Source organism: Xyrauchen texanus, chromosome 21 (genome assembly GCF_025860055.1).
Source record: "Xyrauchen texanus isolate HMW12.3.18 chromosome 21, RBS_HiC_50CHRs, whole genome shotgun sequence".
NCBI classification, from domain to species: Eukaryota; Metazoa; Chordata; class Actinopteri; order Cypriniformes; family Catostomidae; genus Xyrauchen; species Xyrauchen texanus.
The window spans coordinates 9,871,431-9,943,519 of NC_068296.1; the positions used below are offsets into that span (position 1 = coordinate 9,871,431).

A 72,089-nucleotide genomic window follows, 5' to 3' on the forward strand; every position below is an offset into this window, starting at 1 on the left:
AATAATTACATGCATTCACTTACTATCCAGATGCATTCTCTACCAGTTGCATTAAACAAGATTGATCTTTGTGCCTGCCATGGCACCTTAGGGGCTTTTAAAAAGTGATCTCTCCCAAGCCGAGCGGGCAGAGAGGCAGGGGAGGTTGCTGGGCTTAAGCATGTTACCCATCTTCTATGAAGTCAAGAGCCATTACAGCTCATTCCTGGCTAACTGGACACAACCATTCATAGAGGCTGAGAGTGCCAGCGGCCAGCGTGATTAAGGTTTCATCCCACAAATATTCAAGTGCATTTAATGATCTTACATCACTTCATTCCACATGAATTATGAATGTGATGAGTTGAAAAGAAAATATTGCTGGAGAGAATGGGGGAGAGCAGAAGAGTGGGAAACTGGGACAGAGGTTGTAGCCACTGGCAAATAAACATGGCGATACTGGTGTTGTTCCCCTAGGTTAACAAAGAAAGTGAGTCCAGCAAGAAGAACAGAGGCGAGTGACATCACATTCTCGAGCCAGTGGCCTAGATTTTGGAATCTCCACCGCCTTGCTTTGGTTCTTTAAAGGTTCACCCATGCCAAGCTTGCTCAAAGCGATAAATCCCCATGTCATGTTCCTCTGTTCTGCTAAAATAGTGCTGGCCAGCTAAAAACGCTCTAATATGATAGAGACACGGATGCCGGAGTGCATGTCTTAATCATGTTAAGTGTAACAGTTGGCATTTCAGTCCGCCTAGGACTGGCTTGGAGACATTTTAATCAAAAATTCAATATGCTTAAGTGCCCCCTTAATATAAACAAACTAGAACTATTCTGTGCTCGATCGCATTCATCACTTTTAGTGAATGAAACACCTTCTAAGCTCAGTAGGAATATGTTCAACAGCTCGGATACCGATACTCTATTAACTAAAAGCCAGATTCCAACGACTCACCAAAGAGTCTATGATTATTTGATTCCTCTAAATAAAGTCACTATTTGAACTAGATCTCAAATCAACATACACTCCACTGTCATTCATCAACATGGGAATCTGGCTTTAATTTAAAAGATAATATTGTATGTTACATATTTGATTCCATTACAGTGTCAACTATCAGTTTCACATCAGGATACCTAGAATGATTTATTCTCATTACAAATAAAATAAGACTAAAACAAGGCTCATTTTTTTACTGACTAGAGAAAATGAAGGCCTTATGGTATTTTGTAGCATTTGTGACATGTCGCAACAAGACAGGTCATGACACATCAATTAAATAAAGGCCAACCGACTTTAATGAAAACACTAAACCTCATTTTGCCTCATTAAAGACTACCACAGGGCACTTGTATGAGTACAATGTCAGCACTTTTAATTTGTATTGCATAAAGGGATGTGCGAAGAGGTAATTGAGAGAATTAGCCTTAGCATTTCTCTACCGTTTCCATCCAAGTCGTGACTAAGGCAGATGAAATTTAGCACTCCTCTGCGATGTGCTGCCTCTGTAGAGCACTTTTGATCCTGTACCACTGGCCAGCCCCATACTGTGAATCTGCCTTTAATATTTCAGCACAGAGCTGCCTCAGGAATGAGGAACAAGGCAAGTCAAAGAGGAAACTAAAGAGAGCTGTCTTTTCTAGTACAATTTGTTCTCTCTCCCTCACTCTCTCTCTTTCTTTTTTGTCTAAGTTTTGTAGCATACACCTCAACAGACTTTCAACAGAAGTATATTTTTGTGTTCTCAAATTGGATGGGAGTTTGTTGAACATCAATGCAGATCTAAAGGGCAAACACTGCCATCTTCTGTTGGGTGATGGAACTTCACCCCTCTGCACCACCAGTGGCAAGTAGGTATAGGTGCAGGCCGGAGAAATCCAAATGAGGACGGAATCTCCAAAAGAGGGCGGGGTTACTCCAAAATGGACGAGCTTACTCCAAAAAGGGGTTTCACCAACTCCATCAAATAATTTATTATGTTTCCGTTTTCACTGATATCGACGCCATGGTGTTTGGTCACCTGACTTAATGCGTCAGAAGTTTAACACTTAAATGACTCCTTAGAGTTTCATGAACAGTGCGCAATAGTTTTAAATGGATTTAAATTATGCATTTCGTATATCAAATCTAAAATAGCAAGTCTGACTGAGGCCACGGGGGTCAAATGAGGTCAACCACTGGAGTCTTATGGATTATTTTATGCCGCTTTTATCTGCTTTTTGGACCTTCAGATTTCTGGCCACTATTCACTTGCATTGTATGGACCTACAGATCTAAGGTATTCTTCTAAAAATCACAGTTTGTGTTTTTGACAAAAAGTCATACACATCTGGGATGGCATGAGGGTAAGTAAATGATGAGAGAAGTTTCATTTTTGGGTGAACTATCATTTTAAAACTATTTTGATTAAAATATAGTTTATGGATTAATGGTATAAATTATTTTTAATTAATACAAATAACCTTTAGTTAAAGAAACTATTTTTATTTTACTAGAAACATGTATAAACTTTCTAAGCATAAATTATTTTTAATCACAACTGATAGGAGCTACTTGTATATTGGCTTGGCTTTGTTTGTGTAATAATAATAATAATAATTATTATTATCCATAATTTTATGTTATATGTGAATGAATGAACATTACATTTTATACAGTGCTTTTCTGACACTAATCTCAAAGCACTTTACATTTTGAAAAGGGGAATCTCCTCAACCCCCACCAGTGTGCAGCATCCACATGGATGATGCGACGGCAGCCATAGTGCACCAGTACAGAGTAGAGAGATAGAGGAGGCCAACTGATAAGGGCCAGTGGGGGGGGGGGGGAATTTGGCCAGTGCACTTCTCGTAAAGAGGAGGGGTGTAACCCTGGTGCCCTGGCCAAATCCTCCCCCACTGGCTCTTATCAGTCATGGCCTCCTAATAATGAATATGTACATGAAAGGAGGTATTACATTTGTGAATGGTGTGCATGAAGGTTATGTTTGTACACAAAACAAGACAATTCATGGTTTTTGAAAAACATGAAATGTGCCAACCAACCCCAGTCACACAAATCTAATTTCAAATACAACTGATACTAAAATTAATCTATTTAAAAATATTTATGTGTATTATTTCTATAACATAGCAGAATGGTTTAATTGTTTTGATATAGATACAATAAAAAGTTATTTTTACTTTAACCAGTTTTAAGCTTTAAATCCCCTGAAAGAATCAAAAATTGAAGGTCAAAATGGTGAGTATTTACATACAACACTTTTGTGAAATTACTTACAAAATTACCAGAAATTAAATTTGTACCAAGTTGCCATCCAACCAGGTCTCACCAAACCTAATTTCTTTTTGATTCCAGAGAGATACAAAACAGTATTGCACATAAGTCTGGCTCTACTGTACTATTCTGAATGCATATTTTTCTTTTACTGTATTTGGTCATCTTTTTTGTTTGTGTGTTTCCAAACAAATGAAGCTGTGCATCTCTGGTTGAAGTTTGGACCTTCAATGCGAGATGCAGCTGACAAAAGTTAACTGGGAGAAAAATGCCATGTAAAAAATATAATGGAGCATAATGCACTTTTCCACTGCACGTTATGGTTCTACTCAGCTCAACTCTACTTGCTTTACTTTTCTGAGATTGCATTTCCATTGCAGTTTAGTGCCATCTCAACATGGGTGGGATTATAGGCTGATCGTCATAGTTGCACCGCCTCTACTGCCGTGACATCATCTTAAATATGACACAAACTGACCAAAACAATAACACGACCGCTAGCTGTTAGCTACTAGCTCATTGTGCTGCATAAAGCAGTCGTTGCATGGTGATTTTATACAAATGTAACATTTAAATTGGCCTGGTTGTTTTAGAAGCAAGCTTCCAGTAGCTGGTCAACCAAATAAAGTGAAGCTTTCAAGCAGAGTATAGAGTTAACGTAACAAAATATACCATCCTCCAGTCCAGGGCACTCTCCCTCCAATTGCTCGCCGGTTTAGATAACATCCATTTGGTTGAACCACTTCCACTTTTCCTTGATGGTTCTGTAGTTTTTTTTTTCTTTTCCCTACACTGTTGGTAGCAATGTGCGGCCAACAGCTGATACACTTCATGAGAGATTTTTCATTTTGCTCATCGTTAATGAGTGGACCATCTGCACCTCATTTATTGACCACGGTGTGGTTTTGCGCACAGCCATTTATTTTTTCACAATTTGAAAGTCGCTTGAACAAATTATACTGTTATCGCTGTTGCTAAATTTAAAACTTGTGGGTTGATGTCGCGTGTCAGAAATCCTGTGACGCTGGTAGTGACGATTCTCCCTGACCAATCAGTGATCTGCAGGATTTTGATGTCACATTTAGTTTCGGCTCGGCTCGCTTGGAACCTCGACCGAGGTGGTACTAAAAAACTGATCAGGTACCAGGTACTACCCACAGTGGAAAACCCAATAAAAGCAAGCAGAGTCATGTTGAGTCGAGTTGTACCGTGCAGTGGAAAAGCCCCATAATTATTATTGGTTTTTTATTTTTATTTATATATTTATTTACTTTGTGGACGTCTTATTAGTCTTTGGGATTGAACCACTCCCTCAAAACAGATTTGTTTTAAACATGTAGTATGAATTCAGATTGCCAAAAACAGATGAAGAAAGATCATATGAATTTAGATATTAGACCAATCGACACTTTGTACTAAAACTACTCTCTTTTATCTTTAACTTCCCTTTTAGTATGTTTTACACTATCAACTAACGGTCCCCATTGTCCTTCTGGGGACCGTTAGTTGATCCCCACAATGATTTCAGAAGATACTGTCTCCGCTATGAGAGTATATATCTGGAATTGTGAAATAGCGCCTCCATGCGGCCATTATTGTAACTGTAAATATGTGTCGTAAAGCGACTGTTCTTCACGACAGTCATTGTCCACAAATGTCATGAGCGTGTTATAAAACGGTTGGGATGATTTTATATGCCAGCTAACAGAGTTTACACGATTAACCGTCTGGATTATCAATATTGTGCAAAATGGGGATAGCGGATGAGGCTGACCGGACTCTGTTTGTCGGAAATTTGGACCCTGAAGTAACAGAAGAGCTGATGTTCGAGCTATTTTTACAGGCAAGTGGTATTTTTATTTTTTTAAGATTAGCTTGCTATTGCTAATGATGTAACGACCACTATATATCTCAAAAAGTCTATCTATATCGATTGGCAAGTGCACACAAGCATGTCTTTTTAGCTAGTATAGGTGCATATTAATTGATAGCTACCATGATATCGAAACTGTTTGTAAACATTGCCTGTAGTGCTATAGGCCTGTCTCTCTTTGCTTATGTCAATAATTTAGCTTGGTATTAAGGTGTTTGGTGTTATGAATCCGATTGGCCTGTTGCACCGTTTTTGATGTGGTGTTCTTCATAATAATTTATCGGCAAGACTTCAAGCTTCTATGCCTAATCTGATTTACCTTAAATCATTATTGCAATAATGCACATTTATTCATCATCATTAACAGTTCGCAATCTCATCTCTATTACCCTTTCTAACAGGCTGGGCCATTGCTCAAAGTCAAAATACCTAAAGACAATGATGGAAAATCAAAACAGTTTGCTTTTGTGAATTTCAAGCATGAAGTCTCTGTGCCCTACGCTTTGAACTTGCTGAACGGAGTCCGGCTGTTTGGAAGGCAGCTCAACATAAAGTTCAGAGCTGGTAGGATTTCGTTTTCACCAGTTAGTGTTGATAAACAACTAAGCAACGCTGTTCTCTGTCACATCTTTTGTCACTGTCCATCATTTCAGCATACCACTAGTCAGAAGCAAACAACCCCATAATTTCATGAATTAGGAATATTTCAACAGTGGTCTTTAAATAATTTGTTATCAGGAAACATGCTGGAGAGGAAATTGAGTGTGGTGGCACTGTACAGAGAACCTGAAAATGTGGAGTTATGTAGAGTTTCTGGAAAACATTACATTTGGTAAAAAGTATTTAGGACAGGTGCAGAATTAATTGTTATATGAATTTTGTGTCCATAACAGGCAGCAGTCATATTAATCAAGAGGGCAAAAGTCCAGCAAACTCTCAAAATCCCTCTCCAGCAAGTACACCGGGTCACCGTGGTGGAAGGTAATCTTTCTTAAAGTCCCCATGAAGTGCCTTGACGAGCTCAGTTCGATTTGGTGTTTTGACATATTTCTTACTGAAACAGGAATTTGTGGGCGGGACATGTTGAACGACTTGTCCCATTTTTAAAATCAGCCAATAGGCTTTAGTTTACATTTAATAACATTTAATTGGACAAGGTTTCTCAACCTCTTCGATGTGTCTGAGTGTTTTTAGCCAGAGGAGAGAGACCGCAGATTTAAAATGTTTATATCTTCTGAAAACGTCAACATTAAACGTGTAGAAAGAACACTAGCATATAGATTACCTTAAAGCTGATAGATATGCTCTAAAACCCGCAAAACTTTCATTTTGTGGTTTCAATGGCACCGTTTATACCTGGTATTGATGGTGCATTCCAGAGGTGGGTAGTAACACGTTACATATATTTGAGTAACTTTTTTGGGAAAATGTACATTTAGAGTAGGTTTAAAAGTGGGTACTTTTTTTACTCTCACTCAAGTAAAGTTCTAATAATTATTTTTTTTTACTTCTTTACAATGTGTGGTGTTACTGTCATTACATTACTGGGTGTAATTTGAGAAATGTTTGAATGGGACTTTTGCGAGAGTGGAAGTTCACAGCTGTGTGCGCTAAGCCGGTATCACAGACTGTCACTCAAGTCGTCAGTGCAGCAGCTCTTCAAAGTGAAACATTTTCTTCGCTTCACACAGTGTAATAAAGAATAGCTTCGTCATGCAATGCATTCATTTAACACCAAGACAAGCTGATATTTCAAGATTAAAATCACAGCTCCAACTTCAGGCAGCACGCTGAGGTAAGATTTGGCTCTAATTCTAACGTGGGCTTTGCTGTGTAATGAGATGGTCATTTTCTGGGTGATTCTTTAACTGTGCTCTTATGACATCAGTTTTTAGTGTACATTTTTAAATCAGTGCAGCAATATAGCAGTGCGCTTTGTCCCGCATGTCATGAGCATTATTTATGCATTTACTCCATGCCCTTGCAGGGGTACTGGAATCTATCGCAGCTACTTAAGGCGGATAAACTGTATAAATCCACGTAAACATCCAAGTTAAGTGTAAATCACTGCCATTCGCATGATCTACAACTGGAGTGTGAACAGACAGCATTTCTGCACGTGCACGAGGCACACGCCTGTGAGATGTCGCCAAGATTTCATTGCGTCCGCACAAGAGTGGCTCTGTCCGCAATCGTTTACTCATTCACTATTTAATATATAGTGAATGGCAGTTAGTGCACTGTATCTCAGCAGTAAGTGAACGAAATGAGTAAATTCGGACGAGACTGTCAGAGTTCTGTGGCTGGTACAGAAACGTCACATATGATATTTTAAAATACTTGGGCCTTATTTGTTCTACTTATTAAATAATATATTAATACAATAAATCTTCATTCTGTTTGTCATTTTAATATATACTGTGTGTTAATATAAAGAGTAAACAGATTTGATCAAATAAAGAGTACATTTTAAAATGTATCTGCATGTTTTGTTTCTATATATGTAATTGTTATTTTAATCCAGTAATGATTTGTCAAAGTAATTTACTACATTCAGCATGAAATTAAAAATTGCAGAAGAGAAGGAAGCAGTAAAATCTTAGCTTGTACGTCTTCCCCATGGTGGATTGTGGGAAATTAACCGTCATCGAGTGTACTTGAAATGTAAACTTAAAATTAGAGTGCATTGTGGGTAAGAATGAGTGAACAAAAGTAGGAAACGAGTGGCTAATTCAGACACTCCTGCAAAATAGCGAAATAAGAATCCACACAGGACTTTAAAAGCTATGAAATGGCAAAAGAAGTAATTAATAAAGCATGATCTTGCTTTGGTTTATATTTCAGCGTTATATATAATGTCCTTGTGGGACATTTTCATGTTTTCACTAATAATTACTAGAAATGTTTCCAAACCTCTCTTCTTATTGATAAATTCATCCAGATCTGACAAGAGCCCTTAAAGGGATAGTTCACCCAAAAATTACAATTCTCATTATTTACTCACCATCATGCAACCTCAGATGTGTATGACTTTCTTTCTTCAGCTTAAACTTAAATGAAGATTTTTAGAAGAATTTCTCTGTTCTGTAGGTCGATACAATGCAAGTGAATGGGTGACAACAATTTAAAACTAAACAAATATAAGTCAGCATAAAAATAATCCATAAAACTCTAGTGGTTAAATCAGGATCTCCAGAAGCGATGTGATTGGTATGGATGAGAAACAGAGATTTGGATCACCTTCATATTTTTCTTGTGTTTTTGGTGATTCACATCTTTTACCGACACCTATCATATTACTTTTGAAGACATGGATTAAACCACTGGAGTTTTATGGATTACTTTTATACTGCCTTTATGTGCTTTTTGGACCATCAAAATGTTGGCCTGCAGAGCTACTATGTTCTTTTAAAAATCTGAATTTGTGTTCTGCAGAAGAAAGGAAGTCATACACATCTGGGATGGCATGAGGGTGAGTAAATGATGAGAGAATTTTCATTTTTGGGTAAACTATCTCTTTAAAGTGATAGCTCAGCCATAATTTAATATTCGGTCATCATTTCTCTACCCTCATATTGTTCCAAACCAGTGTGAGGCTTTGTACTGTGTGGAACACAAAATATGTTTGGCAGAATGTTAGGGACTGACAGTCTCTGTCACCATTCACTTCAATGTTATATATATATATATATATATGTATATATATATATATATTCACTGAAAGTAAATGGTGACTCAGGCAACCATTCTGTCTAATATCCCCCTTTTGTGTTGCATGGAAGAAAGTCATATGGGTTTGGTACAACATAATGTTGAATGATGACAGAATTTCCATTAATAATAATCATAATTAAACATGTACTACAGAATTATGATTATTATTAATGGAAATTCTGTCATCATTCACCATTATGTTGTACCAAACCCGTATGACTGACTTTCTTCCATGCAACACAATAAGGAGATATAAGACAGAATGTTTGCCTGAGTCACCATTTACTTTCAGTGAATGTTATATATATAAATGTCTATTATATCATTTGTGAAAGTAACAAGTTACTCACTACTTGAGTACACTTTTAATTGGATACTTTCTTACTCAAGTAATTATTTATGTTAGTACTTCTACTTGAGTACAGTTTTTGGCTACTCTACCCACCTCTGGTGCATTCACATCTTGTTGGAATTACCGTGATTACGAAATAAAAAAAGATAAAGGAAAGACAATAAAACTACTAGTTTGTAGCCTAGTCTTTCTCACTTTCATGACAATATAAAAATGGTCCATTCAGACTTTTACATTTTCTAAATGTTCTCTCAGGGGATACCCCTGAACCTCATACAGTATCATTCCTCTGTCACAAGGGCTTCTGTGCCCCCATACTTGCTATCTAAATTAAACAAAATATAAAAAATAATTTTAATAGAACAATTATATGCTGTCATTATGCTTCAAAACGAACTTTTAAAATTTTTATCCAACTGCACTTGATTGATAAACTCTATAAAATATTTTGGTAGAAGATCCCTCAGACACCACTATTGCACCACACTGTCTCTTGGCCCGCAGTGCAGTTTTGTATAGACTATTTTGACTGTTAAGGTTTTTTTTTTTTTTTTTCTGGCAACTTGGAGATAGATCACACAGCCCTAGGATCATGTCTTCTGAGATCTCCGAATTACATGTTGTAAACTCGGAATTCTATTAAAGTACCGACCTGACTGTCGTGACGTCATGTTAAAAGAACCATTACGGCAATGCCATCATTAGTTAAAGGTGTTAAAGGTAGGTGCACATTTCACGTTATGGCATTTTATTATGCCAGTGCTAGCTGGAGCACTTTCTTTTTTTTTTTAAACATTCTGTAAGAACACACAGAGGAGAATTATGGGAATAGTTCAACCAAACATTGCAGTCTCTAAGCATGAACATGATTTAAAGCTCGATCACACATCCAATGCATGACGCATTTGCAGAGTGCTAGATGGCATTAGGAAGTATAATCGTGCTTGAAATCATGATCTGCAAGGAGACTGATTTATTGTTACATTTTGGTTTGTTCTAACCCAAAACCAATTGGATCACTTCAGAAGACATAGATTAAACCTCTGTTATCTTGTGAATTACTTGTATGCTGCCTGAATGTGTTTTTTGGTCACCATTCACTTGTATTGTATGGTTGCACAGAGATGTTATTCTAAAAATATTTTGTCGTCTGCAGAAGAAAGTCATGCACATCTGGGATGGCATGAGGATGAGTAAATGAGAGAATTTGTATTTTTTGTGTGAACTTTACATGAAAATACAATGTAAATAGGGTAAAATTGTTTTTAAGATAATGAGAAGCATCTGTCAAGTTTATTCTTTTGATTTAATGTATGTTTGTGTTTTCCAAAAATTTAGATGGATATTTCTTTCAAGTCATACCTGATCGGTGAAGTTGAAAACCCTTGAGTAGGCAGTATCACCAAGTGTAGAGTGTTGTCTCATCACATGGTTTTAACCTAAGCTGATCCTGTCCTTTTTTGCTTTTTATTGTGACTTGCAGAACCCCAGAGCAGATGGGCTCTCCAACATTCTCCTCTCCCCAACATCTTCAAAGGTTGTTCACTTCACCTGACAGTCTGCAGAGACAGGCAATGGTGAGAACACACCTCATCACTTCCATGTTCCATGTCCTGAAATTCCTTGTTAAACCAAACTTAAAATGTACCCCTGTATGGGCGTTTAAAGATGCAATCCTAGTTTTATGTTACAGTGCCACATGATGATCTGAAAACAAACACATGGATGTTGTGTAATAAAGCTTTTGGAGTAATTATACACTTTACTTTTTGTTTTTAATAGATGAACAGTATGTTGCAGTTGCACCAGCCAAATGGAGCCTTCCAGCTTAGTATGCAACAACAACAACAGCAGCAGCAGCAGTTAAGGGGTGGTGGAGGAGTTGTAGATGGTAACCAATGGCAACAGGATTGGTCTGCCCAGCGCGGTCATCGCCACTCCCAACCGGACAATAGCAGCCATCATGGCAGAGATCAACGGCACAGCAACAGTGGGAGCAACCATGACCGCCATCGACGTGATAGCCAGCGGGATGACTTCTTTCACCATGATGACCGTAGTGGAGGACGCAACAGAAATTACACTCCCGAAAGGCGGAGAGATTCCAGAGACTCTAGAGACGGACGTTGGAAACGATTTTAAAAAGAAACATATGCATTTTTAGATCTCTTGATATTTTAATTTTATCAATAGTTTTTATCCACTTTTGTTTTTCCTCCAAGATTTTTAAAATGACATATTTTGGTTTATTATATCTTATGTAACAGACCTTTGTTTAAAAAAAATAATCTTTTGCAGTGCAAATATGGAAAGAAAACAATTTAACACATTGATGTTAAATAATTTATACCTAGAAGAGAAATACTTTGCAGAGATACAAAACAAATAAGAAATTGGCCATTTTGTGTGCTGCACTTTTAAAAAATGTATATATTGATCTCAGGGGGACACTTGATTATATATTTTATTTTTTTATTTTTTAAGACTTTTCTTATTAAGAAATATTTCTTTATAATACCAGAATGGATAAAGGAAAAAAAAGTGATATGGTAGAAACGCATCTAGTATTTTTTTTCCATTTTGTAATGTTTTAAGATTTCTCATTATAAAAAATAGAAAACACATTTTCAGGTGCGTTTTTGTTTTGAGAGATATGTATGCGTCTTGTTTTAACTTTTGCCTTTTTCTCTGATGAAGACATTTTATAAATCAAATTCCTTACAGTCTTGAAAAATCTTTGGAACAATAACTAATTTAAATACTTTTGTAAACACAGCAGCATTTTTATTGGCAAGTGAAACCAACGCCTTGTTACCTGTTAATTTTCATAAAAGTCACACTTTACTGATCTCGTGCTGTTGTCAATTAATGTGTCATTTAATTCTTTTGAAATGGTTTATACTCATATACGTGCTGTGTCGTGTGTTCTTGTTAACTCAACACTTATTTTGTCAATATTAAATACATAATTTTTGCTAAAATTCTCACACAGAGATTTCAGTATTCAGTAGGGGGCGCCATGCATCATAAATGCAAATATTATCCCTCTTTATAAACGGGTATAGTCTGCGGCTTGGTGAATTCAAATGCGCGATGTGAAGTGTTTTAAATCAGTTATCTTCAAATACTTTTGTCACAAGTGTGATCGTAGTTTCTGCTAAAATAGCGATAATAGTTATAACAAAAATATGTATTTGTTACTACGGAGTAAATATTGGTCCTACTAGATACTTTTTCAGAATCTTTCTGCTAATGTAATATTTTGGATGACAGTTGTTACTACTAAGCCACCATAGTTGTACAGTATAATTGGAGTAACTGGTGATTAGGCGGAAACGGTATCGGTATGGTCATAACTTGAATGGAGACCACAATAGCTGTGATACAATTAGCGGTCCTGCACTACTGTATCAGTTGCCTAACTTGCCTCCTGTGGTCGCGCTTACAACAACTACACGACAACCGGACTCATTTAAAGTCGCAGCTAAGGTCATAATCTATCCTTCCGAAAATGCTTTGGGCTGCTAACAGCGGCTTCCGTTATGTATGAACCCGTACATCCACCACAAAGCTTTTCGAACCAAAAGCGGAGATGCATGTTCATCCTGCGCACTGAGACGTGTGTCTCTCCATTAATCTGCGCAGGATCAGGTTCTCTAATGAAGCGGCTGTTGTACTGGGAAACGCGTTATTGAGGAGCTCAGCCTCTGGGAATCGCTGTTTAATTGATTGAGCTGCTTGGCGTCTTTCAACCAAAAGCCGGTGGCTTCATGCGCCTCTTGACCGTTTACTGACTCTGGATATATTTTAGGCGCAATGTGTGTGAGGACTTCTTTTACAGTGCTTGTATCTTTGTGTTTGTATTATATAGTATTTGTTTATATGTAGAATATATGTCTACATTGTAGCATATATAGGCTATATACTGTGTGTGTGTGTGTATTTATCACTTTGTGGGGACCAAATGTCCCCATAAGGATAGTAAAACCCGACATTTTTGTCGGTCCCCATGAGGAAAACAGCGTATAAATCATACTAAATTATGTTTTTTGAAAATGCCTATGTCTATTATGTCTATGGAAAGTCCCCATAAAACATGGAAACCCAACGTGTGTGTGTGTGTGTGTGTGTGTGTGTGTGTGAGTGTGTGAGTGTGTGAGTGAATAGATAGATAGATAGATAGATAGATAGATAGATAGATAGATAGATAGATAGATAGATAGATAGATATACAGTTGTGGCCAAAAATATTGGCACCCTTAAAAAATCACAAAAATCTAACTTTTAATTGAAATAAAACAGTTGAAAGAGGGGAAATATCTCATTGTTAAATAAATATTTTTTCTCCTAAACACATTGGCCACAATTATTGGCAACCCTAGAAAGTAAATATATCTGAAGTATATTCCCATTCATATTTATTTATTTATTGTGCATCTGGGTGACTAGGAACATGAAATTGTTCAGCTATGACTTTCTGTTTCACAGAGGGTATAAATATGAGGTATCGCACAGGTCAAATTCTCTTAATCATCAATTACAGTGGGTTAGACTAAAGAATATAGTTGTGATGTGTGGCAAAAGGTTGATGAGCTTCACAAAATGGAAAGTTGCTATAAGAAAATAGCCAAAGCATTGAAAATGCCCATTTCTACCATCAGGGAATAATTAACAAGGTCTAAAACTTGAGATCTTTAGAATCGGCAGTGTGCATATTGTCTCCATGCACAGTGAGGAGGATGGTTAAAGTGGCCAAAGAATCTCCAAGGATCACAGCTGGAGAATTGCAGAAATTAGTTGGGTCTTGAGGTAAAAATAAATAATAATAAATAAATAAATCAGACATCACCACAAATTGTTTGGGAGGGTTTCAAGAAAAAAAGCCTCTGCTCTCATCCAACAACAAACACAAGCGTATTCAGTTTGCCAGACACTAAAGGAAATTCAAATGCGACTGGGTTCTATGGTCAGGGGAAACCAAAAAAATAGCTTTTTGGCAGCAAATACCAGAGATGGGTTTGGCACACTGAGATGAAGAAGTACCCAATGCCCACTGTTAAATGTGGTGCTGGATTTGTAATGTTGTGGGGCTGTTTTTCTGCCAGAGGTCGTGGACATCTTGTTTGGATACATGGTATCATGGACTCTATCAAATACCAAAAGATACAAAATCTAAACCTGGCTGCCTCCATATACTGTATACACAGGCCTACACAGTACTGTACAAAAGTTTAACACTAAAGGTGTTTCACAAAAACATTTTTCTTAAGATGGTTATTTATATCATAAGCTTTAGTGTTTTCGAAAGAAAATATACATTTTAAGACTCCCAAATATTACTTTTGCAAAAAGAAAATATTAGAATAGAAGAATATGGAGCCCTGCAACAGATGACATGGCCCCCACAGAGTTCACCACTGAACATCGAGTCAGTCTGGGATTACATGAAGAAACGTCTCGGTTACCTACGTAACCTCGGTTCTCTCTAGATGAGGGAACGAGTATTGCGTAAGCTAGCTTACGCTACGGGAAAGATTCATCTTTTCTGAGATATTGAAGCCAAAAAATTATCCTTAATTTTGTATCATTTGTCAACGCAGTGCAGCAACTGCAGACCTTGAGCGGGCTAGCTAGCGAGCTCATTGGTTGCTCTGCGGCAACTGCTGCAGCCTATAGACGAACTTGCGTGAACTCGCGCCCAATGAGAGGCGCCCGCGCGCTCACTGTCCCAAAGCCCGCCAGAATGGGCATGGCTAGGGTGCATATAAGCGCAGTTCGTAGGCTGGAACCCTGGTTTTCATTGAATGAAGCGAAAATCGCTCGTGGCGCTAGCACGGCCAGCTACGCAATACTCGTTCCCTCATCTAGAGAGAACCGAGGTTACGTAGGTAACCGAGACGTTCTCTTACGAGATGGTTCTCTCGTATTGCGTAAGCTAGCTTACGCTACGGGAACCCATTGTCAACGCCGTGCGCGCCAAGCATCCACTGCATGAGCCCCAGGGGGGTGGGGGGACCCGGGGGAGCCCTTGTGAGTGGGGAAATAATATTTGGCCGGCAAGAGTGCGGGTCAGTGTGTGATACATAAACACATAGTGGGAAGGGAAAAACAGAGCGGCGGTGCCGGTCTGTGTGGAATGTGTCCCATTAGTGCAGCTCACCAGGGGAGCTGTAGCGTATTAAACCGCTAGTAGTTTTGCCTGCAGAGCGGGCACTTCCAGATTGTAAAATCTGACAAAGGTGGAGGCGGAAGCCCAGCCCGCTGCCACACATATGTCCTGAATGGAAATCCCGCTGGACCATGCCTACGAGGAGGCCATGCCTCTGGTGGAGTGAGCCCTAATGCCTAACGGGCATGGCAGGTCTTTCGACGCGTACACGGCAGCAATAGCGTCCACTATCCATCTAGACAGTGTCTGTTTCGAGGTGGCGAGACCCTTGGTGCGACCTCCGAACGAAACGAAAATCTGCTCAGCGCGTCTGAAAGAGGCGGAGCGCGCAGTATACAATCTCAGTGCTCTGACTGGGCAAAGGAGATTTGTGTCGCGTTCGCTATCGGATGCTGGCAGAGCCGATAGGGAAATAATCTGTGCTCTGAAAGGAGTACCGATCACCTTGGGGACATAGCCGTGTCTAGGCTTTAAAATGGCCTTGGAGTCACTTGGTCCAAACTCCATACACGCAGCGCTGACAGACAGCGCGTGAAGGTCTCCCACACGTTTAACTGATGACAGGGCAGTCAGAAAAACGGTTTTGAGTGAAAGGTATTTCAAATCCACGGATTCAAGCGGTTCGAAAGGGGGGGCTTTCATAGCTTCGAGAACTACAGAAAGTTCCCAGATAGGAACCGATGGGGGCGCGGGGGTTCATCCTTCTAGCTCCCCTGAGGAAGCGTGACTGGCCGTGCAGGGGTTCGGCGAACGCCGCGATGGCCGCCACGTACACTTTGAGCATGGATGGGGATCTGCCCTTATCCAACAGCTCTTGTAAAAACACGAGCAGTGACGACACCCCACATGTCCGTGGGTCCAGGTCTCTGTCGGTGCACCATTTTGAAAACACCGACCATTTGGACGCATAGAGTCTTCTCGTGGAAGGGGCTCTAGCGTGTATGATAGTGTTCATTACTCCTTCTGGCAAAGCGACGGGTAGTCGTTGATCACCCACGCGTGCAGCGCCCAGCGCTCTGGGTGGGGATGCCAGATCGTGCCGCTAGCTTGAGAGAGGAGATCTGCTCTCACTGGGATGGGCCACGGGGCTGTCAGTGACAGCTGCGTAAGCTCCGGGAACCATGTCTGATTCTCCCAGCGCGGGCTATGAGGAGCACCGAGTGACGCGTTTCCTGATCCTCTGCATTACCTGTGGCAATAGCGAGACGGGAGGGAAGGCGTAAAGCGGGCGGTTGGGCCAGTCCTGGGCCAGCGCGTCCTCGCTTTTCGAGAAAAATACTGGGCAGTGAGAGTTCTCTTCTGACGTGAAGAGGTCTATCTCTGCTCTGCCGAATATTTGCCATAATTTCTGGACTGTTTGAGCGTGCAGGGACCATTCCCCTGGGGGAACATTGCCTCTGGACAGTCTGTCTGGGCCGTCGTTCAGGTGGCCTGGCACGTGCGTCGCCCTCAGCGAGCGCAGGTGGCCCTGGGACCAACTTAGTATGCGTTTTGTCAGATGGAAGAGGTTCCTGGATCTGACACCGCCCTGACGGTTTAGATAGGATACCAGAGATCTGTTGTCCGAACGGACCAGGACGTGGTGACCCTGAATGACCGGGAGGAAGCGCACGAGCGCGTACTCGACCGCTATCATTTCCAGACAATTTATGTGAAGGAGCTTTTCCTGAACTGACTATAGGCCGAAAACCGGCGAGCCCTCGCGAGACCGCGCCTCAACCCGTGTTGGACGCGTCTGTCGAGATGACTTTTCGGCGAGATACAGCTCCCATCGTCACTCCCCGCTGATACCATTCGGCCACCGTCCAAGGCTGCAGAGCTGATATACAGGTCTGAGTCACTCTGATCGGCTGGCGGCCTGTGGCCCACGCCCGGCGAGACGCGCGGGTGTTTAGCCAATGCTGAAGCGGGCGCATGCACAGTAAACCCAGCTGAAGTACTGCTGCGGCTGAGGCCATGTAACCTAACACTCTCTGAAATTTTTTCAGAGGCGTGAGGCTGTTCATCTGAAAAGACGCGGCTAGTTGCTGAGATAAGCGAGCCGTCATTGCCACAGAGTCTAGTTCTATTCCAAGGAAGGAAATTGCCTGACTGGGCTGTAGTGAGCTCTTGGTCCAATTGACTGCAAGACCCAGACTGTTCAGATGACTGAGGAGAACTGTCCTGTGAGACAGAAGCTCCATATGTGACTGTGCCAAAATCAGCCAATCGTCCAAATAGTTCAGAATTCGCAAGCCCTGACTCCGCAGGGGTGCGAGCGCCGCATCCATGCACTTCGTGAAAGTACGGGGTGCTAAGGACAGGCCGAACGGAAGGACGGTGTATTGATAAACCTGACCGTCGAAGGCGAATCTCAAGAATGGCCTGTGACAGGGATTTATCTGAATCTGAAAATAGGCATCTTTCAGATCGAGAGAAATAAACCAGTCCCCCTGGCGCACATGCGCGAGGAGTTTCCTGATTGTAAGCATTTTGAATGGCCTTTTTGCAAGCACCTTTTTCAAAACCCTGAGATCTAATATTGGTCTGAGGCCGCCGTCTTTCTTGGGGACAAGAAAATAACGGCTGTAAAACCCCGACTCACTCAGTGAAGGCGGCACTCTCTCTATGGCTCTTTTGCACAGAAGGTTTGCTATTTCTGAACGAAGCATGCAGGCTGCTTCCGGGTTCACAGTAGTTTTGAGCCGCGCCCTGAAGCGGGGAGGGCGGCGATCGAACTGTAGCAAATAGCCCTGTTTTATTGTGCTTAACACCCATTTGCATATCCCTGGGATAGCTTCCCACGCTTTGAAGCGTAACGCTAGAGGGTGAATGGCCGAGTCGCCCTGATTGCCGTACACAGCGGGCTGAACAGAATGTGTGAGCGCGCTTATTGTGCTTATGCATGACTGCTCGCAGACAGCAGGGACATGCTGTTCTGTGAGTGAGTTCCCGATTGAGATGAATGGGGAAAGAGTCACATCTGTTAAGTGATGCGCGAGCGTAGTCACAGGCACGGGACTTACACATAGAGAGGTGTTTGCTGGCCGTGTGACAGAGCGGGCAGAGAGGGGACGCGCGCATGGGCTCGTGGGCGCGTTTATTGACTCTAACACTCGAGCGGGCTGTGCCCGCTTTATGTGAGTGTGCTCTGATAGGAACACGGGAAGTGTAATGCTTGTGTGTAGGGGTGAACACTGGATTGTGGGCACATTTTCTACACATAAGACATGTTTGCTCTTTACAAGATCTTTTTGTGTTGCCGTGAAAACGGCGTTTGAGTGCAGGCAAGCGGGTAGTAACACCGGCTTGTTGGCTGCTGAATTCACCACTGTAGTAGCCTGAGAGAAGGGGACTGACGGGGCGAAGCTTTGACGGTGGTCCGGCCATGGCGGGACTGAACCGTCGTTTTTTCAACAAAGCTAGGAGGACTTCGGTTGTTCAGGTTTCAGCGCAATCTTAGGCCGAGGCCCGCGGGGGGGCGGCGGTCTGCGGCGGCTGTCTGAGCGCGATCTGGGGTGGCCGCCCTGTCGACGCTGGGAAGTCTGGCTTTGTTGAGCTGGGCGCTGTGAAGATGCTCGTGCAGGAGGCTGGTTACGTGGGCGGCCTGCAGAGGAGCTAGCGCGGCGAGGCAGGAAGAGATTCATGGCTTGGGTGGCTTTCTGGACTTCCGAAAAACGGTCAACAATGCCACTTACCGCGGAACCGAAGAGACCAGACGGAGAGAGCGGCGCGTTGAGGAACGTGGAGCGCTCAGCTTCTCCCATGTCGGCTAGCGTTAGCCACAGGTGTCTCTCGGTTACAGTCAGCGAGGCCATGCACTTCCCTAGGGCTTGAGATGCAGCTTTGGTGGCGCGAAGGGCGAGGTCCGTCGCGCTCCTTAGATCTGTAACAGCCTCTGGGTGCCTGCCTTTCTCATCCCATTCCCGAAGAAGGTCCGCTTGGAGGATCTGCAAGACGGCCATGGAATGCAGAGCAGATGCGGCTTAGCCGGCGGCGGAATAGGCGCAGCCAACACAGGCGGAAGTAGTTCTGCAGGCCTTAGACGGGAGCACCGGCTTCTTTGAGCGCTGTCCAAGCTTGCTTGATGCCCCTCAAACGGCGACGCGGCTTCTTGCAGTTTCAGAGATGCGAAGAGCTTCGCTGAAGAGATGAAAATCAGGGTTCCAGCCTACGAACTGCGCTTATATGCACCCTAGCCACGCCCATTCTGGCGGGCTTTGGGACAGTGAGCGCGGGCGCCTCTCATTGGGCGCGAGTTCACACAAGTTCGTCTATAGGCTGCAGCAGTTGCCGCAGAGCAACCAATGAGCTCACTAGCTAGCCCGCTCAAGGTCTGCAGTTGCTGCACTGCGTTGACAAATGATACAAAATTAAGGATAATTTTTTTTTCTCAGAAAAGATTAATCTTTCCCGTAGCGTAAGCTAGCTTACGCAATACGAGAGAAACTCTCGTAAGAGAACAAAAGCAATTGAGACAGCCTCAATAGATAGATTTTGTGAATTCTCCAAGAAGCTTGGGCATCCTATCTGCCAATAACCAAGAAAAACTTTCAGGTGTACCTAGGAGAATAGGGGCTGTTTTGAATGCAAAGTTAGTCCCACCAAACATTGATTTAGCTTTTAATGTTTACTGAACTTTGTATGATGTTAATTGATAAATGAAAACTATTAAGAAATCCTCACTATGCAACATTTTTCAACTTGGGCTATAGCTACCTCAGTAACCACACCATCAAACATTCAGGCATCAACTAATAAAAATAGATCATAACCAGAAGGTTAAATTGTGTTCTCAGGTCTAATGTCAGGTGTTTTCAAAGTTATAGGCCTACCTTTATGTGTCAAGATTGAATATATATATATATATATATATATATATATATATATATATATATATATATATATATATATATATATATATATATATTTATTTTTTATTAAATTTTTTCAGAATAATAGTAAAGTCATCAAAACTATGGAATAACATAAATGGAACTATGGGAATTATGTTGTGACTAAACAAAATCTAAAATAAATTTAAAAAACTGTGTTATATTTTAGCATCTTAAAAGTAGTCACCCTTTGCCTAGAATTTGCAGACATGTACACTTGACATTTTCTCAACCAACTTCTTGAGGAATCACACTGGGATGCTTTTTAAACAGTATTGAAGGAGTTCCCATCTATGTTGGGCACTTATTGGCTGCTTTTCTTTATGATTTGGTCCAAATCATCAATTTCAATATCTAACTAAATTTTAGTTTTATAATGAAATAAATTGTGGTGGCACAATTATATTTTTGTCTACAAAACTAATTTCAAACATTTAAGCATACACCTTCAGATCAAAAGATTTTTATGATCATGAGAAACATTTCAGTCAAGTGTTTCAAAAGGTCTCTACATTAGTGTAAGATTTAGAGACTTTGGAAACATTGGGACTGCACAAGCGACTACATCCCTGGACTACATCACTGGTAGTGTAAATTTGTATTGAATATTGTTGGAGCAACATAATTTGTATGGGGAAAAATAATAGCAGAAGGTTGTCTTGATTAAAATAAAAAAACATCTTGCTCTCTCAAATGTACATGAATAAGTTTACAAATGTTTCTCCTATAACTATTGTCCCTATGTTTACATGATATCACAATAACCCTCCTGAAGGCTTTTTTTTATTAAGTAACAAATTAAGACCATGCTTATTCAAAATAACCACTCAAGAAAAGAGTTAACCATTTTCTCACATTTGGGATATATATCCATCCATCCATCCATCCATCCATCTCACAGATTCATACTGTCTGTTTATCTTGATATTCTGTCGTATATCCCCTTGTTGCACCAGCAGGAGCAGCTCCGCGCAGTTGTTCGCATTTCTTCCCTTTGATCAAGTTCTCAAACTGAAAAAACCTCAAAGCTTTTCCAGTGGATATCTGTATATTTCATTTTCATAATCCCTAGCGCTTTGAACACGGCGGCTGTTATCTCGAATCATCTGCGAGTTATATTTACTCTCTCATACATGGGAAAATGATAATCATTTCGACAGCGGACACACTGCTCTGAAAATCAGAAACCCGACACTGTCCTCGTACGAGGAGATCAGTGCGCCCTGAACATCAAAGCTACTGTCCATCTGTAATAAGCATCATATTGTCAAACAAAACTGTTGCTGTCTGGGACAAACTGTCTTTCTCACTTGTTCTGTAACATAACCAAAAGAAATGTCTGTCTGTCTGTTCACCTCCATCATTTCACACGGTTAATAGTGTCTGAACTTGCTGAAACTGATATGAGAAACACTTCTGAAACACCTGGCTGACTATTTTGCCTAGATTATTTATTGAAAGATTAGAGAAGAAATGCAGAGAAAGTATTACTTTATTTTACTTGTATATGCTTTTTTTTAATGCAGTGCTGTTTATTTATATAACGATTTTTTTTTTAAAGCACAATAATGTTTCAGATATGCCCCTGGATTATATTATCTAGCTGCGATCTCAACAGTGCGTTGCAGACAAACTGGATTCAGCGTTTCGAGAATTTATGACGTGAACATGAGTCATGCTGCGCACCTAAATTGTAATGATTTTAGTTTATATACATTTAGTACATTTTCATAAACTGCTCACGATACAAAAAATCAAAACATTTCATCCTTCACATTTAAATCATTTATACGATATTAACTAACCTTTAGCTATTTCTTTTAAGTGCGTCTGCATGTATCAATCAATGATTATGAAAATCAAATGTTGATTACCATTCTGTGATAAAGATTGAACTTGTTGTGTTTGCAATTTATTGTTAACCCCAAACTAAAAACAAATATCTAAAATGTGTCATTCACAGCTAAACAATTACAGAACCAGCTACATTACAAACAGGGGCAGATTATTTTATTTGTCGGAGTTATCACTAGTCATTATGTACATTTTTTTAAATAATTAAAGAACAAATATTATATATAAAATGCAGATATACCCCAATACATATGCCAATGTATGAAATGCATAGCACATTTATGAATAAAAGAATATGCTATAATCTGAATAGGCTATAAATAAATTATATGAATGCTACGTAATGACCTGTTATTTATATATATATATATATATATATATGCATATATATATATATATATATATATATATATATATATATATATATAACATATATATATTAGTGTATCTTAATAATGATTAGATTGTTGATGATGAATATGAATGAACGTTATTATAAAACATTATTATTTATTATTCATTACTGTTTTTCTATCTAGCCACACGCTTCAATATAAAGCCTGGTTTTTAGTAGGCTACGTAGCGCTTAACGTTGGGCTTCAAATATGCTATATTGCCCTGGCAAGTGCAATAGCTGCTTTACATAATTGTTGAAAGTTTTAAGATGCCGAAGTTTGCATATTAACAGGAGTTTTCCAAAAGCAGCAAAACAAGCATATTGTAGCAATAATAGCAATACATTAAATGCTTATTATAAAAATTACATTTATTAGCCCACTCACATTTTACTCAGTTTTTGAAATAAATACAGAACGTGCCTGCTCCATTTTCTCAGCCTGTGGCTACGGCTAAAACATCTATTTTATGCTATTGTTAAATTTCATAATTTTTTTCAAAATTATTTGAAATTTTTTGTGTCGGTCTTCTTGTACGTTGCATCGTTATTCTTCTTAAGCTGTTAAATGATAACAAGTCGACTTTCATTACGATTTTAGTTTCATTTTAGATTTTTTAATTTATGTGCAATGTTGTAATTGCATTTTGCAAGTCAGCATCCGTGCTTGCATTTTTTTCTGGATTGTCTAATCACCTGGAACCATTTAATTTACTTGCATATTTACTTGTACTTAATTTTATTCCTCATGCTATTTTTTACCTGATCAAGTAGTATTACAACATAATGTATTAGGCTACTTATTGCTACAGAAGTTTAATTTGTAAATACATTATTAAACAATAATGTTACATTTTAAATAAACGATACAATTTGCTAATAGCTCAGAGGGGTGGGTGGGAGTTCTGTGGTACAGCAGTGTGGGGTAGTTCAGTTGGTTTATATAGCGGAGACTCGGGGCAGAGCGCGCACTCGCTATATTAATGAACGCGCGGAAGACACAGAAGATCCATTAGCGCACGAGACACTATCAGCGCAGCACAGCTGCACGAGGACTTGTATTCAGATGTCTTTTTGAACAGTTACACATGTAGGAAGTTATACACAACTTTTAACAAGGCGAATATTAGAACTTTTCAAGAACATCACACCAAGGCTGAAGTCGCATTTTGGGACACTATGCATTGCCAAGCAGAGTTGAAACTGGCGAACACCGCGCAGCTGAAAGCAGCCCGAAGACGATATAAGACTTTCATGATCGACGAGATCCTATCCAATGAAACTTGTGATTACTTCGAGAAACTTTCTCTTTACTCGGTTTGTCCCTCTTTAATCGTCAGACCCAAACCTCTGCATTCATGCTCAGGTAAGTGATTCTCTCCATTCCCGACGTTGTTAATTTGAAATGTTGAAGTCAAATTTTGAATGGACGTTTGTTGAAAGCTTTTACTTGTATTTTTTTGCTCTCCCTCAAAATTATATAGGATATAGGGACTATATATGCTGCAGTGTCAAAAATGTATACAAGTTGGCCGTCTTCTACGCAAGTTTGGAGAATTGTGAATTCAGCCTACAAGTTTGAACTGTTTCTTATATTGCTATAAATTTTACAGGGTACCTAAATTAGATTATTTTTACACACTTACATGAAAATTTAAACAATAAGTCTGAGTATAAGCAAAATCCATAAGTGAAAATGATCCTGTTGCACCTGTTACATTGATGTACCATAGTCCAGTGTTGGGTAATGCATTACTGATTAATTAATTAATTACTGTAATTAAATTACTTTTTCATAGAAAAAAGTAAAGGATTACTCTTATTTTTTTTTTTTAAATTTAATAGTTACTTCTGATGTAATTGTGTTAGATACTGTATTGGCTATATAACAATTCTATATAAAACAAAAGTGAATTTAAAATCTAAATTTAACGTATACTGTTAAAATATAACTTCTACTTTAATGCTGCCCCCTTAAATTCTTTGGTCAGTTCATTAATAATTTATTTGATTTTATATGATTCATTTGAAATAATTAAAAGAACAGTTTCATGTCTATCTCTATATTTTTCATCTGGTCGAGGTTGATAAGGGTTTTAGAAAGTAATTAGTAATACATAATGCAATTACTTTTCAGACAGAGTAAATAGTACCATAATCTAATTGCACTGTAGAATACGTAATTAGTAGTAAGTAATTAATTACTATTTTTATAGTAATTTACCCAACACTGCTGTATGCTCACTTTGCACTCTGGTCTTGTTTAGACTGTCATAGATCAGCATGTGTCCTGGGTTAGATTTTGAGGCAGTACTTGAATTGAGGGAGGCTGAGAGGATCTGGGACCCCCCATAAGGCATAAGGGACCCCCCTTAAGAAGTAAAAATAGACATGGGGTACTTATATTTTAGTAATAATAATAGACAAATCTGATTAAATTCATGCAGTTGATACTGTAAATTTCATTGCTTCGGTGAAGCTAACTTTATCTAAAAAAATTAGAATAATAAACCTCCACTCACAGTCGGGAAGAGAAAGCTTACTGACTTTTTAGAGGGGTAATGTTCTCTCATATATCTTTCTACAGTATCAATCCACTCCATGTCAGGGCTTTTGCATTCCTTGCATAAATTGTAAACATGTAAGGCTTACAAATTTTTCACAATTAATAGGCCTGGTTTTACGGGGGTGCTAGAGATTGCGATGAAGATCTGTGACAGCGTTTTAGTGATTATAAAAGTTGTGCTTGTTGTACGCTTTCTATGCTATATATAATCCATTCAGAATATGTATAAAACTTGTTTTTCATGCTGCTAAGAGGTGGACCAACGGCCACGTACACGCTGCAAAGTTCCGGGAATTACATCCGCATATAAATGCAGGATTCACTCTTGAAATAGCAATGATTGACATATTGATAGCCATATTTTTTGTTCCTGAATAAAGCAGCATTTTTGACTGAAACGGTTGAATAGTCTTCTGACTGACTCACTCATTACAGCCCTCCTGCCGCCACCTACTGACATAACAATGCAACTGCACTGAAATTGTTGAAAAATCCCCACCAACACTATCACACTGACTGACAGCCTGTCATGTCACAATTTATATTTTTAATATGTAAAAAAATGTTTTATCCATTTAAACAAGTCTTTTTAGAACAAAAATTATTATCACAAAGTGTCATATCAATCATCCAGTTGTTCTTAGGGTAATAAATACTACATTGGTAAATAATGCAAGAATTATTCTGTTGGGTGTGCACTACTGTTCAAAAGTTCAAAAGTCTCTTCTGCTCACCAAACCTGCATTGATTTGATCCAAAATACAGTAAAAAAAAAAAAAAAAACAGTAATATTGTGAAATATTATTAAAATTTAAAATAATAATACAATAGTATAATGTAATTTATTTCTGTGATCAAAGCTGAATTTTCAGCATCATTAGTCCAGTCTTCAGTGTCACATGATCCTTCAGAAATCATTCTGATATGCTGATTTGATGCTCAAGAAACATTTCTGATTATTATCAATGGTGAAAACAGTTGTGCACAATTTAGTTTTTCAGGATTCTTTGATGAAAATAGAAAGTTCAAAACAAGAAAGTTCAAAACAACATTTATCTGAAATAGAAATCTTCTATGTAAGGCTGTTTTAATAAATAGTATATAGTTATGCATATTATGATCAAATAAATATATTGTATATTTTGTATAATAGTATATTGCACACAAACCAAAAAAAAAAGTCTTATGGTGGGGACACCCCATAAGACTTGATTCAATTCTAGCACTGTTTTGAGGTGGACATTGTGTAATGTAAGCCGGGGCAGATTATGACTAGCAAGGGCCAAATCTACTTTTAGGGCAAACATGCAGTTATAGCAATAAATAGTATAATAAACATTTTTGTTTGACTGCCCTTTCATACAAAGAACAAATGTAACCATATAAAGCCTATCATAAGAAATAATTTTACTTTTTTCTATAGAATAATGAAAAGTTTAGCACATCTTGCTTGAATTCAATAAATACTAATGAAATATCAGTAACAGTATAAACTTTATTGTTAATTTGACTTCCAAATCAGCTAAGATTTCACATAAAAAAGACGAGTGCCTCAAAACATGAAGGTAGCTATTTTGGAAATTATGTTACACGGTTTCCAACTTCCAGAAGAGCATGGAAACTTTCACCAGAAGACAGTAGACATCTCCTACACATCGTAATGATATAGAGGGTTTAGAAAGTCATGGATCAAATATGATATATGTGGCGTTATAAGGTTAAAGAGTTGCTCAAAAAATTTAATTAGTAAATATACCTTTTGATCTTCTTTTCATAATAGACATTGTGGTTATGATGACTTATTTGTTTCCTGTAGACTTGTTTAAAGAAAACTCCAGAGATGAACCACTTTGAAATATCACCACACCTCCCTGATGATTTACCATTGCACAATAAGATTACGCTCTTATCTATATAAAAAAACAAAAACCTTTTTTTCTTTGCTTAAATGACCTTGTGAATTTTCCCCGGTGATGGTGTGCGCATATTCCCCAAAATGCATTTGTTAAGTTAATTTAAACTGTTACATTTATAATAAGTTGGGTATCTGTGGTAAAAGACACTTCTCCTCTTACTTGCCCCGAGGACCGAACTCTTGGAAGCCACAGGACATTTATCTATTTACAGCTCTGCTGACACAATCTTGACTGTGCAGTCAGGTATGACATCCTGAACAAACAGGTGCAATTTCACTCCATCATAATGAGAAGCACTGTACAAATTTAACAAGTCATTGTAAATGTTTCTGGCATGTCATTAATCTGGGTAGTGAAGTGATACATCAGACAACATGGGCTGTATACTAAATGTATGACCCACAAATTGAAAGTTAATTTGTTTCAGTTGATTCTGTCATCAACTACAGATGCAACATATGACATACAATGTAGTAGATTGGTAGCAGCATTTGCTTAATTTAATTTAAGGCGAGCGCATTTGTGAATTCTTGCAGCAATTGCTACTGTACTATCAATAGGCTTTAGCGGGGACTTTCCCAAAGGGTACATCAAATCCCAAATAGGTTATTATTCCAGTTGTAATTTCAAACAACTTTCCATATTGTACACACTTCTTCTTATTATAAATACTTTGCAGAAAAGTAATGTTTGAGGGAATCCATACTGTGCCTACATACTAGTGCTGGCCAACCATGAATTGTGAGGCTGGTAAAATAGTCACTTGATGACTGATGTGAAAAAACAAAACAATACATTACTCCTGACAGTTGCTTGTAAGACAAGCAAGTTTTTCAGGCTTAGAAGGCCTGATCTCACAGCAAACCTTGTATAGTTTTTTCCTTCATATGTATTTCCTTCTCCTAACCAATTTTTAAACTCAATTATGACAGTAGATTTTCTTTATTTTATACACACACACACACACATGCACGACGCACGCACGCACGCACGCACACACACACACACACACACACACACACACACACACACTGATCAGCCACAACATTAAAACCACCTGCCTAATATTGTGTAGGTCCCCCTCGTGCCAGCAAAACAGTGCCAAACTGCATCTCAGTATAGCATTCTGAGATGATATTCTTCTCACCACAGTTGTACAGAGCGGTTATCTGAGTTACCATAGACTTTGTCAACCAGTTCGAACCAGTTCGGGCCATTCTCTGTTGACCTTATTCATCAACAAGGTGTTTCCATTCGCAAAACTGCCACTCACTGGATGTTTTTTGTTTTTGGCACCATTCTGAGTAAATTCTAGAGACTCTTGAGTGTGAAAATCCCAGGAGATCAACAGTTACAGAAATACTGAAACCAGCCCGTCTGGCACCAACAATCATGCCACGGTCCAAATCACCTAGGTGGTTTTAATGTTGTGGCTGATGTGACTTCCTAAGGTTTGGGGTGTATTCAACAGTAGTAAGTTCCAATGTTGGCTGCATTTTACTTCACTATCCTGCCCAACTTAGGTATTTAAAATAAATAAATAAATATAAGTTTGGTAAATACTCATTTACAAAAGTCTAAATAACAAATTTAGATCAAAAGATTTTTAATATCACGAGAAACATACATTCAGTCAAGTGTATGTTTATAAAACTGACCAGTAATTATGTAGATTTTTTTTTTTTATATAGCAGGCGGCTCTATCCAAAGTAGGCTGCACGGTTTACCGGTACTTACGAAGTATCGCAATACCAAAACAATTAAGATACCATCTTGTTGCTGACTTCGGAATCATATTACAGTATGCTCCCATTAGCAAAGTGATATAAGATGTGACAGATTTGCGATTAAATCAATGACAGTTTGAAAATAAAATGAAAAACCTCTGGATATGGCCAAGTTGGGCCATAGGATGTAATTTAATTAAACTGCGCTGCACGCTACAGAATGAACAAGAGGTGCTGCTCTGTTATCTGCTTCACACACACGTTGGTGCAGCTATCCTTATGAGGACTCTCCATAGACATAGTGTTTATACTGTACAAACTATATATTCAATCCCCTAACCCTACTCCTAAACCTAACCCTCACAAAAAACTTCCTTCATTTTTACATTTTCAAAATGATATATGCACACACACACACACACTGGCAGCCAAAACTTTGGAATAATGTACAGATTTTGCTGTTTTGGAAGGAAATTGGAACTTTAATTCACCAAAGCGGCATTCAACTGATCACAAAGTATAGTCAAGATATTATTTGAAAAAAGTCATTTTTGATCAAGTCTAGATAGGCCCCATCACTCCATCACCTTATCCTTGAGTAATCATGCTAAATTGCTAATTTGGTACTAGAAAATCACTTGCCATTATATCAAACACAACTGAAAGCTATTTAGTTCATTAAATTAAGCTTAACATTGTCTTTGTGTTTGTTTTTGAGTTGCCACAGTATGCAATAGACTGGCATGTCTTACGGTCAATATTAAGTCTAAAATGGCAAAATGGCAATCAATCTTTGTTTTGAGGTATGAAGGCTATACAATGCTTTATTCAGTATATAAGTTGTATACTACAGTCTTCAAAGACAAAGGACAACTGGCTCTAACAAGGACAGAAAGAGATGTGGAAGGCCAGATGTAAAACTAAACAAGAGGATAAGTACATCAGTACAGAGTCTCTAGTTTAAGAAATAGATGCCTCACATGTCCTCAGCTGACAGCTTCATTGAATTCTACCTGCTCAACATCAGTTTTATGTAAAACAGTAAAGAGAAGACTCAGGGGTGCAGGCCTTTTGGGAAGAATTGCTAATAAAAAGCCTCTTTTGAAACAGAAAATCAAAAAGAAAAGGTTAGTGTGGGCATTGGAAAAGAGTGTCATGGATCTTAACCCCATTGAGCTTTTGTGGGATCAGATAGACTCTAAGGTGCGTGAGAAGTGTCTGACAACACAGTCACATCTATGGCAAGTGCTACAGGAATTGTAGGGTGAAATGTCACCTGAGTATCTAGACAAAATGATGGCTAGAATGCCAAGGATCTGCAAATCTGTCATTACTGCACTTGGAGGATTTTTTGATGAGAACTCTTTGAAGTAGTTCTGAAAATTGTTCTTCACGTTATTAATGCCCTGACAATACATTGTGATCAGTTGAATGCCACTTTGGTGAATTCCATAAAATCTGTACATTATTCCAAACTTTTGGCCGCCAGTATATATGTGTGTGTGTGTGTGTGTGTGTGCGTATATGTATTATCCAATTTTTATTTGATTAAAGCTGTATATATCAATTTGATTAAACACCATTTGATCATAACATTTAATTAAAACATTTAACATAGAACCCAGAAACAATTTAAATGAAACTCCATAATTTGCATTGGTGAGACTTTATGCAGTTTATTTAATCAAGTAATATAATAAGAAAAAATCTGAGGCTTTTTATATGTTTATTATAGTATCGATTTAGAATCAATACTGAGGTACCAGGGCTGGTATCATACTGAAGTAAATATTTTGGTATCAGAGCAACCCTAATCCAAAGAAGTTTACATATTAGCAATATGCACACTAGGTATTCATCAAATATTTCAGTGCAAAATTACAAACTAATTTCAAATTCTCTTGTCTTGATGTCTGTTGATGGACATCATGTTCAGCCATAAGAGCATCTCTGCTCTCTCATACTGTGCAGTCTCTGAAATCAAAAGGAAGACACTTCCTTTTAATGGACAGGACCACATGATAATAAAATGGCTTAAAAACAGCTGTTCACTCACTTGCTTTGATTCTTCAGACACAAACCCTAACACACACACACACACACACACACACACACACATACACACACACGTACTAATGTATACATGCAATGATACAAACATATATATATATATATATATATATGTGCGTATGAACACAGAAACTGTATGCGTGAACATGCACACACATTCACACACACACACACACTTCCTTCTGTTCTCTATTTGTACATCCAGCTGTGAGGTAGAAGGCATGAATTTTGGCAGGCCAGAGTGAGGGGATAGAGTATCCAGCCCAAATATCAGAACCCTGTGCACACTGTGCCTATTCAAGTCAGAGGGGTGTGAGATATTCTATATGCCAGCACTTCAATGGATGGCACTGCTTAATATAGAATGTATCTGGCATTAAGGCTGGCACACACTAAAAGGCCATTGGCCTCTGGACTCTCCCACATAAGAGTGGAGTGTCTGTCTTCACATCTCTGATCGCTCATCATCACTGTCACCGCTAAGGGCCGCTGTAAGACACTTCACAATACAACACGGGAGTCTGTGCTTCATAATAGTGAACTAATGAAGTGGCTTTCAACATTAAACAATGTAACATGTTTTCGGAGGTGCATAAACACGCGTTAGTGATGGGATTTTCTCCTTTAAAATCTGCTTCCTCATTCAAACATAATTGAATTCAACCATGATTTCCAACAAAAACAAGTTTGGCTTCAATTAACAAACTCATACTATCCAGTTACAGTTATGACAGTCATAATGTACAGTTTCCATGCTCTCAGTCTGTTTTTAATATGGGACCGACATTTCAGTCAAGACCAAACATAGTATTTGAATCCTGTAATATGTGTTACTTTTGAATGCACTAAACTATTAGAATTTCTATTTTTAAATGGCTTCAACTGACTACCATTTACAGTTATGACCGTCTTCATAGGTAGTGTTCAGGGTAAATATGTTGTACGTGTGGAACCAGCATCTCTTTCAAGTTCAAATTGACTACTGCAATCCTGTAAATTGTGTTATTTTATTATTTAGACTGACTACACTGAAAGATATGGTATCACTGTAATTTCGTTGATGGAATATAGGTCATTAATGTGGTCTGCTGCTGCTCTCTGACAAAGGTGAGGTTTGCCTCTTTAAACTTTCACCTCACACAGTGTAATGGCAGGATACAGTATTTCATTTGGAGACATGTATCTCATCATAATGCGGATAAAGGCTTTTAGAAGCATTTTTTAAAGGAGGAGAGACAGATAAAAATCAGTGATAGTGTAATCTCTCATGACAACATGCTGAAAAACAGCCTAATAGTCAAAAATTGCACCATCCACACCTTGCCTTCCATTTTATACACTGCAGACACACACACACACACACACATACACACACGCACGCACACACACACATACACACACACACACACACACACACAAACAAAATGCACAATTATGGTCATTCACATAAGAGATGTTTTAATTTTTTATTTGTATACGTAAAGGGTGTGGCTATACATATTTAACAAGTTTAATATGGAAATGGATTAGGGATATCTATTGTAAGATCTTATTATTTGATCAATATGTAAGTTAAAAGATTCACAGGGTGAATCATGTCTAAAAAAGAACCGACAAAAGAACTGGCTTGCAGCAAATGCAATTTTGAAAAATAAACACTCTCCACTTGCAGAGGCTGAGCTCTATCTTGTGTGTGTTTTTTCCCCAACTTGCTGGACAGGTTTAATAGCTATTGAGAGATAAAAACTCAAACGAGTGATTAAGCACCTCTTAACCTGTCACCATTTGGCCCAACCAAAACACTGTGTACCATATTACTGAGAGTTCAAATGCTCATCAAGTGCCAAATGAAATCATCTCAATGGAATACAATCAGTCAAGGAACAACAGCAAATTAAGACAAGCCTGAAAGAGAGCAATCAAGGGCTTAAGAACATATTGCTCTTTATTTCTTCTTCTTTATGCACATTGATTGGATTACTCCTCTATTGTGACTAATGAAAACTTGACACTTCATTCACTTCGCATGAATGACAAGCCAAGGTGTTTGAACTCAAAGCAACTGTTTTCCTGACAAAGGGCATGTCAAAACAAGGAAATGCTACACCAAACTGCTTTGGATAATTTTAGGTGCAATTAAATGTATTGTTTTATTAGAACATGATTGAGAAACCCCTTTTCTCAAAGCACGAGGAAGGACTGTAATACGGAATCATAATACAGGCCTTAGAAAATTATCATTGACTCATTTAAGAAAGTTTGTTACTTGAACTAGAACATAAATTCTGGCTTTTAAAAAGATCAGCTTTTTGTTAATGACTTCTTCTACTGCAAATCTGCTGTGGGGAGAGAGTTTGAGTGTAAGAGCAGTAATTTACAGTCATGTAGATATCGACTTATAATATGATTCATTTACATGTCTTCAAAGAGAGATTAAAAGACTGATAGACAATGATGAGTCTGTTGGGGTATACACCGATCAACCACAACATTAAAACCACCTGCCTAATATTGTGTAGGTCCCCCTCGTGCCACCAAAACAGTGCCAACCTGCATCTCAGAATAGCATTCTTAAATGATATTATTCTCACCACAATTGTTCAGAGCGGTTATCTGAGTTACCGCAGATTTTGTCAGTTTGAACCAGTCAGGCCATTTTCTGTTGTCCTCTCTCATCAACAAGACATTTCTATCTGCAGGACTGACCCTAAGTGTATGTTTTTTGCTTTGGCACCATTCAGAGTAAATTCTAGAGACTGTTGAGTGTGAAAATCCCTGGACATCAGCAGTTACAAAAATACTCAAACCAACCCATCTGGCACCATCAGCTAATCAGCCAATCGTTTGGCAGCAGTGCTGTGCATAAAACCATGCAGATATTGGTCAGGAGCTTCAGTCAATGTTCAACCATCAGAATTGTGAAAAAATGTGATCTCAGTGATTTGGACCATGGCATGATTTGTGGTGCCAGACGGGCGGGTTGAGTATTTCTTTAACTGCTGATCTCCTGGGATTTTCACACTCAAGAGTCTCTAGAATTTACTCGGAATGGTGCCAAAAACAAAACCAAAAACATCCAGTAAGAGGTAGTTCTGCGGATGGAAACGCCTTGTTGTGGTCCTAGACTGGTTTCAAACTGACAAAGTCTACAGTAACTCAGATAACCACTCTGTACTATTGTGGTGAGAAAAATATAATCTCAGAATTCTATTATGAGATGCGTGAGGTGGTGTTTTGGCAGCACTAAGGGGACCTACACAATATTAGTCAGGTGGTTTTGATGTTGTGGCTGATCGGTGTATATTGAAGAAAGTTTAAAAAAAATTAGAACAAGAAGGAATGACAGTGAGTGAGAGAGATGAGCTGGAAGGGATGTTTCATGCCTGGACATGCTGCATTGATGCCAATGAGCTCATTCTGACTTGTATTCAAAAATGTGCACATGCATGTTTGTGCATATGTGTGTGTGTGTGTGTGTGTGTGTGTTTGTGAGTATTGAAGAAGCCTCAAGTTCATCTTTCGCTCCACTATCTTTCTATCTTGCGCTCCAAATTTCCATCTCATCCCCAAGTATGCAAATTATATTCTTAATGCTTATAAGATCAACCAGGATTAAATATGCTTGCATGACATAATTTATTTGTCCCTACTTTTGGCCCTTTGTGTTCAATCTTTTTCTCTCTCTCTCTCTCTCTCTCTAAATGCTCAACATCTCACATTACTCAGTAAATCACAGGATCAAAATAATTTCGCTTGACGACATACAATTTTTTCTCCTAGAGGTATTATTTCCACACTGTAGCGACCTCTCTCTCAGCTCAGACAGGACCCGTGTGGCATTTTATAGACTCTGGCGTCTCGCTGATGTCATAAAAAAAAAAAAAGGTCAGGAGACACACAGAGAGAGAAAAGGTGAGAGGCTTTAGAGAGGTAGACATATTAAAACTGTTAGGGAGGGGGTTTAGATGCTCCAGTTAAAATTACAACTCAGAGTGCATTGCGTCTTCATGTGTATCATAGGAGAGTCATTACCCGGCAGAGTTCAAAGGGGAAGTGTAAAACACCAGTTGCGTCATTACAGCAGACCTAAAGTTCAGGGACCTTACATCACAAAGGGCAAAACACCTAACACTTACTTCCACCATTAGTGAGGGCAGGGCAAGGCCATTACATGGCGTTAGTTCACTTGGACATGACAGCTTCTTGCTTAAGCTATTAAAACTAAGGGTTATTGCTGTCTTAAATTAGCAACTTGTAAAATAGATTTTACAGGGATGTATGACATTTAATAGACCTAATAAGAGTAGAGCTTATCCCAAAAATTCACAGCATCAACACTGAAGCCTCACTGAATCATAAGTGATTTCCGCCATCAAAATTAATCATATGTGTAGTTGACATGAAATAAGGTGGAAGTTTGAGTTGTCCTGCAATGTGACATGCAATACTCCATCTTAAACAGCATTTTGCTCATTATTTTAGAATAAAATACAGTTTTTATTTTTTCTGTCATTTAAAATTTTAAATGGTTTTCAATATATGTCAAAATGACCTGAAGTTCAAAAGGAGGGTGCAGCTTCTTAAGAAAATAGTAGGGTTAAGTATCAGTTGTGGAAAAAACCAACAACAACATCTAAATGTTAAGACTGGGGTTCTCGAATGTAAAAGTTTACCCCTCCCTTGTCTTAGGGTCATTTTTGACCCTGGACAGGTAAATAATATGTTATAAATATGGCATAGCTTTTGGTACCACATGTTGTGACTTTGTCAAGTCCATCAAAACAAACAAAAAATGAACATTTAGTTTTGTACATATTTGTTTAAGAGAAATAACAAATTGTTACTTCCATTGTCTAAACGGGTCAATTTTGACTTGTATAGGAAGGACCAGTTGTGACCTTTTACCTTTGAACTTTCTGTTCTGAACAGATAGATATTTAAGAATGGGTTATTGAATGTACAAGTTGAAGGATCAGTCACTGATAAACCCAATGCCCCTATTGCATTTCTATATGTTATCTTAATGTTGAAATCTTAATGTTGTTAACATGTTATGCTTCAACCAACATTTAGTATTTTATTATTATTAACAGGGCATTATATTTGGTCATTTGTGTGCTCTCCCAGGCTCTGGACCTCTGAGAACATACCCTCTCCTCTCTGTGATCACACACCAACCTCCCAGCAGCCTACCACAGCTCTCTCAGGCCTCTCCACAAGGCAGGATCCCTCACCTGCCCCTCCTCTCCCCACAGCACTCACTCAGCTCAGAGCCCACGCCCAGCAAGACGCCTGTCAGCATCAGCAGTGAATCAGAGACAGAGCACTCTGGCCCACGGCTCAAGAAGCCCCGCCGCAGTCGTACCATCTTCACAGAGCTGCAGCTGTTGGGCTTGGAGAAGAAATTCCAGAAACAGAAATATCTGTCCACTCCAGACAGGTCAGTGGTTGTTCAGAAAAGTCATGGGACATTTTCAGGGTATTCCTCCAGTATTTGTGCCTCACACATGGTTGGTCATAGTCATACTTAAAGGAAACCCAAAATTCTGTCAGAATTTACACACCATCATGCTGTTCCAAACCTGTAAGACGTTCTTATTTATGCTGAACACAAAATGTGATGTTTTGTCTTCTCAAAACAATGGCAGTGGATAGTGACTCACTTTAAAGCTTTAATGACCCAAATGCATCCTAAAAGTAATCTATGCAGCATAAAATGTCAAGTTTCTGAAGGCATTAGATTGGTGAAACACAATTTAAAATTGTGTCATCTATCAGCGCGTTCATGAGCGCTATGAGAGAAAGTCATTCACAGTGGCTTGTGTTGTCATACGAGTACTTGGATTGTTTAGCACTAATAACAATGCAAGCTTTCTTGCAAATCTGTGAGTCAATTATGACAGATTAGTTGTTGTTTTTTTGGGTGAACTATTCTTTTAACATTTAAATATTTAAGTTTGTCTATGGAAATATGCACCATGTTTTGTCAAGTCTGTTTAAGTCTAAAACCTTTTCACTTGCAAAAAATGTAGGATGGGACCTGATTTTGTGAAAGTGGGCATGAGTGGAGGGGTTGAAAAGTAAGAGGGATTTATGACGTTGACCAAAAAGGAAAGTCGTTTCAGAAGGAGAGCACATTTTTACATTTTGATGTAAAAAAGATTGCAAAGACATTTGTTTAATTTGGAATAATTAATAGACTGTGCAAAGGGATTAATGGAAAGGAGGAGGCTTGACGATATAAATAAAAGTTCAATATAAAACGGAACTAAAAAGACAAACACACACAGGTGTCGGACAGCTGCAGTAAATCTCTCTGTCGCACAGCCGTCTTCGGTTGGCCTTTATCCCTCTAGAGGGCTAATTAGCCCGATTAGGGGCCAGGTGTGCAGAATCACGACCCGGCCCCGCCCTCCACCCTGCCACAGACTGCATTTGTTATTTTACAGAAAAATAAAAAGTTAAATTATAAAAAGAGCCATTTTTCATTTCATGTTGACTTCAAGAAAGCACAGTAATTATGAAAATGTAACTTCACTTTCACTTCAGGCCACATCCTAAAAGCTCTCTTATAGCCCAAGGATTACATTGCACAATGTTTTAGTTAAGACGACAGTAACATTTTAACCATGCTTTGAATTGCAAAACGAAGCCTTTAGAAACACTACTCCATTCAAGACAACAGGGACATATGCCAAGAATAGCAAACAAAAATGTATTGCATTGATTTCATGCCAATCATTTAAAACACACACAGGTGTATTTTAAAAAACCTTGGGGCTTTGTACAATGAGATGAGGTAATCCATGTGTTGTAGGTCTTCTCTCACGGGCCATTTCTTTGCGGCCGTATTTTCGTCCATAACACATTTTCCATTTCATTTTCAGCCCCGCTTTTAGATTTGGCCAGAGTAGATATATTTCCATTGTGGCCCAAAGGGTGCATTTGGGTAGAAATCTCAGAAAATCAGTTCTATCCCACTTACAAGGATTCTGAGCGTGTCTGCCACAGAAAACAATTCTTTGAATTTTTGGTCATGCACATCCTAATTATGTATTCTGTCCTCCAAGAGCACATACATTGTTATACATAACTGTGTAAAAACTGTCAGTATCACCAGACATGCAAACTAACGACAATCACCAGGAAACTCTACCTCAAGAATTCAACTTTTATTAATTTTGATTTTACAGATAGATTTTTTCTTTTCTAGCTTCAAAAAGAAGGGAGGGTCATCAATCCAATGTCATTGGCTCACATTGGTCTTATTAAAAGCTGTAAATTAAAAAAAAAAATACTGATCATGTAGCTTCTTTCTGTGTTAAAGGTCTGTATGTGCACTAAGTGGAAGCCTGTAGCGAGCTTGTTAATGTGACCAGGAAACATGTTACTTGACTAGTACTTTAAAATTTTAAGACCAAAGTCCAGCTTTTGTGTATGTGCGCTCTTTTGTACAAAACGAGTTAAAATATAAACATAGCCTATTTTGAATTGGGCTGCACCAATATTGACATTTTGAGAGGTACTAATAATTGATTTTATTATGGCCGATAACTATTATGATGACCAATATCTAGGCTGTTAAAAAACTGTGGTCCCAATAAAATCTCCAATCTAGAATGTTCCATTCATGTAAAATTGGACATTTGAAATTCAAAATGATAATTTACAATTAAAAAAGGCTGATGATAGTTTTTTTTTAACTTAAAATTGAAAAAGAGTATATTCTTGAATTGGAAAAAATAAGCCCTCATATTATCTGCTTCAAATATTGCCAAATTAATCCACAGCAGTATATACTATAGTGGAATGATTTGGCCGATATATATATAAAAATGTGTTTGAGTGTGTTTAATTATTATAATTTATTATAATAATAAATATTTTTATTAATTTTAAACCAGTATGCAACATAAACCCAAAGTTTACATGAAAATCTGACCCAAATGCACCCAAAATCCATGGCCCATCAGGCTCGGGTCAGTTAGCAAACCTCTAGTAGTTCAGGGCCCTTCAGTTCAGATCGGAATGGCATACTACCATACTACTCTTACTAGTTCTGCCATAGACAGAAATGGTAGAAGTAGTAAGGGTAGTATGGGTAGTTTGCTATTTTAAACTCTACTCTAGATCATGATTAGCTTGCAAAAGATCTTTTATCAGTCTGTATGAACACACACATACACAAACACAAGTACACACATACATGTGCAATAAGGCCTCAGGAATTAACAAATTAATTTATGGATGAATGAAGAACAAAAGAGAGGGAAATTCTCAATCCTGTCAAGTTAGAGGAGTGGGCCTCAAACTGCCTCAGGCTTGTGTTTTATCAATCTTATAGACAACCTGAAAGTCTTGTGCTGTTTTTGGCTTGTCCGCCTAGGCCACACAATCAGAGCATAAAAGCAATGAAAAGCATGTCTCAATATAGACTATAATGATTTTTAACGTAATGTTCTAATGTTTTTTTATGAGGCAGATGATTATAATCTTCTTCATCATCATTATGAATAAATGTCACAACCAAAACTGAGTTTAGATTAGGGCTGTAGTTGTAAGGAACATGCCGACATTGGAATGCATTGTGTGCTTGGTTTCCCTCACACACACACACACAAGCAAAACACAGAGCTGCTTTTCTCACCTGCAATTACAGCATATAAAGCAGTCACAAATGATAGACAGCTAGATTTGGTAATGTTTTTGTAAAAAACTCTAATTTTCTCCACCACTTATAGTTATTTAATGCATATGTTTTGCACATAATTCAATATGATTTGACGTATATGACATTTAGTAAATAAATAAAGACAGTTCTGGTTTTATATTGTATTACCTTGTAAATAGAAACAGAGTACCATGTAAACACCAGGGACAGTATATGAATAATGACTGGCAATCATTCAGGACCATGGTACATGTAAGTGGATAATGGGCCATGGGAAATGTACAGTTAGCTGATCATTGATTCCATTTACATGCACACCAATACACTGATTACTCTCTAAAATCACTGTATTTCAGGTAAGAAATCCGCATTTACATGACATTTGAATTAATCGCGTTATTCTCTAAATTTGACATCAAACCATGAAGAGGCATGCACTCAACATTGGTTGAGCCGGTAAGAGCACCGGGTAAGGTGTTTGCTTTTTGTTTAACGTGAAATCGGCCTAATGGGTAAAAATTTGACCGTGTCGACCGGGTCATTCATAAGCTGTTTATGGCCTTTATGCCGATAAAGATATACGGTTTATTGTGTTTACATGACTGCACACATTGTCGGCTTGTTAAGCATAAGCGTTTCAGAACGTGCATGTAAACACGCTCATTATTGCAAAATAAATCCCAACAGGGTGATCAGGACGCTGTGTGAACCCTGAAGGAATTTACCGTTTGTTGTGACAACGACTGGCTGATTGTACATACCCTGTGTATTACACACAGTACAAAATGTTTATTTGACTTTAATATAATTATTATGAAATATATTATTTGTATTCTATATAAATGTATCAATTTAAAATATATTTTTATTTAATAAAAAAAAAAAACATTATTAAAAAAATATTATTTTCAGTTGAAATTACCTTATTACTCTATGCGAGAAGAAAAAAGACCACAGAGGGATACGAGAGACATAAATCTAGCTCTTTGTAGAAGATCAAATATATATTTGAGAGGTCATTATTTAGAAATATTTGACAGTAGAATTCCACAATTGACAAATCAGAATACGGTATTACGGGAGTCATAAATCAATGTATCATGGTATTACCATCTGATTCTTTGCTACAGTACTTTTTGTAATTGTATTCACCCTCATACATAGACAAAATAGAGGGTAAGGGAAAAAGTTTAAATAATAGACAGATAAATACTGTAGGAAGAGAGGGAATGAGAGAGAGGAAAAGAAGAAAGTCAAGCACTTAAGAGCGAGTTAGAGTTAATCTCACATTGCTCTCAGAGAGGCTTGACAGAGAAGATACGTCACATCAGCGTTTGGCTAGTGTGAACGACTTTCAAAGGAGATGTAGCAGAATTCTATGCGCTCGTTTGATAGATCGTTTTTCTTGTTCTCAAATCCCATCTCACATGTCCCAACCATGCCTATCACATTACAGCAGACCAATCTCTGCATTAGTCATGCGGTGCCTGCCCGAAGAGCCCCAAAAAGAACTTCTATTGACGTTGGGCAAGTCAGGAGCTCCATAACTGGATTATCTTCTCCTGTACAGATAAACTATGATGGCATTCCACAGGAGGTCTGCAATTACATTCAGCCTGGGAAGACACTTCAGTTCAGAGCTTGGCAAAACTTTCTGCTATGTCATGCCAGCTTTGGGAATTTTGCAGTGATTAGACATACATCTGTACAGTAGATGGCCACCCACTGGCTTTAATGTGTAAGACAACAGGTGACATTGGAATTTCACTCAATTACTTCCAATTCTGAAGTTTCCCGTCCTTGCAGTAATCCTTGTGACATTTTAATGGGTATTGATGTTTTATTGTGTGTGTGCAGATTGGATCTGGCTCAGTCTTTGGGACTCACACAACTCCAGGTGAAGACATGGTACCAGAACAGACGCATGAAATGGAAGAAAATGGTGAGTTAAACCAGCTTATTGAACAATAAAGCATATCTCGCTTCACATCAAAGGGGATTCAACCTTTTTTAGAGTAGAAAGTCCTCGTGCTATTGAGCCAGATAAATATTTGGAGGAAACTCACTATGAATGAATTGCGACTGCTAATAGTATTAATTTGCTTGCACTGTCTGTGTTGATTCAGCACCCGATTCACTAAAGGAATTAAGCAAATCAGGTAACGGCGCAAACGTGCCCGCAATTTGCATGGATTGTACCCTATTCACGGAAATGCACCTAGACAATGGCTGAAAGACAGCTCTTACAGAAAGTACCTCACAGTACAAAAATATTTTGGGACATATACCAATTTATTGTGATTTATGTACCCAGTTGTACCATATTTGCATATTTTTTTGCATGTTTTTTTTTTTTTTTGGACACATCATGGTAGTACCATGGTAGTCTAATTATTTTGTATTTTATTAATTTATTTGGGGTGGGGGGGTGCTGGATGTTGGGGGTTATTTACCCAATAGTATCATATTTTCTGGTCATGTGCCACGGTAGTACTTTGATTTTTTTGATCAAGTACCATTTTGTACCGTGATTTTTTTTATGGGTTGTGCACCCTGTAGTGCCATATTTTTTGGACATGTACCATGGCAGTACTATTTATTTATTTTTTGTCATGTACTATGGAGGTACCATCATTTTGTTATTTTTTTTTTTTGTAGTACCACGTTTTTTTTGGGACGTGGACCATTTATTCTTTTTTAAATAAACATTTTTTACATGTAACATGGTATTTTTACTGTGAGGGTACTTTTTTCTAAATAAATGAACAGTAAAAATTTTAAACTGAGACCCCAAGATTCTTATACATGTGGTTAAAATAAATAAATTAATAAAAAAGTATTTGATTTGGTATAGTCACTGTTCCCATGATCACTAAAAAATATTAAACTTCCTTTTAAATAATCCTCTGTTCGTTCATAAAAGTGAATCCTAAATAGTCGTTACTTTGTGAATTTGGCACATTAAATAATTTGCATACAGGAGGCATAATTGCCAAGAAAAGTCTTACAGTGACTTAGGAAAGTGCTATTCCAGCACTTATACAACCTGGATAAGTTTGACTGCAAGTCGATTGTGAATAATACGCAGGGTTTTGCACTGAAATACTGGACTAAAATGGTGAATTCACAATTTTTAAGAAAATGTTAATTCTAAAACTTAATATTCATGAGCCAAGCTAAAATGTTTATAATGTTTATAATGTATCATTCCTGTGCTTCTGAATTCACTTCTTAATGTGCATAAGAATATTGTCCATCTTTTTGTATCAATTAAACATCTGTGTTGAAAAACCACCATAGCTTTCTATGTGGAAACGGAACTCTGAGACATATCATTAAAAATCCATTAGACAGTTTTAAGCTGCCCTCCTCTGCAGTCAATGCAATCAGTGTGTATATCAAACGTAACCCTGGGGTGCTCCCTCTGTATGAGACACATGAGTGATGATTTAAAGGACAGTACAGGTCTACGTCAGTGAGGTCAACCACTTAGGTAGAAACAAAAGATCCACTGCATGTTCACCTTTAAGATAAATGAGCATGAATGAACGCCATATATCTTAACATAATCACTGTGATAACTATCTTCACCTTTGACTAGAACAACATTTATCAAAGCTTACATATGTGTGTGTCCCTTCATTACCAGCCAAAAGTTTGGACACACCTAGTCATTCATTATTATCACAATTTATCACATTATATAATAGTCAATTCATTAAACTATTAAATAGCATGAATGGAAATATTATGTAGTGAATAAAACAAACAAACACACAAACAATCAAATCAAAACCATCTTCATCCACATGAGATGTTTTTTGCACAATACTGAAGGAGTTCCCATGTACTGTATACTGAACACTTATCCAGACTGATCACGCTGTGAATTTGGCAGCAGTAGGTCAAAAGTTTTGCTGCTGAAATTGGTCTGTGCTTACCGAAATTTGTAACACTGCCCCTAGTGGTCAAAGCTGGAAGTGTTGTTTAACACATGGGCAAGTGTGAGCTCCATTTGCAGGGTGAAATGTCCATAGAGTGGCACCAATACTGAGATGTATTTTTAGTTGTAAATGATGTAATACAGTCAACAGGAATGTATATTTCATGAACCATTTGCCCTAACCCACACCCCAACCATAAACCTAACTGTCAGTGTAGTAAAATTGTAATTTAGAGTGAAATTGCAAACTCAGAATCGCCCTCACCATTGTTTACGTGAATACAATTAATTCCTGGTTACCATAGGACCAGAAAACGTGTCTCAGAGTTTGCTATTAGAACCGATAAAGGGAAATGTGTTCACACTTGAATTGATGCAAACATTTCTGATGGAAAATGGCAGAATTGACTGGTAGTATTTGTTTCTCTAGGTGTTAAAAGGAGGACATGAAGCTCCCACCAAGCCCAAAGGCAGGCCTAAGAAGAATTCCATCCCTACCACTGAGGAGATCGAGGCAGAGGAACGGCTTGCAGCGAAACTGGCAGAGGAGGAGAGGCTACAAGTAAAGGGCGAGGCTGAAGTGAAGCTCCAGGCGCATGGGGAGGTCTTTCAATCTCAACCTCAAGATCTGAGCACATCTGGTATGTCTACTGATCCCGTCTGTTCCTCTGGTCCAGAGAATTGTGCTCGAGAACAAGCCCATCCATCTCCATCAGAAGCAATGACAATCAGCTAAACACAGCCATGAAAATGCACAACCAAAGACAGCTATTGAAAGACTGTTTGAGAACTGATGCTCTGTTCAGCAGTTGCAAGGCTTCCAAAGCCTATTTTTGAGATGAATACAGTAGCCTCAAAAATTATTTGGATGTTTATGCCAGTGGTTTCCAACCTCGGGTTCACGCCCTCCTTAGGGGGGCGCCAGAGTTCACAATGGGGCGCTGAACCACATGTGCTTTGATGTCGCCAAAGATATAAAAATGCACTATACCTGGAAGGCAGCATGCCAGTCCTTGTCTAACTCAACGTGATATATGCAAAATATCAAAATAAATATAAATAAACTGTCCAAAGACCTTGACACATGGCAACTGTTGCAAAACTTAAATGTCGCTCTATCAACCAGAGAATCTTTGCACAACTGCATGAGGATGAAGCACACAAAGTGCTTGTAAGTTTCTTTTTCACTGAGCTAAAAAAATGTATGGACTTTCTGCAAATTCGTAACCACAAATTGAAAAACTGCAAAACATATTAAAACTGCATAACTTGTTGACATTTTAACACTTTATAATGAGACCATCAATCAGCTCCAGGGTTCTGCGTCGATAATCACCAAAATTATATACCAGTAGATCTGTGTCAACCGTTAGAAATGTTCAAGTATAATTTCTGTTTCTACAGTTATGCAAAATCCAGATGCAGATCTTATATGTAAGCAGCTAGGGCTTCAAGGAAAAAAGGATGGGAACCACTGATTTAAGCCACACCTAAAAATCTATGAATGCCATTGCATTAGATAACAAATGATCAAAAGCCAATCAATTTGCTTTTATACCTGTAATTAAAGCAAAACTTGTTACATAAATAAATTTTCTAGGTTTTAATTATGAAACAATAAATTGGCTATACTGTTCAAAATTAAAAAAAATATATATTTGGCACTTTAGTCAAACTTAAGGTGCAGTCACATTTGTCTCAATAAAAAGAATAAAAACTTCAAAGCTGCATTAGCAGTGTCCTAAGTAATTTTGCATGCTCACCTTTTGTGGAACGTGTCCACAGTTAATGTGATTATGCACATGTGGTTACTCTGTTAGGACACCTGTGTGAACTTGAGGGGCACCGACTTCACATATCTACTAAAAACGATTCAGTTAGTTCTGAGAAAATGCCTTGCATTATTTGTTTGGAGATACAACTTGGTCTGATATTTAGTTTTTCTAATGCAAAGACATGCATACATTTCTTAAGTGTGGCTTAGGTGTCCAAATACTTTTTACAGGCTAATATATATGGCGATGCAGTGATCAACGATGTAACATTGCTTTACCTGTTTCTGTCATACAGCTGCCTTTCTAAAATGTAGTCAATATTTTATGAACCTGTAAAGTATATTTTTTAACACTGTTAATATGTTGCCAGATACACAAACATAAAACTGAATCTCACAGACCCACTGTCTCACACTAGTATGCCATGTTCTATATTGATGAACTGTAAGTGTTTGTTTTTCTGGATAAGTTCTTCTCATTCTCTGTAAATATTACTTGTGTAATTGCCCCTGTAGTTTACGGTGCACCTGTGTACATTAGCTTGGGATTCTGTGCCAAAACACATATCTGAGAAACTAAAATGCCTTTTGAGGTAATTTTTTCTTCTACTGTTTTCTTTTTTTAAACATCTCTGAAAACGCTGCCATTAAAAGTTAATACGACGGGTTAGTATGAACACCAGTGTAAACATGTACAGAGTTCTGGATTTTAAATGGAAACATGTGGCTCTTTTTAAAGCAGGATTGTCCAGTTTGGGTAAAGATTAGCTTGCCATTTGAATGGACAAAGAATCTGTCAACAAAGTACCACTAAAATAAATACATTTTGAGAAAACATTAATGGTAATATATATTTAAGTAAAGCTTCTTAAGTGCCCTCTCTCAGCCAAACAACAATGTCTTTACTGTTTGCAGAGTGAAATAATTGCTATTGTTATTTTTTATGTGTGGCATGCTTCAAAGTCATTGTATTTGAACTGAATCCTGGCTTTAAATCATTTGTATGCATAAAATGTTGCACGGCAGCTTAGTACACTCTGTAAGGCTGAAACACATGATATATGCACTCTTAGATGTAGCATGCTAGCTATTGTATTTTTCTTCCTTTTTTATTACCTTTGGGAGAAAAACGAGAGAAAAGAAATTGTTGAACCTTTTTCCCCCTGCAGTGTGGTGCATAACACCACTAAGGGCAGGCTGGTTTTATTACTGTAAGAAAAACCACTTAATCTGTCAGAGATGCAAAGCAATTAATAAATCACACGCGCACTAGTAAAACCTAAAAAAAAAATGCCAAAAAATTTAAATCTGTGGGACATGTCGAAGCCCGCAGGGAGCTCTACACATACCTACAATCCTGATTGCCAGTCTACAAATACATCATAATCATAGACACAGACACTATTCTCATGTCATAAGATTTTATTGTTTCCAACCGATATAGCATTTTACAAATGTTTTATTTATAAAAAAAAAAAAAAAAAGATTTGTCTGTTTTGGATATAAAACAATATTTTTCTTGGTGTACATACTGAATTTTCTTGGGTGAGCGATAAAATGCAGTTATTTTGTATTAATTTGTTTCATCGGAAAAGACTATACATATTTGTTGAGAATCCCTTTTTCACCCAAAAGTTCCGACATTGTTTTGTATTTGTGTGTGTTTGCATATTTAATAACATTTAATAAAGATGACATTCATTTTGAAAGTCTGAAATAGTTTGATTTCCTTTAAGAGATTTGCTACTGAAATTTAGGAGGCATAAAGGCTCTGAAAGGGCCTTGTTTAAGACATTGTTGAGGCAATATTTGCAGTCAATGAAAACTTCACTCTTACTTTAAAGGCTAGTGTGAAATACCTTAAGAACTGAGATCTGGGAATCCTAAAATGTTGAACCATATTTTCAGAAGATCTCAACAATCCACTCTCATATAGGTCACCGAGCGTATTAACCTCCCTCACAATCCACTCTGACCAGCAGAAAGGGGACTTATTAATATATAATTTTGGGTTCAATGTTTATGCTCAAGGCAGCATTTAAATAAATGTCCGAATTAAACATTCTGGAGACTTTTGTCCATACCGTGTGCAAATGCTTGATAACGGGGTGCGACTTAAATTCTCCGGTTAGTTTAATAGAATGGCTTTGCAATGGCAATATAGGGGCAAGAACTTCCAGTTCACTACAAATAACCTCTCTTAGGTGGAAGCGACCAATGAGCCAAATCAAAATCTGAGACCGAATCTAATAATGAAATAATTTCTTGGGTAGTCCTAGCCCACCTTTGTCAAACGGCCTACATAACTTAATGAAATGTAATCTGGGATGCTTATTATTCCAAGTGAAGGACATTGCTATGCTATCAAATTGCTTGAAATAAAAGAGGGGGACTGTCAGGATACCTGTTTGATCAGCCTCGTTGTGTTTGTGTCTGTGTCGTTGTTCGTCCGTAGGGCTTGGCTGTCTTGTTTGTCCGCCCGCGCTTCGGCGTGTGGTGTTTGTGTTCGTTCACCATGTGTGTCTGCACGTGTTGTTTTCCATGCGCTCAACTGTCAGCCGTCGCCCCTCCCTCTTGTTACCTTGTTAGTTCAACATTACACTCACATGTTACTCCTCATTAGCCTCTCTTTATATTCCCCTTGTGTTTTTTGTCTCTTGCCAGATCGTGTTTTTCGTGTTGTTATTCACGTCTTGCTAATCTTGCTTTTTCTTGCTGTTTGTGGTAGTCTAGTTATCTAGTCAAGTTTTATTTTTTCTTCAATTTTGATTTGCTTTGGATTCTTAGGTTTTTCCTATTTTTACTTTTCTTTTGCTGTGTCTTGATCCCAGCTTGTTCAACCCTGATTTGATTTATTATTTTTTATCTTTATTTTTCCTATACATTAACCTGGCATAGTTTATAGGTTTTCCAGGCTGCTGGACAGAGCTAAATCCCACAAATTTGCTTGGAATAAAATGTCCAAATACTTAATTCCCTGTTTTGGCCGCTGAAAAGCCATTATTGGGCAGTACGCTGGCAGATCCAAAGCTTCGGATTTAGACCAATTATCTCTGTATCCCGAGAATTTAGAAAAGGAATTAATAATTCTGTGGAGGCAAGGCATAGATCTAGTGGGGTCGGTGAAAATAGTACAATATAATCTGAATAAATAAAAAGCTTATGCACCATACCTTCTGCCACTACCCCTGGAAAATCATCTTCTTTTCTTATCATAGCCACTAATGGTTCCAGGGCAACCCTGCCAGGTGTCACTGTCCAGATTATAATAATCTGAAATTAATCAATTCTTTTGTACCGTCAATACCGAGTGTCCCAAACCCATATATTTCCAAAATGTTTAAAAGATAATCCCTTTCTACCATAAAATTGCACCACCACCAGATTTCACTGAGAAAATAGTAGAAAAACACTGTCTCTGTTTTATTTATCTAGCCAGAAGTTTTCCTGATTTGTCCCCTGACTGTCTTGCCATGAATAAACAAAACTCCACCTTCCGCGATAAAATAGTATTATATCTGTATTTCAATTGGCTCAATTCTCTGAGGCCATCAGATGACATTAAGTGCTTCAGCTCTGCCCGGCATCTCCCCTGAATTTCCCCCCGAACAAACAAACAAACAAAACATCAATCCTGCGCACGACAGTGCAAACTGTCATCCATCATTCTGAACTCAAACAGTCCATGCACGCCTACGAGAGCTCCCGCAAAACTTTGCAATCAGATTGCTCAAATCTGGTGCTCCTATACACATTAAACTGAGACAGAATTACACAACAGAAAATAATCTATAAAACAAACTCCAGCCAATAAGCGGGATAAACATAAAGATGTGTAGATTCATCCACATAACTGTTCCGAAGTTATGTTCCTCCACAAAACAAACTCCAACCGCTAGGCGGAACCAGCACAAAAAAGAAACAAAATAGGCACCCAGTTTCCTCGTAAAGTCAAGTGAATGTTCAGTGAGTCAGGCCCACTCGGCTGCTACATGAGTGCAAAATATGTCCTAATCACCCAACCAATATGAGGCTCAAGAACAAAGAACGTGCAGATTCATCCACAAACTGTCCTGAAGAAGTGTTACTCCACAATACATCCTCCAGCCACTAGGTGGAATTAGCACAAAAAGAAACAAAGAAGGCACCCAGATTCCTTGGACAGTCAAGTGAATGTTCAGAGAGTCAGGCTCACTTGGCTGCATATAGAGCATCACACAATGACTTACTCATTCTATTGACTCTATGAAGGACATCGCTTGCTGTGGGAATGTAAATATTTTGTGGCCATCCTTAATATCTGTTTTTAACTTGGCCGCGAACATCAGTGCAAAAGCGAACTTCCGTTGATGTAAGAGTTTCTTGCATTCCTTGAATCGATCGCGTTTCCCTCTAGTCAAATTCGCAAAGTCTGGGAACAAGAAAATGTTGTGGTTCTTCCAAGAAAGCTTTCCTTTACTCCTCGTCTCACGCAACACAAGATCTTTATCGGATGATCTCAGAAATTTGGCCAGAATTGATTGGGGCCTGTCTCCCTCCACGAATTTCCGAGCCGGAACTTTGTGAGCTTGCTCGAGTTACAGTTTATGGCCTGTTGTGTCAAGCAGACTCGGGAAGAGCTCGTCTAGGAATTTCAACATATCTCGGCTTTCCTCGTCCTCAGGAATTACAACAATTCAAATGTTGTTTCACCATTTACGATTCTGAAGGTCTTTCAAATTTTCCCAAACTCGCTTCAAGTTTTGGTCGTTAGCGGATTAGCAGCTAATTTCCTCTCCGATGACTCCAGATAATCGATCAGTTTCTCAACATCCGACACTCTTGTAACCATCTTAGTAAATGTTATCTCCATGGCAGTGATCAATCAACATTTTACAGCAAGATCCTCCAAGTCAGCAATGACCTCCGCCAGCAGTGCCGACTTGTTCAACAGGTGATGCCGAATCTCTTCCATCACACCATCCAAATTGAGTCCCAGGTCTGTGGCCCTGTCAGGTGCTTCAGCTTGAGCACGTAAGTGTCTTTTAATGTCTCCAGAGCCCGAAGGATTTTGAATTATTTGACATATTATCTTCCTAGAACAGTCAAGAATCAGAGTGTATCGAAGTTTATGACATAAAAAGTATAAAAATTAATGAAGTACGCAGAGCTCACCATTCACTCGTCCGACCCTTGCATGGCACCTCGCAACTCCCCCCTGATCTCAAAATTAAACATTCAATAAAATACTATTTAGCCTGTTGCACATTCGAAAAGTAAAAATAAAATATTCTGATCTATTTCTAATTTTTCAATTGCTAGTTTTGGTCCCCTAATTTGTGTTCCAACCAAGTAAACCATTCATAAATCCATTTAGTTAGACAGTAGATTGCACTTTATAAACCCCACCCCCACACAACTCTAATGTATGGCGGAAGTGAAGTTAGGTCAGTTAAGCAGTTTAGAAAATGTATATTGAGATTTAACAGCATAATGCTTGTAGCTACATTAAACTATCTGTTTGTTTGTGTGTCACAGTTAGAGCCTGTGTTAATTTTTATGTTAACATTTTCATTTGTGTATATCGTGATTAATACTTTCTAACAATTCCTTCTATGAAATAGAATATGAATATGATAAAATTACAAAATGATATTGACTGCTAATCATGACAATGGTCTCCACTAGTTATGGTGACATACCTAGCATGGGAGCAGGCCGAGCCAGCCGCAGACTTTTCTCTCTATGTTTTCTCTCCACAGGGTATTCGATTCGACTGGGGCCATCTAACTCTATTATAAGCATCGGGGAAGGTGTTCTTTTCCTTTCCTATTCTTTCAGGGGGAAAAGACCCCACGGACACCACATCCTGTTACATCCTGTTAACATGTGGTAATACGACACGTGGGCTCACCAGCCGCACATGGAAGGTGGTGGGTCCTGCCTCAAAGGGGAGGAGCTCTACAAACATAGTGTCTGGGGCAGAGAGAGCTCTGCTCATGGGAGACGAGGGTCTGCCAACAGGGAGACCGTACCACGGAAAATACATCACAGGGGTTAGTGGAGTAACTGGGACCTGTGGAGCACCTAACCCAGTACAGGGCATATTAGTACCTGTAATGTGTCCGGCTGTGAATTCTTCCACCGAATTCGTGAGCCACAGGTCTAGGGAGGAAGGACATACTGGTTCACGGTACATGAACTCGCAAAGGAGAAGAAGCGCAAGTCTTCACCTCATGGAGGGGAAAGGCGATATATACGCAAGCGATACACCATGTCATCTATTACGTATTACCAAACTTACCTGTTCGTTCCTGACAAAACACGGGATGAAACCAGCTCAACACAGAGATTGTAAAATCTCTCAAAGGTATTGGGTGTTGCCAGTCTGCAGATGTCTGCTAGAGAGGTGCCATTTGCCAGTGCCCATGAGGATGCCACACTCCTTGTAGAGTGTGCTTATAGTAACAAAGGGGCGGGCACGGCCTGTGACTGTTATGCCAAAGAGATGGCATCCATAATCCAGTGGGCAAGCCGAAGCAGACAAAGAGCTGCTCGGAGCATCTACATCTCTGAGCAAAGCACACACTGGACACAGAAATGACAGGGCTGGGTCTGCCTCCTCCCAGGGCAGCACCTGCAGGCTAACCACCTGATCCCTGAAGGGGGTTTTGGGAACCTTGGGCACATAGCCCGGCCGGGGTCTCAGGATCACATAGATATACGACACTTGCCTGGACCGAACTCCAGGCAGGTGTCGCTGATAGAAAATGCTTGCAGGTCCCCAACCCTCCTGATGGAGGTGAGCGCATTCAGGTTGGCCGTCTTTAAGGAGTGGGCTTTCAGCTCGACTGACTCTAGTGGCTCAAACGGGGCCCTCCAAAGGCCCAGGAGGACCACAGAGAGATCCCATGAGGGGAAGAGGCTGGCCTAGGAGGATTCAGCCTCCGGGTGCCTCTGAGGAACCTTATGATCAGGTTGTGCTTGCCTAGGGACTTAATTCAATTCAATTTTATTTGTAGTGCCTTTCACAACACACATCATTTCAAAGCAGCTTTACAGAAGATCAGCATTAACAGATGATAAAACTGTAACGTCTATAAAGTCAATGAATCATCATTGTGTAATTAGATAAAATACGATTCCTAATCGTGTTTAAAAATAATTAAATAATAATTGTATTTACTGTCCACCGCGTCGTGGTGTGCCGCTATGGAGGCCACATATACCTTCCAGGTGGAGGGGGCAGCTGCCCCTCCAGCTTCTCCTGCAGGAAGGAAAGCACTGACTTGATTGCGCATCTCTGGGGGTCTTGTGAACTCGTGAACACGCGGCACTTCAGGGCATAAAGCTACTTCATTGAGGGAGCCCTGGCCTGAGTAAACCTATCTTCCACTGCCGGTGTCAGGCCACTTAGGTCTTCCACGTCCCATCCAAGGGCCAGACATGGAGGTTCCAGCCGTTGCAGGGGGACACCCTCGGTGACCAGACAGGGTATGGGATCTTGAGTCGTGCCGGGGGCAAGACGTGCTGTATTGCCTCCATCTGCTTCTTCACTGCCAAGAACTGCTGGGTAAAGTCCCCGATGGTGTAGCTGAATAGGCCGATCTGGGAGATGGGAGCATTGAGAAAAGAGAATCTTGTCGGCTTCCCTCATCTCAACCAGATTCAGCCACAGGTGGTGCTCCTGGAACACCAAGGTGGACATCACCTGCCCGAGTGCTCATGTCGTAACATGAGGTTGTGGAAAGTATAATAATAAAATATTACAGATGCATATATAGCTATACAAGATCATAAAATGTTGTTTAAAATAGTTAGATGAAGAAAGTGTCACAGAGTGGGACACTGATGAAAATGCATTTCATGTAAATTACCCACATAACTTTGTGTAAATGTTTATAAAAAAAATGAAAATCAAGTGAAATCAATGAAAATATGTGCATATATATATAACTACAGATAAATATATGTAAAAAACACCTTTTGTTCATAAAAAGATAAACACATACCTCTTAAAGTGTACAGTAGATCTTATAGATATTTATAGATATTTTGCAGATTAGTTGCTCGTATTTTCACTCGGATGTTGCATCTTTATATCTGAAGTGTTTTAATTCCTTCCTCATATTATTATTGAGAAAAAGTGAAAAGCACTATACTTTAAAAAGCGCTGTTTCTTCTATCATTTAAACAAAGTAATATTGTTCATGACTTATTCTGCATTTTTATCAGGCGTGACCATTATTCAGCAAGCTGCACTTATTATTAATAAATTATGCAAATAACTATGTACTGCTCACAGCTTCACTGTTTGCTGATTTTATTTATGCTGCTGTTATTGTATTTATTGTAACTTGCAGTTATTTGTCATTTTGTGATTATTCAGAGCTCATCTTATACTAAATATGTTGTTTTTGGTTGTCACCATTATTGTGATTTGTTATGTCAAATGATGAGGTCCACACCAGCAGGGCTGCATTAAGGCACACGGCAGTAGAGAGGGTCGGAAACACCCAAGGGGAGTCACTGAATTTACATTGTATTTTCCCATTTTTTTTCCTGTATGTAAATGTGTTCTGCAGGAAACGCTGATGTAAACACCCCCCCCTGATGTAGAGGGTGCGCAACAGCTAAACCCATCCGTGTAGCGCATGATTATCGAGTGAGAATGTTCTGCTCTAACCCCCAGCCAGCTCTGACGACTGACAGATGCTGAGCAAAACAATAACCCCCAGGGCCCAGGACCACCTTATTGTGGCCATGCATGTGAGAGTTAATGCGCTCATACGGATATGAGCTTTGATGGGTAAGAAATTTCTAAATAAAAGCTATTACATTTTTTCAAAATGAAAGCCAATGTTTTCGCTTACCTTGCAGAGTTTATTGAATTTTTGCTTTGTTAAGGGGACTGCATGGGCATGTTGGAGCCCACCAGGAAAACGCCTGGTGCTCCCGATGGTCAGTCCGCCCCTGCAAAGGGATATAAAACGTTCTGAGATTTAAATGCGAATGCATGGAGGATTCGGTTTCCATCTTCAAGCGCCCCCTGCTGGAATAAAACTTTGTGTATCAAAAGACACAGTCAGTGGGTGACAACATTTGCAATTTCAGTCTTTAGGTCTGTTAACCACAATAAACTTTTGATGTTTTAGAAAACATCACATTATATCACATTAGTACAGTATATCACATTAGTCTCGTGTGCAGTCAGTGAAGATGTTAAAGGTGTCCATATACATTTTCCGTTGAGGAAAGCATTTCAGATGACCAGGTAAGAATTGTAATTTTCTGAAATGGTTAATGTTTTTCTGAAACATCAATCATAATGCTTCATCCCAATGTTTGATATGATATGCAGTGTATACATATTTAGGAGTATGCAAATTAATATAATTTTCTATTTTTCTGTGCATTCATTTGAACTTTTAATATGCACTGTGTAATGTGTTGTACTGAAACATTACACCCCCCCACACACACACAAACAAATATATATATTTTTTTTATATTTTGTACAACAGCACCAATATGCTGCACAGTTTTAATTACTTAACTAGTCTGTGTTTGTGGCATTCCAGACAGGCTGTAATTCTATGTGTCGCTATGGTTAATCTAGCTTTGGCTTCATATGATTTTTTTTTTTAAGTGGAGAAAAAACAGACAAAATTACTAGCCATATTTTGAATCGATTTTACATTTTTGTGTTTATAAAACAGTTATATAAAATCAATCATACTCGCAATCATACCGTTGTACTGAATATCAGAATATCAGCAAATAAGCACAAATTCAAAGGGAGGTTTTGTTTTGTACTTAACGACTTCAAAAAAATGCAAAATGCATTGCAGCACAACTTCTTTACGTTACTATTTGCTCTTAAATAAACAAGTATGTCTTGTACAGACTATTCTCACACTCTGCACTTCCCTCATGTTGTCCTGTAGTGCACCTCACTCCTCAATGACCCGCTCAAACAGGTTTTTACAATAAAATGCATTTTTAGGCATTTGTACCGCACACTGATGACAGTAAAGATAATAATCTTGGGCTGTATGTGTGTTTGTGCATGCGTGAACAAATGCACATTCGTCCGTCTATGTGTGTGTATGCAGCAAAGGGTCAGGGTCAAAGGTAGCTTATAACCCGAGGCAGTAAAAGAGGATTAAGACTGAGATTTGTCAAAATGGGAGGCTGGAGAGGAAATGCCAATCTTAGAAGTGTCAATGCCTATCACTAAAGAGAATATAGTTCAGCTCTGTCAGGTCATAAAACACAGCTTGCAGTACTGTAGATGGTATGTTTGTATGGGGCTTGTTAATCAGCTATAATAACATTCTAACTTCTTTTCCTACAGTACCTACAGTAACGTGTTAATAATTTTTTTATAACAGTAAACCTTAAACTCTGCAGTACATTAATTAAATCTTAAAAACCAGATTTGTCTGAAAGTAACCCAAAACTACAGTAGGAGACAACAGCACAATGTTATAATATGCTGCAATAAAATCTATTTATGAAAAGTATAGAGCTGCTGGCAATAAATATACTGTAAGCGCTATGCTGCACCCCTATAGAATTCCTGGTATTCAGAGGGCTGGAGTGATATATTAAAGCGATATTAAAACAATTGTATACCCCAAAATGATAATTCCCTTATCATTGACTCTTGCGATGGCTCAAACTTGTCAATGAGGTCCAAAACTTTCAAGATCCAAAAGAAAATAAAGGGAGAACACAAGTAATCTATACGACTCAAGGGGGTTTTATCCATGTCTTCTGAAGTGATACAATTGATTTGGGTGAGAAACAGATCAAAATGTAAGTCCTTAAGGAATGAAGTCCTAACATAAATTAATTGATTTTGTTTGAACTATTTATTAAAAGTAATATATTTGTATATTATTGAACTACATTATAGGCTTTGACTTGATCATGGATCTAACAGCATATTTGTAAGGTACCATCATGGTTAAAATCCCATGGACTATCTGTGATGACTTTGTGTACTAAAGTCTGATACCATGGGGGAAATGCTTCTATTTTATATTTTTTTCTCATTTTTATAATTTTTTTGAATTCCAAATTATCAACATAAGTTGGTTCAAATTACATTTTACAGTGTTCATGTTGCTATAGATACTAAAGAATTTAATAATAGTAACAAGTAATATCTGCAACACAGACACTGTCAAAAAGTTAAATGAAAATTGCATGAATTCCATCATTACTATGACTCGAGCTGGCATGGACCTCAAATGTTTGTTCAACAGATGATCCATGTTATCCAACATGATATGAGAATCTTCTGTATCAGTGAAAACTTAACTATAGCTATCACACAGCTGGCGCTGTCTCATCAGACAGTTAGCTTAGCTCTACCTCCAGCGATTAGCACACTGCAATAAAAAAATAAAAGCAACTTCCGTATACTTGAGTTTATCTGTGTTTTGACAGGGGAGGCGATTTCCACATAACAAGAGTAGAAACCACAACCTGTCCAGGGGAATGGATCCACCCTTCTACAGTACGAACAATGACTCTGTTGTCTTCACCTTCTGGATGAAAACCTGTCATTATCCAGGCCAGGTACAAGAACTAACAGCAAACACACTGTGCAGTATCTATAATTCATCATAATGAGTTCACTTTGACTGACAGAGAATGTTTCATAGTGATTACATATTTTAAAAGCAATGTTGTTATCCTCCTGTGTTTATGTACATTACATACAGATGCACTACACAGATTAAGTAAAGGCGACTTATAATTCAACAGAAAATTCTCATGTATGGATATATTGAATGCAATGTTCCAAAAACATAGTGACGTAAGTTAACATATAAAAAATGTATTTGTTGTGATTTTTTGAGAATTTATGTTGAGATTGCATAATAATTTTAAGTTAAGAAAACTCATTTCTAACACGGTGAACCACTGTCCACAATTGAATCAAGTTTATTCAAACTTAAAAAAACTTTTTTTTTGAGTGGTAAGAATTTTTATAGGTTGTCGCACATTTCCCTTGGCCCATTGAGTAGGTTATAGCAAAGACAGATGTCATGTGCATCTTGTTATTGGCAAGCCTTAAAATGCAACACTCAGTTTTATTCAATTTGTTAAATGAAATTCCTGTTCTGACTCTCGATCCACCTTGGCCTAAAAAAAAAGGTTGAACTTGAAGTACTAAATTATTAAATATTTTCTCAGAGCATAAAGTAAACAGGAAACCTTGCAAGTAGGTTCCAAGAAACAGGTGACATAATAAATCATGTCTACAGGTGTCAGTGTTATTTACAGCAGGAGGAAATGTTACTTCAGCCTGTTGTCATAATACACTACCTCATAAAGATACAGATCTTAAAGTCTAAATAAATATAAGAACTCAAGTCAAATATAAAGTTAATTTCTAATTTAATGTTATTCTTTCAACCTTAATATGAAAGTTCTTTACTATGAAACAATTATCTTGATTTGTCTCTTAGAAAATGAAGATTTTTTTTCATTTTATTTTATTTATAATGCACAAATATAATAAAAAGTGGATGGTACATAGAGTTCACAAAAAAAAGTTTTTATTTGAAATAACATGCACCACACAGTTGGACAACACAGTCAATAAGACCAGGAACATGCATTAAAAAAGCATATGGGTCTATTTTGATTTAATGTTGTCTTTAAGTATTGGACATTTGTTTTTATAGACATAGTCTATGAATGACGACCAATCAACTCAACGGTCTTGACATTCTCTGAGTCAATTTACCAATTAACTGCTTCTAAGATCTTTTTTTAACTCACACCTTAATTAATTAATGGTGGTTAATGTTGTTCCATGCAGGCAGCTGGCTAGTTCTGTTTCAAATACTTGGAAAATGTATTTACAGTAGCAATTTCCCTTCAGCAGTCCACCCCCGCTCGCTCAAGTGAATAAATCGGTCAACAATCTAACCAGAGTCTGCGAGACGGCGCTTCCACCTACTCACACATTAAACTCATACTGCCTCATACATACATACACAGATCCACGCACATCTCTTGTGTAATAACCTTTTTTCTTATTTTGAAGGATCTTCACCTCAAGGGCTTACCTTGTATGCCAACTGTAGGAAATCTGTTCTTAATGTGTATCTTTATCTAAACATTCTCAAATGAACAACCAGTCAGTAATCACACTGATTTTAGTATATATATATATATATATATATATATATATATATATATATAATATAAGGAAGACCTTGATTTGCAGGGCCCCCTTGTGGCTCTGGGGCCCTAAACAGCCACTTATAGCTAGAAACAACCCTGATGGACGTCAAGGCTTTCACAAAAAAAAAAAAAAAAAAAGACTTACATGTCTGGTAGCTTCTCACCAAGGCATCAGATACCTTCATGGACTACCTTTATGATACTTTTATGTACTTTTTTAAGTTTTAAAGTGAGAACACAATATTCATTAAAACAGTCCCTTATGTGTTCTTTTTCATGAGGTTGAGTAAATAATGACAGAATTATAACGTTTGGGTGAATTATTCCTTTAATTTAGTAACTATGATTCAGAACTAATGATTCAGTGAGTGAGTGAGCTGTTCTAGACGAATGAGTTCTTCTGTGATTCATTTGTGAGTCATTTTGCCCATTCATTAAAAAGAAATAAGAGAAATGTATTTGTGAATCAGACTACACTGGTCGCGCTGCGTGTTTGTTGTTGTGCACAACCAGTGTAAACAACCCAACAGCAAGGTGTGTTTTCAATTTATTGATTTCATTGTATTATTTTGTGTCACATTCAACTCAGACTGCTAGCACAAAGCTCAGCTAAATTATTATTTATTTTGCCATAGCACTTTGGATTCAGCGGCGCAGAGAACACAGAGTACTTTAGTACAGTGTTACATCCACATTGGTGGAATAATCCAAAAAAGTTGAAGAACCATTAATAATAATGAATAAGAACCAGTTCTCAATTTCCAACCCTACTGTCTGCCAAGGCTGAATACACCAAGATGAACCACCGGCTCCAGTCTCCAACCGTTAACATCCAAAACTTCAAGCCTTGTCCTCTGCCTGAGAGATCCTCCTAGAAATGAGTCAGACATGGCACAGATAGCATGGGGTCTGTTTGACATGTGATCTCCCTGTTCTGCTGCCCAAACGCTCCATTTAGAGTATGTGATGGAGATGGATAGACAGTGAAGATGGAGTGGGAAGGCAGAGTGGTCACTGTCACCCAGCTGGTCAAGCTATAAGTCATCACTGGGCACAGCTGCACCCAGACTCTCTCAGAAGCCACTAGCGCAGCCGGGTCTGATCTGGGCTTCTGGTCTGCTCCATGGCTGTCGTGTTGTATTTTCTCTCATCATGATCTAAGACTTTGTCACAGGTTGAGCCAAGAAAGACTTTCATGCAAATTATTTGTGCTGGGATCCATGCGTGTTTTAAGTCAATGCCAATTGAAAAGCAAAGACAAATGCACACACTCAATTTCTGTATACACTACCAGTCAAAAGTTTGTACACACTTGAAGTTTCTTATGATCTTAACCTCCTGAGACCTGAGCGTGACTGCTGTGTGCATTTTCCATTTCTTTTTTTGATTTGTAACTAGTAGCACTTAATAAGCATGCAAAAAATAAAATAAAATAAAATAAATAAACAAGCAAGCAAAAAAATCTAGACCAAATAGTTTTTCTAAAAATTGATGGCAATATAAGTGGACAACGGGACTAAGTTGTGACATTTTAAATAATGCCAAGCTATGAAAAATGTATTTCTTTATTTTATTTTTTATCAAATTGTTTATTATGTTTCCAGGAGTGCTGGTTATTCATGTTAAAAGTAATGGCCAGCATCGTCCTATCACTGCCAACCATGTTAAAATAAAATTAGACATGACACATTCTGAATCTATGTACTGATTGCAATTGTCCAATGTCTGTCAAACATGTTGACTGGTCCAAACATCAACTGCAGCCTGAAACTGAACTTTTGATAGAAAGTTTGGATTGAATGCACTTGCATACAGAGCTATAAAATGCTCCCTTGCTCCCTTTTTAGTGATTGACATAACCTCCAGTGTGCTGTCTGTCTGTCCTAACTCCATATAAAGCCTCTGAAAGCTAACATTTTCAGCTTTTGGATGAACCCATTGATTTTCAATGTGATGATGCAAAGATAATATAGGATTTCTATGGAAAAAATGCACTAAAGTACACTTATGTTTACATTGTGTTTAGCAGCGTGGCATTTTGCGATAAATCACAAAAAAAATAAATACATTTAAATTCCATATCAGATGAAACTGAAGACTATAGAGATAAAAAACGACATCTGTTTTTTTTAACCAGATGTAGTTATGTTGGCTTTTCTTCCAAAGACAAACTCCACTGTGGTCGACACCATGTTGTTTTGTCACATGACTTCGTGTGTCAAAGGTTTAACCCTTTACCGACACCACAGAGTCTTCTGAACTGTGATCAGTCGGTTTAAATGAATTTAAATGATGCGTTGCATATAGTGAAGACAAAATACAACATCCACGTATGTATATGTGGGGTCACACATAGTTAAAACCTTTGGACCTAAAGGTGAATGCTTGAACTTAGTTTTTTAAAAACTTTAAATGTTAGTAAAGGAAATGCAACAAATGCCTAGCATAAATTGTAACTCTTAAAAAGCATCCTTAATACATTTGTTTGAGAGAATACCTCATGAAGTGTGAAGAGCTGTTATCTAGACAAATGGCACTTAATATGAAGAAGCTAAACTATAATATAATATGTTTATATATATAATTTTGTATTTATTTGTATGTTTTTGGTCAATACATATGTCTAATACTTCCGTTTGTGTTATTTCATAGTTTTAATAGCTTTACTATTATTCTAAAATGTGTAAAACAGTAATAGTAAAGAATAAGTAGGTGTGTCCAAACGTTTGACTTGGTTATGGTTGATTTCCTCTACTAGGAGTTAAACTCTTTGGTGCCAGATCTCAACCGTTGGTTTCTTATAATGATAAAGAACAACTCTAAATGCACTTCATGAAACATGTTTGCTACAAGCTTGTAATCTGCATTTTACACTGTGACTTGGATTTATAAGAGAAATTGCTTTCAGAGCCAAGTAAATGTCAAAGAGAGCAGGAAGGACTGCCATGCTGCAGACTGTGTAATGCAAGATCAACTGCTTTTGGAGATTGCTGTACAATTACGTATTTGTTGACAGGCCACTGCAATTGTGAATGTGTTTTAAGGAAATTCTATTCTTCAACAGTGCATGAACATGGTTAGGCTGGAAGACTTCACATCAAACTAACTGTTTTGAAATTCTGTCCCACTAAGCCAGAAGCTGAAGCTAAAGATTACTTTTGGGTGTACAATGGATTCCCTGCACTATAATGGATGATGTACAGTCACACTGAGCAGCTGTTTAAAGCCAATGTCGTTTATTCTAAACTGACTTTCCTCTTTGAGAAAAAAAAAGCAAACTTTGCAAAGAGTGAGGGGTAAATTCCCCAAGAATGAATTGAACCAGCAGTTCCCCGTCTGTCGCTCTCTTCGACGTTGTGTCGGAGGAGCGACACTTGGGGTCTCTCTTGAGCACCGAATATACCTCTGATCTATGAAAAATGGCCAATGAGAAGTTGGCAGCTAGTATTTGCATACCCCGCCTCCTGACATACGGGTATAAAGGCGAGGAAATACTAGAGTTCATTCAGGATTTTTCTGAGGAGCCGGAAATGGTCCGGTCACTACAGCGGCTCGGCTCAGCGACGTGGCCGGGAGGACATCAGGGAACAGAGGTTACATCCGTAAGCTAGACGTTCCCCGTCTGTAGCTCACTTCGACGTTGTGTCGGAGAGGCGACACTAGGGGTCCAATTTAAATCACGCCATGCGCTGAGCCGTGTACGTGTTCTGCTGACACAGGAGCGGGCAGGTGTTTTACGTGCCAAGACGACCTACTGTGTCAGACTGCACGTACCCTTCCCCAATGCTCCAAAAAAGTAGTCGGAGTCCTTCTGGTTACCCTAGACAGGGGAACAAGGTGACGCTTGCTGGCGCTTCTGACCTTCGTGGCCCGGGGGAGGCGTGATCGGTCTTTGAGCGTATTTCCTGCAGCACATCAAAAACAGGACTACCCAAGTGCAAGTTTGAAGTGCCTTGGCCTGGTGTTGGTTGCAGGAGGGGCCGTGGCATGCAAGGCGGAAGGGGTCTGGGACGATAGTAGTGTTTATTTCCACAAGCTATGTGCATTGCTTTATAAATGTGCAATACCCAAAAAATTATTAAAATCTGGTGAAAACGCCCCAAAATATATGACCTGATTATAATGTCCTTCTCCACAGTTTGATTAGCATTTAATAATCCAGTCAAAATGTTTAGAATTGTACTATCTGCTTTCCATGGGCAGTAATAGTGTGGAGCTTATTGCACCAGACAAATAGTGTTTTCTTTTGTGTATATAATGAAATCTATATATAAAACAAAAACAATAAAAAACAGATTGAAAAAAATAGAATGGTGGTAAGATGATTAAACAGTAAATCAACATGTTAGTTCCTTATTTGTTTCCACTGTGAGGGACTAGGGTTAGGTTTAATTAGGGTTAGGGTAAAGGCCTTCACAAAAAGTTTCCCATGGAATCACAATACAAAAGACAAGCAAGTTATCTAGTGAGCCAAAAACAATTCTAAGAAAATGGATTTTGCTACAACAGCAATGACCAGCTTATTGTTGATGTCAGCGATTGTTTTCCCAGTGTGAAAGGCTCTATAGGAATCAATTGTTTCAATTAAAAATCTTTCTTTCGGTCAGAAATTGTGGTGAAAATGCACTTTTGGTGTGAAATGTCCTTTAAAAGTATATTATTGTAATATACCACTATTACTTATGCTACTAAGCAATTTAAACAGTCATGTGGCAGTGTTGTTTCAGTGTATTTAGTGCTTGGTTAAACTATAGTCTGTAATTACTTAATAAGATGCGGAGTTTTCTGATGAAATGCAGGTGAAACACTATTGAGCGAATTCACTCCAGAATGTTACATGCGTGTGTTCTCTATACCAGTGATGTCCTCACCTTGCCTAATCCCCTTTCCACACTTTTTTGTGTTGACGGGCGGATCTTAGACCCTTCATTGCAAATGATCTGCACCACGGCTGAGGCTGTGGAGAAAATAATTAAAGTTATTAACGTCAGTTTTCAGTTTTGTTGGTTATGAACAAACAGGCTGTGTGCTACTTTTCCAGCAGGAAAGATAAAAAAGCGAAAGACAATATTTCTGAGTGGCAGGTGTTGAGAGGCTTCTCCCATCATAGAACGTTTAATCTCATTTTTAAAGAACGCTCTGAGAGAGGTGGATTTCAGAGTTGTTTCTGAGGGCCTCTGCTTCCTCCAACTGCCATACATGTTGGAGGTCAGAACGGGGTCAAGAGGGAGTCAGTGGGTGGGGTTAGTCAATTTGAGTGACAGCCTTTAATAAACACTGTAGATTTAGCATGTGCAGGCCAGAGGGTAGAAAATGAGGAAAAGTTTAGAAATAACTCCAAAATAAACAAAAAAGTAATTGTCTGTGAAATGATGACACGGAGTGCATGCACACACACGTCCATGTATGTCCACACACATGTGTACATAAACTTTTCTAAAAGACCAATTATGTTTGGATTACTAACCACATAAGTTTTTATAAATGGATACTTTTAAAAGAAAAACATGAGCTGTTCTTACCATGCCATCGTCCTGAGAAGATTATCCATCTGATAACTGCAATTACCTGGTTCATATATTTCCAGACACCCCTGGCTCCTGCAACGAGCCCTATGACTCCATCAAAGAGAGGACAAATAATGCAGAATGTTTTCTTCATGACTCTATACGTAGAATTAACTCACCCTGACACTTTTCCAGGTGAGCTGCACAAAAGGCTACATTTTGCAATTTTGTTTTACAAGCATTAGCTCTGATTGGAAAGTTATTGCAAAGCTTTATTAAAGAGCACCTGCTTTAGGTTAAATGACAAAAAACTGACACGCGTGTCTAGCCAACTTTCAATATTTTGTTTCAAATAATAATCAAGAGGAACAAAAATTGTTTTGGATGATAAGTGACAGGAGGATGGATAAATGTTAAAAGAACTAGAAAAGGAAAGTTTGTTAAGAAAAGACAAGACCTGAAAGTTCAAAATAGTTGAAAATTGATAGTGATAGTGTAACAGGAGAGTTACTGAGATTAAGCAAGTAGTATTTGGCTTGTGTGACTCCGATGTGATTCTAATATGGCAGCCCCCATGAGGAGACCCTCCCCATATAGGACAAATATGCAGTGGCCTGTCAACAATTATATACATATGATTCAAAATTGTAACTTTTTAGATAAGGAAAAAAAATATTGCACCTTTAATGTTTGTAAGAGTTAAACAAATAGCATGATAACATTAAATTGAATAAAATTTTATACTTACTATACACTAATAAACTTGAAACACCACTTTAAATCACTAATTCGACATATAGTGATTATAAGCAGCAATACAATAAATATTTCAAAAAAAACATGGCAAAAAGTTGCTTTAAGGCTGCACAGGGTTCAAGTGAATCATTTATGTGAAATAGTTCATTTACATCATACGTCCAAAAGAACCAACTCTCTAAACTCATTAAAATAAATCTCCAAAGTGGATTAACGCTGTTTTACGTTGTAGTGCGGACAGGGAAAATGAAGGTATTTGAGAACGATGATGTATTTGTTGTCAGGTGATGCAGTCATGTTATCCATTCAACCCAAAACAATCAAGATGGTGGCCTATGTTTGATAGCGTTGTTAAAGATAAGTGTTACTTTGTACAACCTTCATTGCATTCCTTCAAAGGCAATGGGAAGTTTCTCAAAACTGCTGTCTGACGATGGAACACGAGGACAATTGCATTTCATACCGTACATGGAAATGATGTAGGCCACACATTTTACGTTTATTTCCGCACACAGAGTATGGTGATTTAAGCATTTTTTTATGTTCCATTGTGGGCGAGCAACTTTTGGAAAATGTTAGTATGGACGGAGAATGTTTTCGAATTGTTATTTATTTTATTTTTTTCATTCATCCGGATAAATGTGCACATACTGGAGTCTTATAGTCAGAATTTTTGGCCTCATTATAATAATGTGTCAAAACACTTTATTATTTGCTTGTTCAGTCAATCAAATTGCATGTGCACGTTGTGGGTGTATTGCTGCAATTCACTAAAAATAATAACACATACTGCCGCATAGGAAATTGGCTTGACACACTAATTTTTACAGTAAATTAAGCCTGTTGCATGTTGTCACTCACTCACAAATTTATCTTATAGGCAGGCTGGCTGGCCAGCCATACTATTAAACATAGGCTATTATCTCACTAGCTAACACAACAAGCTGAATTGACTCAGTTGACTTCTTGAGGAACTGTAAAGAAACCATCAGAATAAAGGTCCCATGAAGAACGATGCCAGCATTCCTCTTCACCACCCTGCCAAAAAGCGGTGTGTGTTGCTCCTGGTTGCTATAAACATTTAGGTAATTTGCCTTGCCTTTGTGATACTGTAATATTTCCTTTCAGATGTTATCTGTCAAAGATTGGCACACTGCTACATATTCAGTGATCTGTTGTGCCTTCAGTCTTGACAGTCTTGACAGGGTGAGTGCTTCAGAGCCCGGAGGCCTATGCTGTATTGCTGTTCACTGAGGCAGAAGAGGAGTCATCGAGCCAACCACAAGCGAGCATGATTTCTTAAGAATTCACTTAAGAATATAGGGGGGATGACAAGATGAAATGTGAGAGTCGGGGTTCATGTCACTCACAATCTATTTGTCTTTGTGGGTCTTTGTGGGTAGGTGTGTCTTTGTGTGTTTTTGAAACTCAAGCATGTTTGCCATCTTTCAATGAAATGTAACACAAAGAGATCTTTCAAAATACACTGCAAAGCAAGGCCACATTGAGCTAAGCGAGGATGAGAAATGTTGATGCAAATTAAGCTAATTCTTTTAACTGATCACCAATGATTATTAATTGGCGATAACAGGCAAGCCTTAAATCAAGCATTTGATGTTTTTCTGTCTGATTTGGACATGCAGGGTGACCAGCTGACAAGCACACACATCTAAAGCTGAACTAGCACAGGTACTCCACTAAAACAACCAATAATTTTGCTCGAAATGTTGTGTTGTGCTTCGATTAAATCTCAACTGCATCTGGGAGAAAGAGTGCACCTGTTTTGTTTGCACTTTCTTTGTCTTTATGACTTTTTGCAGTTTATTATTGTTCAGTAACACACAGATATATTGATTGGTGTATGTCCATACTAAATCATACACGCTCTCATCAAAATCCCAACACCACAAAGAAAAAATGAATGGATGTATGCTGCAACAAAAGCTGTGTTAACTTGACAACAGAAGAAACGCCCATTTTTCTTGCAAAACATCATGGGACGGAGGAAAAAGGTGGATACACAATGTTCATAGAACGTGGAGAAGCCAAGTCAATTTGTACAATATGTGAATTTGGTAAATCAGAGCAGTATTTATCTGACTCAAAAAAATCACCCCACCTTCTGACTGACTCCCAGTTGGACAGCAAACGAATTACCCTGTCTGAAAAAGACAGAAACTATTGCCCACACTAAAAGGTCAAAATGCTTTCAGGAAAAACAGTTGGTGTGATACACACGACTATCAAATTTTATTTTTATTTTTTTTGTCATCTAGTGGGCTGCCACCTAAATACATCGGTTAATGGGGTTACTTGCATTTTATTTTTGTCTGTAACAGCCATAACAGCGTTAACTATATTATCTCCTTATGTTATCACATAAGTAGTGGAAACTTCCTGCATTAATCTTATTTTTGGACTTCAAGTCACTCATCGATAATACATAACAGGGTGGACAGCTTTTAGCCTAATGAGGAAACAATTTATATGTCTGCACTGGCCAAATCAAATCATTACCACCCACACTGTCAGAAAGATAAACTTGGCAGTGCACTAATGCGTCTGAGAGAAGATCTGGCATGTTGTCGGTGAACTGTTAAGTGGCTAGTATACAGATGACCCTGCAGCTAATTTGAACTCTTTGAATGGAGTGTGACACGTATGTTTCTCATTAGGGATGTGGACGATTAACTGATTAACCATTAACTGACAATTAAGAATTTGTTCAAAAAATGCAATCTGTTAAAAAGTAGTGCTTTACAATGAACAACTAATGAAAGCATAATTAGCTAATGTACTAATTATGCTGCTATGCTGTTACAAGTATTTTTTACTCCTTAAGCCTTGCTGTCTGTTTTTTACTCCTTGAAGCCTCTTGATTCTTGATCCTCTTGATGTCCAAATCAGACAGAAACACTAAGGAAGAGCTGTGAAGTTTTCATACTTGGGTATGTAATCGCTTTTTCAAGTTTCCTTTTAAATCTGCACGTAAGTTTAAACATTTCTTCGGCGGGTGATTGACTGGTGAGAGGTGGTGCATTGCTGCCATCCGGGACGCAGCAGGATGCTGTTTTAAACCTAAAATGCGATGTGGTTTTTGACTGCCTCTGTATTTGTTTTTTGTCACAAAAAATCACAAATCACAAAACATTTTGCACCCCATTTACAACTATATTTAGCGCTGACCTTTGTGATTGGACCATCCGAAACACGTCTTATTACTAGCTATAAAGAGGGTCTTAAAATGACTGCAGAGTGATGAGAGTGATGGTGGCTTAGTGGGCTAAAGCACATAACTGTTAATTAGAAGGTTGCTGGTTCGATCCCCACAGCCACCACCATTGTGTCCTTGAGCAAGTCACTTAACTCCAGGTTGCTCCAGGGGTTTTGTCCCTGTAAGTCGCTTTGGAGAAAAGCATCTGCCAAATGAATAAATGTAAATGTAAATAACTGCAGCCAGAGCTAGGGAATGCTGTAGAATGAATTCTAGTGGATGTCCCTCCCACATTCGTTTCCCCATTAAGACCCCCAGGAAAAAGATTAATATACTATATGTCACAATTTTGGTTACCATAGAAACAACAAAAAATGGCTGGAGAGATAATATTGAAATGGTGTATGCTAAGCCTTAGATATGTTGTGGGTGACTCACTTGGAATTACAGGTTCACTGTGGGTGAGTCACTTGGAGTTAGCACAAAGGCTAATTGTTCTGCATTGGACTTGGAGGCAATTTATGTTAATTTAGAGCGTAAAGTTAAGACATGCTTTACTTTAGTCTTTTTGCATAGATGAGTCAAAACAAAGAGGCCCCACACAAAATCCTCACATTTATCAATATGTGACAGAATGTTTATTATAAATCAAAAGAATGATTGCTGTGATGCTGCTACCCATGGGGTGGGGAATCACCTTTAGCCTCCAAAGAATTTTGAATGTGTTCATACTTGCATACACTCCCATTCCCATTTACACACACACACATTGGATATAACCCATTCATCACAGTTTTGTTAATCACATTATAAAGTCAACATGAAAGCATACCACTGCATCATCACCGATCCTCCACTTGGTCATTTAATGTTTAGACAGATACCTGGAGAGGTCTTCAAGCCACAGAGTCTCGCACCCACTAAAAAATTTGGTGGAGGATCAGTGATGATCTGGGGGTGCTTCAGCAAGGCTGGAATCAGGCAGATTAGTCTTTGTGAAGGATAAAGGAATCAAGCCACGTAAAAGGTTATCCTGAAAGAAAACGTGCCTCCTGCTCTGACAATGTCCCCCAACTCTGTGGATTGTTTTTTCCAGCAGGACAATGCTCCATGCCACACATCCAGGTCAATCAAGGTGTGGATGGAGGAGCACCAGATCAAGACCCTGCCATGACCAGCCCAATCTCCAGACATGAACCCATTGAAAACCTCTGGAATGTGATAAAGATGAAGATGGATTGCCAAAAGCCATCAAACAATGCAGAGCTTTTGGATTTTTGTGCCAGGAGTGGCATAAAGTCACCCAATAGCAATGTGAAAGACTGGTAGAGAGCATGCCAAGACGCATGAAAGCTGTGATTGAAAAACAGGGTTATTCCACCAAATATTGATTTCTGAACTCTTCCTAAATTAAAATATTAGTATTGTGTTGTGTAAAAATTAATATGAACCTGTTTTATTTGCATTAATCAAGGTATGGAAACATGGCATCTTTTTTGTTATTTTGACCAGTTGTCATTTTCTGCAAATAAATGCTCTAAATGACAATATTTTTATTTGGAATTCGGGAGAAATGCTCTTAGTACTTAATAGAATAAAACAAAAATGTTCATTTTACTCAAAAACATTGTAAATAGTAAATCCAGAGAAACTGATAATTTTGCAGTGTTTTTATTTATTTCTATTTTTCCACTATATACTGATATATATACTATATACTGATATACTGTGTATATATATATATATATATATATATATATATATATATATATATATATATATATATATATATATAATTTATTTTAAAGTTAAATAAATTAATTTAGATGAAGCATGTTTTCTAGGTTACCTGACAATACATTTTATTACAGTGTACAATCAACACATATTGTGATTGCATTGAAAAGAGCAGTACATCCCAGAGCATACTTACACAATGTATACTTTGGTGTTATAAGTTTGGAACAACATGAGGGTGAGAATATATATTTTTTTGATGAACAATTCCTTTAAATCAATCAAGTTACAGAGTGCATGAAGAGGTTAATTAAAACACCTAACATGTTGACTTTAACATCACTGAACAATTATAACAGACAGCAATTAATTGGCTTGATGGAGGGATGAAACACTTTTGTAACATCCTCAGGCAAAACATGATCTAATTCTGCTCTTATAACTCATGGAGTGTGGTAAACAAGCTTTCATGAAAATGTCAAAACTGCTCTCTTAGAACTCTGCGCACAGTAACTGGCATAATGTGACAGTTGACTGTGTTATTTTCATTGGAGTGCAGTCTCAAAGACAGAAGACCCCACACACTTTTAAGGGGGATAAACTCAACGACTGATCCTCACAGGCTCTCGTTTGCTCTGTGGTTATTAGACTGAGGTCTAACAAATTCTTCATTTTATTGGGGTGATAAATCTATCAACTGTCCCACACTATGGTTCTTTTTTTCTTTTCTTTTGGAGCAGTAGTTTAGCAGAAATAAACAACTGTTTCTTCTACTCATCTTTCATAATTGCTTTTTTCCCCTGAGTATTTGTTATTGGAGGGGTAATGGCAAGCCATGCTGCTTGTGCATGTTAATTAGTTATGTCAAGATGTTCACACTTATCCGGGTGACAGTAATCCTAGCAGTTCTGCTAGTGTGTGTGTGTTGAAAACACACACATAGTTGCGTCTGTTAATTTTTTTCATATAGGTTGACAACCAGAGGTTTGATGGAAGCCCTTTACCACCTTCTTCCTCAATAAAACAAATACAGACACAATTATTTGTCAGAATTACACTGTAAAAAGTGGGTGCATACAGCTTACATTGTGGATTTATTTATCATTCATTTAACCCTAAAAAAGTATTGTGGGTGTAACAAAAAAATTATATATGAAAAAATTAAATTTATGTTTAAATTTAGAACACTCATATAGAATTTGAAGAAAAAGATATTATAAAAGTGGAATTCACTTCACATCTACCAGTCAATTCTGATTTTGAAAAAATCTATTAATTTATTGAAACAAACAAATTAAACCAAATATATTTCTAGATTCAAATTACACTTCAAATGAAACTAAATATAATCAAAATAACAAAGTGCACGGTCAAAGCGCGTAGCCCTGACCTTTGTTCACTCAAGAAATTTGAGCCCTATAAGTGGTTTCAAGTGTCAATATTTTGTTTATTTTTTCCTTGTTATTGAACATTTGCTAATACTATTTTGCTATTGGGTTTGTCAATCTGTCTGAGGTAGATTTTGAGGCCTGCTAGAATGCTCTTCTCTATATTTGTGTCCAACAGTAATCTTTGTCTATCGCGTGGCATCAAGACTCTGATATTAGGGAAATTCCGTAACATGGCATTAAGTTAGAGGTCAGGGGGCATGATTAAATGTGTGTGTGTGTGTGTGTGTGTGTGTGTGTGTGTGTGTGTGTGTGTGTGTGTGTGTTTATAACATTATTGTTTCCCTGCTGAAATTTACATCTTAAACCAGCCTAAGCTGTTTTGCTGGTTTTAGCAGATTTAAGTTGGTCTCCCTGCTGGTATCCTAATTTGATTAGCTGAAAAGTGCCAGACTAGCCTGATCTGGCTGCGAGACCAGCTAAAACCAACCAATCAGTTTAGTTTTTAGAATTTTCAGAAAGTTTAATAATTTATTATACTAAATAAATGTTTGAATAAAGTTTTTATAGGATAAACAATTTTTTTTTTTTACAGTATAGTGTCTGAATTTCTTTTTTAAATATGAACACAGAGAAGACCAATGTGGCTTTTTGAACCATTTATTTCTTATTTCACAGTAGTGACCGTACTGTTTTGTTTTTTGTTCCTCCCAGCATATATCAGAAAAACAGAAGAAAGTAAATGTGTGTGTCTGTGTTTAAATCGCGGCCAGTTTGTTCCTGCTATACTCCCACACAACCAGACAGGTTTCCACTAGCTCATCTGAAGAACTCAATCCCTTCCGAATTACAGGGAGATTTAACTAGATTATCCACATGGTCCTCGCCCGCTGAGAAAACCAGGCCCGACGCAGCGACGCTGGGCCAGCACCTGTTCCCCTACAGCTGCTCTCTAGCGAGAGAGAGAGAGAGAGAGAGAGAGAGAGAGAGAGAGAGAGAGAGAGAGAGAGAGAGAGAGAGAGAGAGAGAGAGAGAGAGAGAGAGAGAGAGAGAGAGAGAGAGAGAGAGAGAGAGAGAGAGAGAGAGAGAGAGAGGAAATGAGAGAGAGAGAGAGAGAGAGAGAGAGAGAGAGAGAGAGAGAGAGAG

General features: G+C 38.2%; 2 protein-coding genes across 2 annotated transcripts; both read left to right on the forward strand.

The window, feature by feature from the left end:
• The first annotated feature begins 4,911 nt into the window (after positions 1 to 4,911).
• On the forward strand, positions 4,912 to 12,034 carry LOC127661734 (RNA-binding protein 7-like). The gene is made up of 5 exons (XM_052152584.1): positions 4,912 to 5,099; positions 5,531 to 5,693; positions 6,023 to 6,110; positions 10,679 to 10,772; positions 10,978 to 12,034. The coding sequence occupies exons 1-5, from the start codon at positions 5,007 to 5,009 to the stop codon at positions 11,335 to 11,337; spliced, it is 798 nt and encodes a 265-aa protein (XP_052008544.1). The 5' UTR covers positions 4,912 to 5,006; the 3' UTR covers positions 11,338 to 12,034.
• Positions 12,035 to 23,464: 11,430 nt separating this feature from the next.
• On the forward strand, positions 23,465 to 46,840 carry LOC127661212 (homeobox protein BarH-like 2). Its single transcript, XM_052151819.1, has 4 exons — positions 23,465 to 23,852; positions 35,893 to 36,205; positions 41,294 to 41,378; positions 43,810 to 46,840. Exons 1-4 carry the CDS (start codon positions 23,666 to 23,668, stop codon positions 44,113 to 44,115), a joined length of 891 nt encoding a protein of 296 aa, XP_052007779.1. The 5' UTR covers positions 23,465 to 23,665; the 3' UTR covers positions 44,116 to 46,840.
• The last annotated feature ends 25,249 nt before the right edge of the window (positions 46,841 to 72,089 follow it).

What these genes read in the sequence shown, in the direction of transcription:
- LOC127661734 (XM_052152584.1), top strand. Translation starts at nt 5,007, where the DNA reads ATGGGGATAGCGGATGAGGCTGACCGGACTCTGTTTGTCGGAAATTTG. An exon ending in TGTTCGAGCTATTTTTACAG is followed by an intron (nt 5,100 to 5,530) that starts GCAAGTGGTATT and finishes CCTTTCTAACAG; the next exon opens with GCTGGGCCATTGCTCAAAGT. An exon ending in CCGGGTCACCGTGGTGGAAG is followed by an intron (nt 6,111 to 10,678) that starts GTAATCTTTCTT and finishes TGTGACTTGCAG; the next exon opens with AACCCCAGAGCAGATGGGCT.
- LOC127661212 (XM_052151819.1), top strand. Translation starts at nt 23,666, where the DNA reads ATGCATTGCCAAGCAGAGTTGAAACTGGCGAACACCGCGCAGCTGAAA. An exon ending in TATCTGTCCACTCCAGACAG is followed by an intron (nt 36,206 to 41,293) that starts GTCAGTGGTTGT and finishes GTGTGTGTGCAG; the next exon opens with ATTGGATCTGGCTCAGTCTT. An exon ending in GCATGAAATGGAAGAAAATG is followed by an intron (nt 41,379 to 43,809) that starts GTGAGTTAAACC and finishes TTGTTTCTCTAG; the next exon opens with GTGTTAAAAGGAGGACATGA.